General features: G+C 35.4%; 2 protein-coding genes across 2 annotated transcripts; both read left to right on the forward strand.

Annotated features, from left to right (window-relative positions):
- Positions 1-42,423: 42,423 nt before the first annotated feature.
- On the forward strand, positions 42,424-44,210 carry LOC149227884 (uncharacterized). The gene is made up of 3 exons (XM_089375593.1): positions 42,424-42,646; positions 42,744-42,873; positions 43,073-44,210. Exons 1-3 carry the CDS (start codon positions 42,514-42,516, stop codon positions 43,968-43,970), a joined length of 1,161 nt encoding a protein of 386 aa, XP_089231719.1. The 5' UTR covers positions 42,424-42,513; the 3' UTR covers positions 43,971-44,210.
- Positions 44,211-50,835: 6,625 nt separating this feature from the next.
- Positions 50,836-52,636, forward strand: LOC149227885 (uncharacterized). Its single transcript, XM_089375594.1, has 3 exons — positions 50,836-51,040; positions 51,141-51,270; positions 51,470-52,636. Exons 1-3 carry the CDS (start codon positions 50,908-50,910, stop codon positions 52,365-52,367), a joined length of 1,161 nt encoding a protein of 386 aa, XP_089231720.1. The 5' UTR covers positions 50,836-50,907; the 3' UTR covers positions 52,368-52,636.
- Positions 52,637-72,089: the final 19,453 nt, after the last annotated feature.

A 72,089-nucleotide genomic window follows, 5' to 3' on the forward strand; every position in this document is an offset into this window, starting at 1 on the left:
AGACATTTTCCTATCAAGTTAAAGTGCTATTATATCAAGATTGGATTGGCTTGCTGGATGAAGGAATAAAGTAAAGACATTTCACAGGATTCTTGTGTAAAGTGGAAATCAAATAAGTATTTTCTCTCATGTGTATTATTGTTTTTCTTTATGTTTATTAATAATCATATTTGTTTCTATGAAATCTGAATGGTAAACTAGGAATGATATTTCAGAACTTGCTTTAATGCACTATGTCTTGACTGTTTACATTCTTAATGTTTTCTGCTAAACTATCTTAGTTAGGGAATTCTTAAATGCTCCCTTACTTCTGTAGTTTCCCCCTCGATCTATAGTAAAGGATTCTTAGTTTCCCTTTTCTCATGATCACTTCCTGCTCTTCATCTTGATCCTGGTCTAAGGATTCTTCATTGCCCTTTCACCCTGGTTAGGACTATCTCATCCATTGAACATGAAGATTTGCCTTTTTCTTTGCTAGCCTGCCCTGTGAATACTTCCTTTAGTGATCTGGTCTAGTTAAGGTATCCTTTTCATGACTCCATAGCCCAGTGGATTGAAGAAGCTAGCTCTATCCATCTGTTCCTCGAATTCCACCACCCAACCAAATTCAAAACCTTATGAACACTTAGAACTAGCCTAAAATACCACCCAAAATAAAGTTAAATTATAAAGAGCCCTCTCTGGACTTAGGTTGGCTGGAACCCGAGTCTAAAAGATTAGGTTTGCGGTTACCTCAAATTATTCCTTCATTTGATAACTTCTAGGGAAGACTTCTGAGTGATAACATAGTGGCGACCATACTGGGGATTCAAACCCTCAGTCTTCATAAACCTTTCAGAAATTTCAAATTTTTATTTCAAGCCTCTTGAAGGGTTTATTAGAAGTTATTTATAATATTTCACAAAAAAATACTTAGACAAAGCTTGAAATCTGGCTTCAAGGAGAACTCACTATACTAGGGACAACCCTAATCAAACCCTACCTAAGTATTTGACAATCCTAATCTAATTTCAAGAATATCTAGAAGACAATAAAGTTCAGTCAGTCCTACACCTTCAATTAAAGCATATTCCTACCCTGATGAGTGGTTGTTTTTAGAAGACCTCCCCTTTGATGAGTATTTCGACCTTTCCCTATTTAGAACCAAGTCTGAAAGTGTAATTATGACATAGTTCTAGATCTAGAATTTACAGCTGAACTTGATGTTCAAAGGGAAAACTTGTCAATTGATTAGTATATTCTAAATTCCCCTCAGTCATCCCGCACTACTGCTAAGATCTCTAAACTTTCTGAAATAGATTCAGCTCCCTTTAGCACACCATTATTTCCTTCCATCTCTGAAGTTCATTCCTCACCTCCATTTATACCTTCACTTCCCCACCAACCTACCATTACACATCAGTCACCCATTACTCCTAGTTCCTCATTACCCCTTGTATCATCCTCGGGACCCCAAACTTCCCTTCTTAGTCTTACCTAACTTAGAGCCATGTCAAATAGATATGCTCCTCTTGTGTTTCCTGCTCCACTAGGTGCCATGCCACAAGACTACTAGAACAAAATCATCCAATTTGATGGCATAGGACCCTATACAGCACAGTAGCACACAAAAAAGATGACAGATCATTTTGAATTACATGAAATTGATATTGAAGATGTCCAAATGAGACTGTTTGCTCATACTTTAGCTGGTGATGTAAGAACGTGGTTTACATCTTTACCTGCTAGCAACATAACACTTGAGAAGTATTTTACCAGCAATTTTTACATAGATGGGAAAAGAAAAAGAACCCTCTGTAAATCCTTTTAGAATATGAAAAAATCAAGGGATGGCCAAATGAAACAGTCCAGGATTATTGTACTAGATTCAACAATATATACAATGCAATACCAGTCAATCTCAAACCCCCTCCTGGCTTAGCTCTGATAAAGTTTCCTAATGGGTTTGATAATGATATGGCATTCCAACTTAGAGAGAGAAATCCTCCAACTCTAGAAGACATGTAGAGTGTAGCAGTTAGTGTAGAAGCTAATTTTCTAGCAAAAAGAGCTAGGGTTAGGAATGAAAGGAGAGCACCCTTGAAAGATGAAGCCTCACCCTTTGACCTTAAAATGGATGCCCTAGCCAAAGGAATGGAAAAACTGATGGATAGGATGGAGAACATTGAAAGAAAGCCTCACTGGGATAATCAACAGGCACCTCCAGTGAGAAATCCAAACTTTAGAAAGAATCAAAATCAGAACACTGGAAAAAATGGACCTGATTAGAATATTAGGCCTCCTTTTCAAGAAAAATATGTTGAAACTTCCCATTCAGAAGACCCTGAAAAAGACACACAAATTAACTTAATGGGATTAGATGAGGAGGAAATTGTTTTATTGACTCAAGATGATCAAGAATTACATATGCTTCAGCAATTACAGACCCAATCTAGAGAATCATTCAATTACAAGCAAGGGTATGATTCTGCTATCTTTGAAGTGCACAAACAATACAAATTGAGGTGTAAAATGAACTCTAACACTCCTGACCAAAACAAGAAAGCAGTATCAAATCAACCTAAGAAAATTAAAGCAATTCCAGTTACAAAAACTCTCAATGTTAGGCAGGCAACTTTCATAGTGGCAGATATTTTGACTTCCAGAAAACGCAAAGATTAATGCACAAATTGACCAATCTGAGTCATTTCCCCCGACGCATAGCTAGGCATCCTCTTAATGATTCAGACAAGTTTTGGCAACTAAGGCACTGTAGAACCTTTAGATTCTGAGATGATCTGGCTAATATCAAATTATATAACAATAAAGCTTCCTCTTAAAACATAGGACGTATAAAGATCAATTTGAAAACCATGCAATCAGCTTCGAACCTTGGTAAACTGCGAAATATAACGGTTTTTCCAGCCTCTGCCATCGATTTGTCACATTTCACCTCAAATTATATAATTTTTTGCACATCGATGGAAAGTCTTGGAATGCGCAATCCACCACAACAAAACCAGCTGAAATTCATTCCATCGGAACACGAGTAAACATATCCAGCTTTGGAATTCTACCAACTATAGTTCTCGCAATCTGAATTGTCCTTAATGGAAACTATGTCATCCCTAGATCAAGGATACCCAGTTCATTAGCAGAAGCGTTTTAGCTGTAGCCCTACATGAACGCGACTGCTAATATTTTTCCTATCTACAATTATGTGGCAGGATTGAATTTCGGGCAGCAATAGGTCCTAAATGGTACAGTTTTTAGCGACCCAGAAATCAAACTTACCTGCAATATCTCTAGTTCCTGAAAGAGGACAAGGGAAGATGAAATCTTATTAACACAACAACAGAGGCAGCAGATTTCACAACATCTCACGTTAATGAATATGAACAACATGAACATGAATACGAATATGGGCATGGGCATGAACATGCTAGAGTTTCAGCAGAAGAATAACAATATAAATATAACAACAACAACAACTCCTCTTCCTGTGTCTCTGCCTCCCTAGTCTATGGGTTTTGTTTCTGCAGGTCTGCAACTATCATATGATGATAGTAGCAGATTGAATCAAACTTCCACTTACACAAGTTCCTGGAATGAAAATGCAAATGCCTCTGTCTCTTCTTCTTTGACTCTATTATCTCTATTAGGGATGATTTTACAGGCTAGATGCAACAACAACTCGAGGAGATTGATCAACTCATCAACATGCATAATGAAAAGGTTGGAATAGTCTCTTGGTCTCATGCATAAATGATAACAACTCGTCTATAGTGGTGTTGGGTCTCTCAGTTGGACATATTACAGAATTCGGTGCTCTTTGTTGACAGCTCTTTCGATACATGGAGAAGAGATAATGTTATTAAACACATAGGAAATAAACCACAGAGCTCTAGAAAAACATAACCTTCAATTATTCGCTGGAGATGCCTTATGCAATCCGCAACATTCATGGGCTTCAAAAATAAAGCCGGGGTTTCATAACAATGTTCATATCAAGAACATGAAAATGAAGGTCAACATTGCTTGAACGTCCCATTCTGCACTCACCTCAGTTGATGTCCACCTTTAAGAACACCAGCGTTCCTACCACAGCGTTGAGCATTTACTTAAAAATTCGTATGACAGAGGGCACAGTCTAGATAGAAGGCACAGTCTTGACAGAAAAAACACATAGATGACACTTCCATGAAAAATCAAGGCAGGACCAAATGAAACAGTCCAGGATTACTGTACTAGATTCAACAATATATACAATGCAATACCAGTCAATCTCAAACCCCCTCCTGGCTTAGCTCTGATAAAGTTTCCTAATGGGTTTGATAATGATATGGCATTCCAACTTAGAGAGAGAAATCCTCCAACTCTAGAAGACATGCAGAGTGTAGCAGTTAGTGTAGAAGCTAATTTTCTAGCAAAAAGAGCTAGGGTTAGGAATGAAAGGAGAGCACCCTTGAAAGATGAAGCCTCACCCTTTGACCTTAAAATGGATGCCCTAGCCAAAGGAATGGAAAAACTGATGGATAGGATGGAGAACATTGAAAGAAAGCCTCACTGGGATAATCAACAGGCACCTCCAGTGAGAAATCCAAACTTTAGAAAGAATCAAAATCAGAACACTGGAAAAATTGGACCTGATTAGAATATTAGGCCTCCTTTTCATGAAAAATATGTTGAAACTTACCATTCAGAAGACCCTAAAAAAGACACACAAATTAACTTAATGGGATTAGATGAGGAGGAAATTGTTTTTTTGACTCAAGATGATCAGGAATTACATATGCTTCAGCAATTACAGACCCAATCTAGAGAATCATTCAATTACAAGCAAGGGTATGATTCTGCTATCTTCGAAGTGCACAAACAGTACAAATTGAGGGGTAAAATGAACTCTAACACTCCTGACCAAAACAAGAAAGCAGTATCAAATCAACCTAAGAAAATTAAAGCAATTCCAGTTACAAAAACTCTCCAAATCCTCTCTAGACCAAATCAGAACCCTCCTAGTCCCACCATTGTAGATGTAACCAATGACCAACCCCCTGATAATCAACCATCCACCTCAATCCCCTCCAAGGAGACAATGGAAGAAACTCCAAACATCACCTTAGAAAATTCACTAAAAAAGACTTCAAATATAGAAAAAGAAGAGCAATCTGCTCCAAACCCTACTGTTAAAATTCCAAACACTCAAACAGAGAAATCCCCTTTGCCTTTCAATTTGGGGGCAGAGGTAGCCAAATTGAAAATCTTGGTTCCCTTAACAAAGTTGATTAAACATGAAACTTACAAATCTCAAATAAGCAAATCCTTAAACTTCATTGAGAATGAAGACTCTATTAACGTATTTGATGATCACCCTGAGCTGATTTTCGGTTCTGATGTTAATGGAAAACCAGTGGAAGGAGGGATACCATACTTTTACCTTAGCCTTAACATACACAATAAAATCCTACACAATTCTATGCTAGAATCTAGGGCTTCACACAATCTAATGCCTAAATCTGTTATGGAGAAATTGAACTTGGATATCACTAGGCCTTACAAGGGCCTATTTTCATTTGATTCAAGTCAGGTTAAGTTCCTATGACTAATAAAAGACCTATGTGTTTCCCTAGTACAATACCCTTCTAAGACCATTCTTATGGACATAGTTGTTGCTGATATACCACCTAAATATGGCATGCTACTGTCTAGATCATGGGGGGCCAAAATCTAAGGATCCTTACAACTTGACATGTCATATGCCACAATTTTAGTATTTGGACATCCTAAAGAACTGTACAAAGAGACCCTAATGAAGTATGTAGTGAGTAGTCAGGCTAGGCCTCAAAGTTTTCCTATATATTCCATGCATTCTAACATTGATTCTTTTATTCTGTACAATGCTAAACAAACACAAGAAAACACTTCTAACAACATTATTTCAGAACCAAAAGAAATTGCAGTTGCAACAAAAAATCAAATTGTCCAAATTCAAGAGCTCTCAGATAAAAAAGATGATCAAGATACCTTAATCAAAAAAGATTTTGTTCCCCCAGACAATAAGAATTATGAACATGAAACACTATGGCATCTTGAATTTGATGGGTCAGTGAACAAACTAGGTGTAGGGGCATGAGTGTGGATTTACAATTTAGAGAATGATCACTCAGAGGGCCATGCCTACAGACTGAATTTCAAATGCACTAACAACATGGTTGAGTATGAAGCACTTATTTTGGGTCTCAAATCGGTTAAAAGGTCAGGAGCCATAAGAGTTTCTATTATGGGAGATTCTGAGTTGGTTATAAAACAAATCAACGCTGTATATAGGACTAGAGATCCTAGCTTAGGTTTTTATAGAGAAAGAGTTGTATAAATATTGAATAATTTTTTAGAAACCAAGCTTGCAGTCATCCCAAGAAAACACAATATGCAGGCTCATAGTTTAGCAATGTTTTCCAACACTTGTAAGTTACCATTTCAACCTAACCATTAGTACACTGCTGAGGTTAGGCACAGACCTGCTATCCCTGACAACTTGAAAAACTGGAAAGTATTCACTAATTACCAACAAATAAAAAATTTTATAAATTTAGAGGAAGTATTTGTAAATAGCAACATAGATACTGACATAACATTAGATCTTGATTTTACAGATAAAATAGAAATTAAAAAGTTAGAAGATGAAGAGATAGATAGATTCCATCCCACAAAGTTTACTAAATCAGATATTCAAAACCTAAAGCAAGTTGAAATTGATGAGATAATTGACAAAGACTCTGAAATAATCAATCTCAAAGAAAAAATTTTGCCCAAAGGATTAACTCTTTTGGAAGACTTGTTTGATTCAAATGATGTCCCTAGAAAACCGAAAATGGATCCCTTAAAATCTGACATAGAGGAGCGTAACATAGGCTCTAAGGAAGATCCTAAATTGATAATACTTTCAAAATCCTTAGCTCCTACTAAAAAGGAAAAATACATGGAACTGCTAAAGGTATTCCAAGATGTCTTTGCTTGGAGTTAAGAGGACCTCAAGTCCTATGACACCAGCATAATACAGCACACTACCCCCCTAAAACAAAACTAGAAACATTTTAGATAAAAGCTTAGAAGGATTAATCCCATTCTATTGCCTTCTATTGAAAATGAAATCAAAAGAATGTACAAAGCCAAGATCATAACACCCATTAGATTCTCTGATTGGGTTTCAAATTTGGTGCCCACAAGAAAGAAAACTGGTGAGATTAGATTGTGTGTTGACCTTAGGAATCTCAATAAAGTTTCACTCAAGGAAAAATATCCTCTCCCCGAAATGGATCACATATTATAGAGGGTAGTAGGTTCAACATGATCTCATTACTAGATGGGTTTTTGGTTACAACTAGATTTTAGTTCACCCAGATGACCAGGCAAAAACTGCATTCACTACTCCTTGGGGCACATTCATGTATGTGAAGATGCCTTTTGGGTTAAAGAATGCAGGGGCCACTTTTCAAAGAGCTATGGATATAGCTTTTGCTAAGGAAATCCATGACTTCCTAGTAATATACTTAGATGATATCACTGTATTCTCAAAATCTGATAAACAACACCTAGATCATCTAAGGCAGGTCTTCATCAAGTGTAGAAAGTATGGAATTTCTTTGAATCCTAAAAAATCTTTATTTGGGTTGGAAGAGGGAAAATTGTTAGGCCACATAATCTCTAAAGATGGTATCCAAATAGATCCTACAAGAATTGAAGCCATCTTACAGATACAACATCCTAGGAGCATCAGAGAACTACAAGCCTTTTTAGGTAAAATAAACTTTCTTAGAAGATTTATTTCTAACTTAGCAAAACTAATTAGATAGGAGCATCAGAGAACTACAATCCTTTTTAGGTAAAATAAAATTTCTTATAAGATTTATTTCTAACTTAGCAGAACTAATTAGATTATTAAATAACATGTTGAAAAAAGATTCGACTATTAAATGGACAATTGAGGCTAAAAGGTCTTTTGAAGATATTAAGCTAGCCTTAACACAAACACCAGTTTTGATCAGTCCAAAGTTTTATAGGGATTTCATTATATTCTCTTTTGCTTTAGAACACACAATTGCTGTAGTCCTACTGCAGAAGAATGATCAGGGTTTTGAACAACCTATTGCCTTCTTTAGCAAAGCCCTAAGGGATGCCCCTTTAAAGTATAATATAGTGGAAAATAAAGCTTTTGCTTTAGTCAAAGATATCAAATATTTTAGAGTTTACAATCCATATTCAATGTAATAGCTTATGTTCCCAATGCTATGGTCAAAGACATCCTAACTCAGGATGGTCCAGATGGAAAGAGAGGGAAGTGGATAGCTACTATATTAGAATATGACCTAGAAATCAAACCTACCAAGTTGATCAAAGGCCAAGGTTTAGCCAAACTCATGGCTGAATCGAACTGTCAGGACTTAGATATAAATTTTATTGCGGAAATGGATAATGAAGAAGAGATGGCGACTCCACCAATCAACCAGGCCTTTATTGAATCACCATGGTATGCTGACATTATATATGTTTTACAAAATCTACAAGCTCCTCCTGAATTATCCAGGACTAAAAGTAGGTTCTTAAAAATGAAATCTTTAAAATTCTGCATAATTGACAATGCTCTGTTTTGGAGGAATCATGAAGGTATCCTTCTTAACTATTTATTAAAAGAAGAATCTGACAAGGTATTATAGGAGTTTCATGTAGGTGACTGTGGGGGACATCTTTACTAGAAAACCACAACTGACAAGATTCTAAGAGCCAGTTTTTATTGGCCCACTCTGTTTTCTGATGTAAAGAAATTTGTAACCTCATGTCATAAATGTCAGATTTTTGAAGGAAAGAAAAAAAATTTACCCTTACCTTTGAAGCCAATATCTGCTGAAGCACCATTTCAACAGTGGGGTCTTGACTTCATTGGTGAAATCCACCCACCTTCCTCTGCCCAACACAAATGGATTCTCACTGCTACAAATTACTTTACCAAATGGATAGAAGCCATACCATCAAGGCAAGCCACTGATACTATTATAATAACCTTCCTTGAATCCAACATCCTATCTAGATTTGGGTGCCCAACCAAGATCATCATTGATAATGCAGCAGCCTTCAAATCTAAGAGAATGATTGATTTCTGTAATAAGTATCATATAACCCTAGGTCACTCTATAGCTTATTACCCTCAAGGGAATGGACTAGCAGAGTCCTCCAACAAGAGTTTAGTGAATATCATCAAAAAATTGTTGGAGGATAATAAGAAAACATGGAACAAGAAGCTAGTAAATGCCTTGTGGGCAGATAGGCTAACCACAAAGAAATCCATTGGTACCAGTCCTTATCAATTAGTTTATGGAATGGAGGTTGTTTTCCCATCTTCCTTGGGAACACCAGTGATGAAATTACTCCAAGAAGTGCAGGTTGAGCCAAATGATATTCAAAGGAGAATCAACCAGACAATTCACTTACAGCAGACTAGGGAGGAAGTGTACATCAGATCCCAGGTTGTACAAGATAGGATTAGGAAATCTTTTGAAAAAAGGACTAAGGCAGAAGATTTTTACCAGGAGACAATGTTTTGAAATGGGATTCAGGAAGGAGGATAAAGGTAAACATGGGAAGTTTGACTTCCTATGGAAAGGCCCATATATCATTTATGCTTTTAGGGGTATTAATGCTTTCTTCCTTAGAGAATTGGATGGCACGGAAGCAGAAGGAGGACCAATTAATAGTTAAATGTTTAAACACTACATAGAACCTAGTTACTGATTTCACTAATCACTTGTACATATTCTATTTTTACAAAAGTTTAGAGTTGATTTGATAGTGAATTTTTGGAGTTGAAGCTCGAAGAGAAGGCCCTAAGCTTCAAAGGTTTTACTGTCATAAATAGAAATAAGGCAGAAAAGTGAAAGGGAAAAAGTTGCAGAAGAACATCACAACAATTCAAAAGGCCATTGATCTACAAGTTCTTGACATTTCACTAGTAAATACCATCCCCAAGTGGAGTCACTATTAGGTTCCTATACCAATAAGAGTCATAATTTTTTAATGGCTAAGATTAAACCTGTAATACGTACATGCCTTTGCTTTTTGCATATGTTTTCCATATTCAAAAAATTAAAACATGTAAAGAGGGCATGTCCTAAAAGAAAAATCAAAGGACTAAAAGAATAAAAAAGGTCAAGAAAGATGAAAAATATGAACCCCAAAAAAAGAAAAGACCATGAAAGTGTGCAAGTCAAAATGCCACTACTATTTACTTTTTGTACAAAATAAATGATTGTGTTCAGTTTGTAACCTATGCCACAATCCATGAGAGTCAAAATGTGTAAACTTGGCTATTTCATGCTTATAGATAGAGAATAAAATCTGACCAAACAGTGTAATCTTAGCAAATAAGTAGATAGGTATAGTGAATAAAAGGAGCTCAACTATATAATCCAAGCCTTTGGATGTAATAAGGTTAGACTTAGTTAGATTACTACTCTAAAAGAAAAGAAAAATGTTTTGATAAGGGTTTGCCAGCATAAGTGCACCCTAATAAAGAGAAGTAAAAATGGTAGGATGAGTAGGTGGGTAAGTAAAAGAAAGGTTGTATAATTGTGATGATTGTTAAACAAAATCATATTTATCACCCTCATCATGAAAGTTCTAATAATGAATAAGCAATTGGACATGCATCAAGTCTACAAAGGCAATTAATTAACTTCCCTCATTCACTTCACTTTCACTTAACTAATTTCCAATGAAAAGTCTTAAGTATCCAAAATCTTAAGTCAAAGGGGCTCAGAGCATTTCTCTGAATTCTGGAGGGACTGGACCCTGAGCCTAGTGACTTACAGGTCCTAAGTACTAAAATTCTCCTCACAAACATTACCCCCCTTCACTCTCCCTCATTTTCCCAAACAAATCCCTCTTCCTAAGGAAAAGCGATTGCCCCCAAGTAAACCCCTTTTCCTAAGAAACCCATAAAAATAACACTTAAGCATAAGTTATAATTTATTTATAAAAAGAAAATGAATTATAACTATACATTAAACTTAGTGCAAATCCATTTTTCGCGATATTCATATTAACTCCTAACTTTACTTTATTATATTAAATCCTGAAAATAACCCTTTCCCTTACGTATTTATGAAATCCCTTTAATAATAATATCCCGTCCCTAAAGTTTGTAATATAAAATTTATAAACCCAAGCCCCAACAAATCAAATTAATTAATCGATCAGCGATTAATTAAATTTTATCCACAAATCATATCACTTCTGATGCATTTAAACTCACCTTAACTCTGAATTAAACCAAAACCACCGTGTTTAATTACCCGTCGGGCCCCCCCACTACCATCCATGAAACTCCACAACACGATCACCATCCAATCTGAAGGCCCACATCCAACGTTCATAATCCATTTCGCACGGGCCCGAAATCCTAACTTTACCTGCCCAAAATGGGTTGTTTTCCCTTGGGCCCCCGCAGCTACGTGTCGCCCGCTGAATGGAATCGGGCGGCCTCCCCCCAAAACCACCCAACGCTCATAAGCGGTGCGAAAAAACCTGCTTACTGCCTCCTGCTACATGCCAAAACTATTACGTCACCCCGAATAAATGCTAAAAGTACCACTATTCCCGAAATACCCGCCAATTGTTGACTTTGCTAATAAATCCAAAACACCTCATAATCCTTTGTTTTATCGAGAAACTAAAGTTTATATACCTTCATGCATGCAACTGCACGACGTCCAGCTGCCAACCTACGTCCAGTTTGCCAACCTGCAGAAGCCACTAAACTTATAGTCTACCTTCCAGCTCATGCAGACCTTCTGCAACTATGCACAGTCGCCCGTCAACCTGTTCAAAGACAATATTCCTAGGATTCCAGGTATTTTATCCAAATCCACTGAAAACCTCGTCTAAATTTGAACCAGTTACTTGCATTACTTGGAATTAATAAGAAATTAAGTGAAAGAACTGCATAGCAACCCAAGACTACTCTGTACTGGAACCCAGTTGCCCTAATTGACTGGAAAACTCCATTACCCTCAAGAAACTATAATTTATGTCCTCCATTCTTAAATCCACAAGAACTAAGAATGTCTTCCCCTATTGCCATGGATGTCAGGGCAATTACTACTCCTCACCTAGACTTGGATCACTGTCCCCTTGTTGATAAAGACTTCCAAATCAACGACACCTCTATCCTTAAATCCCCTATCAAACTATATTGTTGATACAGGGACCAATATCTAAAGCAAGCTGATAAAATAGGTCTTTGGGAGTCTAATTTGGCCAAGTATCAATTCCCTGAGGTGCACATCTTTCCAGAGATTGCCCATTATTGCTATACAAACTACATTCCCAGTCAAAGAGAAGTGATGTCCCCTAACCACACCATACTTTTCACCATCACTGCCGAGTCCATCAATGAACTGCTACAACTACTACCAGGGCAGAACTTAACCTCTATTTCCATTAGAGACCTGCTAGACCAATTTCCCAAGCTTACCACTGCCAAGATTGCTGAAATGCTTCAGACCTTCATCAGGGAGGGAAAGCATGTCCCAACAGAACCTCCTCCATATGTGGCTACCATATTTTCCCCATTTGGCCAGGATATAGTAGCAATGATCTCTTGTGTTTTAGGCTATACTACTAGTGAGTATATAGATGAAATCATTTTAGCCTTCATGTCCATTTTTACTCTAGGACAGCCCCCTATTATCATGTATGATTATGCCAAGTACATAGCTGATAGGATGCATGAACAATTTTTGAGAATGAGTAATGAAAGAGTGTTTAAATATTCTTCAGTTTTGGACCACCTTTTCTTATACTACCAAGCTAACAAGTTCCCATTCACTCTCCAAAAGATTGACACTAAAGGTCATCCTGGGTCAGTAATTTTTTGGACTCCTTTGATACATAAGCATGATTCCCCATATCCATATACAGACTTCATAGATCTTTTTGTATATCCAGTAGTGACCATGCTGCTAGGAAGTCCTCCAAGAATCAGTTCAAACATCAGAAGGATCCTGCAGCTGTCAAAACAACGCAAAGTGGGAGATTGGTACTTGTACCAAAATCACACATAAATCAGGATCTATGGCTGTGATTTGGCCCCATATAAACTGCCCAGATACCTCCCAATGAGGTTATTTGCTCTCGAGTACTACAGGCAGATAATCAACTCAGATGACGTACATTTTGTTAAAGCCAAAAAGGTAGCCCAGGTCAGAATCAAAGATCAACTAGGCCCCTTTGTATGCAATAGCAGAGAAGCTGGAAGAGAAGCAAAAGAAATCCTTCAGAAACTCAAATTAAAAAAAAGGTTTCATGTGGAAATATGATCCTTGTGATCTAGCCAAGCCAATCCTTGTGAGAAGAGTTGATTTGACTGTTTACATTCTTAATGTTTTCTGCTAAAGTATCTTAGTTAGGGAATTCTTAAATGCTACCTTACTTCTGTAGTTTCCCCCTCGATCTATAGTAAAGAATTCTTAGTTTCCTTTTACTCATGATCACTTCCTGCTCTTCATCTTGATCCTAGTCTAAGGATTCTTCATTGCCCTTTCACCCTGGTTAGGACTAACTCACCCATTGAACCTGATGATTTGCCTTTTGCTTTGCTAGCCTACCCTGTGAACACTCCCTTTAGTGATCTGGTCCAATTAAGTTATCATTTTCGTGACTCAATAGCCCAATGGCTTGAAGAAGCTCGCTCTATCCATCTGTTCCTAGAATTTGACCACCCAACCAAATTCAAAACCTTATGAACACTAAGAACTAGCTTAAAATCCCACCCATAACAAAGTTAAATTATAAAGAGAGAGCCCTCTCTGGACTTAGGTTGGCTAGAACTTGAGTCTAAAATATTAGGTTTGTGGTTACCTCAGATTATTCCTTATTTTGATAACTTTTAGGGAAGACTTATGAGTGATAACAAAACCCACACTGGAGCGGCAAGTAGTTTTTCCTGATTTGGGTTGTAACATTCCTCCCAGTGTCTTATGAAAAGCCCTGCATTTTTGAAAAAGTATGGCCCGTCCTAAAAAACTCTCTCCTTATCCTCCACATTGGAAAATATCACTATAAAGAAGCCTTTTGCTCTCAGTTTGAGATCGATGTGGCCCTTCGGCTGCCATCTGAGTTGGATCCATTTGGTCAAGTCCTCCTTAGTTGGCTAGGATCTGAAAAACTTATAGATGGGGGCATGATCCTTCATATGCTTCCTTTATTACTCCAGCTTGTTTGTGGGGATGATGAATCTCATTTTCTTGGCAGCCCGTGATATGCATTGTCCTCCCAATGTCTTATGAAAAGCCCTGCGTTTTTGAAAAAGTATGGCCCGTCCTAAAAAACTCTCTCCTTATCCTCCATATTGGAAAAAATCACTATAAAGCCTTTTTCTCTCAGTTTGAGATCGATGTGGCCCTTCGTCCGCCATCTGAGTTGGATCCATTTGGTCAGGTCCTCCTTAGTTGGCTAAGATCTAATAAACTTACAGATGAGGGCATGATCCTTCATATGCTTCCTTTATTACTCTAGCTTGTTTGTGGGGATGATGAATCTCATTTTCTTGGCAGCCCGTGATATGCATTGTCTTCCCAAACCCACCTGCCATTGAGATCCAAGGACCGAGGGTCCTTTTCCACAACTGTTGTGGTGACTTGTCGTTGCTGCCTTCAAACTTGATTCACATGCCAGTACATTTCGATAGGAGGGGATCCCCACCCCTCCCCATCAGATGGTTCATGACCCCGTTCAGTAGGTGGCCTTAGAATGATGCAATTGCGGAGTTTTTCTCCGCCAAGGATTTCTGCATATTTGTCAGGTTTGACTGGTTGAAACCTTGGTCATGTTTCATCCTCTCCTTTGTAGAGCAGAGATAAGGTATATTCACAATAAGAATCATTTCTATATTATTATTATTATTATTATTATTATTATTAATTAATTAATTAATTAACTAATGATTGACCATGATTGACCATGGTTGATTTTCATATTATGACAATCTTTGTCACAATGTGACGTTGGAACATGGTTGTCACAATGTGACATTGGACCAAGAGACAACCTCTGTCACAATATGACCATGGTTATTGGTCATGGTTGACCAAGCTTGACCATGGTTGATTTTCATCCCTTGGGCTTTTAGTTTTAATCGCTTGGGTTTATTGTTCACTTGGGTTTATAATATTAATCCCTTGGGTTTAATATTTTTCGCTTGGTTTTATAATACGTTGTGGTTTTATAACTAATCACTTTGGTTTATAATATCAATCCCTTGGGTTTATAATCATAGTCAACCATGTGCAAGCATTGTCCAATGTCACATTGTGAAAAAGATTATCTCAATATGAAAATCAACCATGGTCAAATTGATGAGCCTCATCATTGGGTAACTATATGGACCTTAATTCACCTCCTCGCTTAGTCAAATCAACTCTTCTCACAATTTTTTACATATTTTAATTATATTTTCTTTAATGAGATGATTCAAAGTAAGATATTATGCTTAGTGGACTAATGTGCATTGAATGCAGGTTTGGGAGAGAAAATATGGGGATTTTGGCTAGATTAAGGGCTGAAATTCGAATGAGATAAGGAAGAGAGATTATAGGAGGTAAATCATTCTAATTTAGTCCTCCCTCATTCGAATATTCCTCCATCTATCCCACTAGCTCGAAGTACAAGCAGCCAAGTCATGGCAATCAAAAGGTAGTTGAGCAAGTGACAGTGAAAGAGTTAGTTTATCTTGAATTTGGAAGCCGAGCCTCCCTAGATTTAAGGAAGTCATTGGAGACTTTAGTTGTATAAATAAAGAGGCATAGAGCCTCTTTAAGATTCTAATTTTTGCTGTAAAAACACTAGTCATTTTCGAGATCAAGACTTGTGGAAGACATTGCTATGTAATTTCTTGTTTTGATAATGAGAATGAGCATTTTCTTAATCCAGTATTGAGTTAACTTAGAGGACTGAAGCTCTTGGGTTAGGGCCCAACCCTAGAAGAAAATGCTCCTCTTCTTATATTTGCATGCTTAGATTGATTTCATAGCTCAATGGTTGAATTGTCTTTAAATTATCTACTACCTATTGTCTACAATATACCATTCAACTTCCCCATTAGTAAACTACATGAAAAATAAATAATTATATCAACCCTCGAAACACGCGAATGTAGTTTAATTAAAAAAATTATGAACAGCAGCCAAGAGGTCACCAGTGACGTTATAAGGCTTTTTAAAGTTTCATTTTATCCCTCATGTGAACATCTCATGCATATTGTCATACAATGAATGTTTTCCCTATTTTCCACCAAACAAATGAACGCTGGCTTCCTTGCAGAAGAATCCAAGGTGGTCATTCGGTCCAGGGAACGTGATCAACAAAGTGTTTCCTTTTTCATAAAAAATAAATTCAGCCTTGTACTTTTTGTCTTTGGTCTCTCCAAGAAAATTCATAAAAGAACCTGGTCTCCATCCTCTGCATGTTTATTGTTGTCATTTTATTAAATATTGTCATTTGATATGGTATGTCACAATTTTGATAAGTCAAACATAAGCAAAATGATTCTGTAATGCAAATCATATCAACTCAGGAAATATTGACAAAGGGACAAAGACGGTGAGAAATAAGTGTTGATCAGTGAAATGCAGACTGTGACAAATAAGAGTGTAATGGTTGAGACTGAGAAATGCAGACTGTTAAACAGTAGTAAAATGAAGTAAGACGACGGAAAATGAGAATGTTAAACAGTAGACAAATGGAGTAAGAGGCTGAAAAATGAGAATGTAGACTGTAATTGATTGAGTGGGTGTGAAATGAGAATGTTAAACGGTAGGAAAATGGAATAGGACGTCGAGAAATGAGAATGCCGGACAACAATGGGCTAAGACCGGTGATGAGAATGATAGAGATTGATGGTGATACATGAGATTTTTAAGAAAATGGAGATGAGAAATGAGATTGCTAAAAGGTAATGGATTATGATGGTCAGAAATGACAATGCTAAACAGCAGTAGAAAATGGAGACTCTTTCACGGGAGAGAAACTGAAAAACTGAAACTGATTGCAATTTTTATCTTTTTCTTAATTGCAGATTCCAAAATATTTCAAAATTTTCATATAATAATATGAGAAATAAGAAGCCCTCACGGTAATTACTTGAGACTTTGAAAACTGAGAATGTTAAAGAATAGTTACTCAAATTCAGCCTAACTGACCCAAAAAAAAATCAATGCATTTTCGGCATTTTCATAGTTTTTTTTGGGAAGATAATTATTATTAAATAAAATGATAGCTATTACTAGAATTGCGTTGAGGTTTATTATAAACTTAGCATTATTAATGTGGAATTCAATGAGAGAGATTTAACTTACATTAGCCATTATCAAAAGATTAATCTATTAACACCAGTTTTTGTTATTGTGGAATAAATTTAATGGTAGAAATTTTAATCCTATTCAAAAATCTGCTGACTTTAATATCAAACCTTCATACAAATATTTAATTTATAAATTTAGTAATTTGATATTTAAGTAGACTCAAATATGGATACTTTAATAAAAGATTCAACCTTTACCTATTAAAACCAAAGCTACTTGAAATATTTGGCTAATACATGCATGCCTTCCATTTTCTTTAGCCAAATTAAATTTGGTTTATCAATATTTGTAGTTGTAATTGTGACTTCAAATGGAATCCCAAATAGATTACTAACCTCAAGTAAATGAATTGTTATTTGCACAAATATATTTTGTATTATTTGTTCATGTACAACTACATAGTAACTTGTTTATATATACCCAACTACCACTGTGTTAATAGTTTTGAAACTCTGTGTTACAGTGGAATCGACAATTTTATGAGATTCCTATGGAATGCTTTGTTTTAACTATACAAAAATGGCCATGAATTTAGTCTAACTATAGATAACAGTATAATTAGGCTGCTATGCGTGGTATATTTCTTTTAAATTTGATAGAAAATAATAATAATTTAAGTATCTATAAATATAATTTATCTATTTTGAATTTATTTTACATTTTAAAATTAAAAATAAATTAATATCATATTTTAAAATTAAAAAAAAAAATAATATCATATTTTAAATTTAAAAAAAATTGATAAATTTGAGTGTTTGTAACGTTACAAATGAGAGTGTTAAGCGGTTGAAAATGGACCGGACGATGAGATATGAGAATAATAAAATGTAGAAAAATGGACCAACCAGTAGAAATGAGAATTTAAACAGCAGAAAATGGACAAGAAGGTGAGAAATAAGAATGATAAACGGTAATGGAGTGAGACAGCTAGAAATGAAAATTGTGGAAAAGAGGAAATACAACTAAGATGTTGAAAATGTGATGAAGTTTGGTTGGTTGATAGTAAGAAAAGAGAATGTGATGAAATTTGGTTATTGGGTGTATAAATAGCAAGCTCATGTAAGTTACTCCTGGTTGCTTATGGAAGTATTGTATTGCTGTTGAGGTTAGGAGCAAGTTTGGACTTGAGTAAACAGTGTATGAGATCATATATGGATCATTGTAATATATAAATTAATATGTGAGATCATATATGGATGATGGACCATTGTAATATAGAAATATAGTAATATGTGAGATCATTTATGGATTATTGCAATACATAATTGACCTTAATAATAATAAATTTATTTTAAATATTAAAGTTTAATTTGATTAAAAAATTAATCTTTTTAATTTGAATTTTGTTATAGCATCAAAAAAAAGTTTTCCACAGATATATATGTTATAAAATACATCACTTTTAAGTTCATAATTTAGTCATTTGTTGATAATGAATTATTTATAATATAATATTTGTAATTAAATTACTTATTAAAAGATTAACATTATTAATTTTAATAATAATAAATTATTATCAACATTAATATAAGGTGAGCCCCGAGGGATAGCTCAAATGGTCGAGTTCCCGTTGATAGTACTCTCCCGGTTTGGGAGGTCACGGGGTCAAATCTCCTCGACGCCCTCGGGGTTAGGCCCGATCTGGCCGAACGGTAGTTCCCTTCGGGTGGAGCTGCCCCGATTATTTACGTGGACGTAGCGGCCCACCTCTGGTGCCCCGTGAACCACACAGAGAAAAAAAAAAAAAAAAAAAAAACATTAATATAAAGTGTATATCAATAACTATTATTATTAATTTTATTAATTATAATTATTATTAATCTATAAATTTAATAATAATTATTATTATTTCTATTATTATTATTATTTAAATTTTATTGACATTATTATTGGTACTAAATAATAATAATAATTAATTCTAATAATAATGATAATAATAATAATAATTAATAATATTTATCTTTAATAATAACATTAATGATATTTATCCTTAATAACTACCATAATAATAATTACTAATCATTATTAATAATAATATCAATTATTAATATTGTTTATAGCTTTTCATCCCTCTATGTAATTAATTTAGGATTAACTCATTGATTTTTTCACTTCTCTTATTATTGCATTCCATATTTATGAAACAATTCAAAAATGACTATTTGTTCACCGCAAAAGTCTTCAAACACTCCTATAAAAAGTTATTGTATAAAAAATTAATATATATAAAGAAAAATGCTTTTATTAACTCAAATTATGTTATGGGTATTTAGGAAGAGGTTTTAAAATTATGAGTTTAAAATTAATATATTATAAGTATTAGTAGGGATGTAAAGACATGGTTTATATGTAGTGTGGAGTAAGGTGTATCATAACTCCAAGTTAATAAGTATTGAGAGATTTGTATCTCAAAATGAATGTTAGAGTAAGAAATCAGAAGAAAAGAATGAAGGACATTTTGAATGCATGTGTAAACTAGCACAACCACATTAGTAAATGTGGTTGATACAGGCACAATGTGTATATCAATCACATTATTATTATGATTATTAATACTACTATTAATTATTATGATGATTATTATTGCTTTAAGAAAAATATTTTGGTAGAAATCACATAAGAGAAATTTCTCTTATGTGATATGTGATTTCTACCAAAAGACTTTTCATAATTCATTATCAATCACACAAGCTTGAATTTAGAAATTATATTATTATTATTATTATTATTATTATTATTATTATTATTAGGCTTGGTAGATTCTCCTTTCTCATTAATTATAAAGAAAATTTACACCACATAGAATTGGCTAGGTGGTCTCAACTTGCCCAGTGGGAAACCAAGTCTGTTGGCCACCTATCCACATTATATGCCATCCAGTAACAAAAGAATTTAAGTCTCTCTATCCAAGCAATATAAGTTTCAAATTCTTTCCCACTTCCATACTCTAGAGTTCTACATACATATATAATTGCATAGGCAAATTTAAAAGCTATTCGCATATATAAAAAAAACTATCAAAAAGTAGGCATGGTAGTCAAGTTGTTCAGCTGATGCTGATTCCACTAGTGTTGGGTCTTTGGCATTCATACCAGGCAACTCTTTCTGGACCAAGATACATGGCAAGTGCTGCTCAATTTGGCCAAGGTGGATGTCATGTTTGTGCAGTTGAAATTGCACCTTCTGAAACTCCTGCTTGTAATTCGACATTCCTTGAACTGTGACAGCCATACCTACTAAGATTTACTCCATCACATTTCCCAGAAAGATTTTCATCAGCCATTATAAGTAGAAGTTCTACTTGAATTGGGTGATTCTACCTCTTGTATTTCCAGGGTATGGGACGAGGAATATCCAGTCCTCCAATTCTGAATTCGTCTCACTTTCCTGCTTCACTTATGCTTCCCATTCTTCTAACAAATTTCGAATTTCTTCATTGGTTCCCTCCGGTTAAGCGATTATCGCTTCACTAATTAACCTTTTGACAGACTTTCGACCCGATTGACCACCCAAAGGTCCCAGTTTTGTGTCTTTCCTTTTCGCGCGAGGTTTCTTACTGCCGCCTCGGGTTTTTGCAGGTCGTGTCATGGTCTCTCTGGCTTAGTCTTATACAATGAGGCAAACTATAACCTAATTAAACTTCAAATTATTACAACAAGGTGAATGTACACAGGTGGTAGGGTTATGTCGCTCCATCTCACCATCTTCCGACCCCTCTCTGTCAATTGCAATACCATGCCCCTCATGGTTGTAGGTTGGTTCCACATAAGGGATTGACCCATGACCTACACTAGAGGTTGTAATTCTTAAAATACGCCCCCCCTTGGTAGTGGTCCAGCATGAAGTGTCTCCCCCATCCCAAGTAAAGAGGTGCAACTACCTATATGTTGTCGACCTAACAAGGAAAGCATGCCCACTTTTATCTGCCTAGTTAGCAAAAAGAGGACCCAACACAAGGTATGCACCCAACCTTGAGCCCCATAATGCTACCATCACCATCCCTTCTTCCATAGTCAATCTCAATTCCCTACCAGGTTTCCCTCCCGCAGTAATTCTCCTCCTTCTCCCCCAATCCCGAGATTTTTCCAACCCCCCCCCCCAGCTCCACATGGTTATGTTACAATGGTTTCATATCACAATGCGGGTGAACTTGTGGATATCCCCATAGCCCAAACTCTCATCTTCTCCAACAATACACCTACTTGTTTCAACACTATGCCCCCTGCCTAGAGGCATACAAACTCCCATACGGGAAAGGAGAATCTCGAAGCAGAGCAAGATGGAGACGGTGCCTATTGGGTGCCAAAGAGAAAAGTAGAAGCAAGCACATGCCACCAACCTACACCCCTAGCCCCCCACAACCATATGATTCGCCCCCATGATTTTTCCCCTCTCCCTCAAACGAAACCTGAAATACGGAAGCATAATGAGAAAAGATAGACGGTTGATAATATACCCGTAATCCTTCGCATGTATTCGATGGAGCTTTTGTTGCTCATGGTGCCACAAAAATAGCCCCCCTGCTTCAGTCTCCTTACGCATAATCGCTCTGATACTCACCAGACTTCTCTCCGTAACAATTACAAACTCCAACATTCCCCTTCGTCCCATTTCCACCTTTCCTATATGCAATGATTGACATCATGCAAAGGGCCACTGCACCCATCACCTCGAGCGTGTGGGAGGCGGTGGCTCTGTACCTTGCATTATTGACCATTAATCCCAACTTAATGTGGTAATCTGCCAGCTTGCACCCCGATCAGGGGTTTGGCCTACTGATTGGCCATACTGAAAACTTTGTCTTTGATCCTGCACCAAGATTTCTTCCAGGATCCGGTACCGTTGGTCCCAGGGTTGAATTAGCCATATTTTTTCCACAGGGCCATTTTGGTGACTGCATCCCCAATTGGATAGGAATTCTGCCACTTTATTTCCCCCTCATCTAACATGGTTGACCATTATGTAATCAAACTTATGAATCATCTCTCCCATTTCCTGGATTAGTCTCGCAGTTCACCAGCTGTGGCTGAGCTTGTCTCATTTGGTTCCATGGTTCAATTTTGTCATCATGGTAATGACCAAGATGTAATCCCCCTCAACCACTAGATTTCTATATCCTATTCGAATAGCCATTTGCAGGCCTTGCTTGACCGCAATAAATTCATCTTCATTATTGCTAGGGAGCCCATAGGAGCTGACATAAATTAACTAGGTATTGGTCTGAGAATCCCTGAATGGACTATCGAGTCCAACCAATCTTGGGTTTCCCTTTGAGGCACCATCGAAACTCATCTTTATAAATCCCTCCACCGAGGTTTTGAAGTGGTCCAGAGATGTCATTCCCATCGTGTTTTTTTTTTTCCAAGATGAGAGAGCTATCATCTCCGGTGATAGATTAAAATTCTACAAGATTTGAGCTTCCTGGGAGGGTACCTTCCAGTCCTCCTGATGTCATTGCTCCACTAGGATCATTTCCTAGATGTTCTGGATGACTCCTTCCCAGAATTTCTCTTGGGGTAGGGATTGATTCTTAAAAATTCGGTAATTCTGCTCCTTCCATGTGGCCAATAGGGTTAATCCCAAAGCCAACCCCTAAGCTCTATTTACCACAAGGTTGGAGAATATATGGATTATCCATAGGGGTATTGTTTTATGGATGATGTGGTTATCCTAGTCTATTCTTCCAAATACTCCTTGTAACTGTCTCCATTTTTGTTTTGCAAACTTGCAGGTGTTGAGCATATGTTCAAGTGTTCATTGTGTTGTCTGCACAACCAACAAAATGAAGGCCCATGGAACACCTTTATTTGGAGATGGTCCTGTGTTAAAATGTGCCCTCTACTTACTAGCCATAAGAAGTGTGACACCTTCGGCCACCATCCTCCCTTCCATATCTTTTTCCATATCAGGCTTTTCCATTCTAGATCATGCCCCATTTCTAAATCGTATGCCTCTTTTATGGTCAAAGTGCCTTTAGTGGTGTGCCCCCATCTTAATATATTAGGGTCATTGAGGACGATTAACTTTTTGGATCCCAGTTCTTTGTCTAGCTAATTCCACTGTTATGTCGTGTGTGCCAATGGCTAGTCTTCTTGCTTCTTTCATCTCCTCCATCCTTCCTCCCCATATCCTTCTTTCCAGAATTAATCGACTGAGTGTATGTTCCTATCTCTGGTGTATATAAGTATGTCCCTTAGGTCCCTCCTTCCAAGCCATTGCTCCCTTTGTTGCCAGGATTCTTGCCAGAATAGTGTTGTTTTTACATTACGGATTTCCCAGAAAGCATGTTGTTGGATGAGGCTCCTATTTTGGGTTTCCAAGTTCCATATCAACGATCCTTTGGGAGGGTCCCTATATTGAAGAATAACCTTTGTTCTCTCTGGAATGTTGTATTTTCACGTCCATATTTGTTTCCAGAGGTCCAACCTCCTCCTTTAAAATCTCCACCATAATTTTGCTTCCATTACTTGGTTCAGAATGTATGGGTCTCTAAGGCCTAGACCCCCTTCCATATATTTTTTCACAAGAACTGGCCATGACACCAAAGACAACTTCCTGACTTGTTGTGCACCTCCCCATAGAAATTTTTTAAAGATGTGGACCATTTTGGGGCAAGTCGTTTTTAGGGCTCCCATTCTTAAAAGTTGATAAATCGGTATGGATTGAAGTACAACCTTGAGGACGACTGTCCTGCTCGCTATGTTGAGGGATCCAAAGGACAAACTACAAATTTTTCCACTAAGTTTTTGAATCATAACTTTCCAGCAAGAAGCCTTCAATGAATTCACATATAAGGGCATTCCCAAATATTTAGAAGGAAGGGACCTGATGTCGAACCCCAGAACCCGGGCAAGGTAGCCCAGCAAATTCCCTTGGGTATTAAAGAAGAAAATACATGATTTTTCATTATTGATCATTGTCCCAAAATCCTCCATGAGAGTGTACAAAACTTCCTTTATTGGACGGACTTCTCTCAATGAGACCTAACAAAATAACATGATGTCATCCATGAATTGTTGGTGGGTGATGTCCAGGTCATTGCCCCATATCCTTAGTCCTTTGGTCCTTGATTCTCATATTTCATTCTTAATAAGGCAACCCAACCCTTTCACCGTGAGAATAAAAAGCAAAGGAGATATCGGGTCCCCCTGTCTAAGGAAATAGGAGGGGTTGAAGGTGGGGGTTGGAGAGCCATTGAGAAAAATGGAGATAGACAAAGAGGATACCATAACATATATCCATTTTATCCAGCGTTGGTAAAACCCAAAGGCTTTGAGGATGCTATTAATGTAAGCCCATATTAAACGGTCATAGGCCTTGGAGAGGTCCATATTGATCATCATCCCCAGGAGCTTCCTTATCTTTAGCGAGTGCACTATTTCTTGAGAGGCTACAAAACCATTAAGGATATGTTTACCTTCCACTAATCCTGTTTTCTTAGGTGATATGAGGTTGGGGAGAAGGAGTTTGAGATGCTTTACAATCACCGTAACAATGATTTTGTATATTACATTACATAACACAATGGGTCAGAACCCTTATGGATCTTCAGATTTATAAGTTTTTGGAATAAGAGCAATGAAAGTGGCATTGATGTTAGGGAATACCTTCTAATTGCAACGTGATTCTTCCACCACCTCTAGGATGTCATGTCCAATGAAGTTCCAAGCTTCCTGGAAGAATTCCGCTGTGAAACTATCTGGGCCAAGGGTGTTCTTATTTTTCATTCCTTTTACAACCTCTTTGACCTTCTCCAATGTGACTGCGCACATCAGAGCTAAATTTTGTTCTCTAGATAAAAGTTGAGGGATGTTGCTCATGGTCCTTTGTATAGCCTCAGAGCGGTCCTCTGGTAGTTCTATGAGGAGGTCTTTGAAATTGTCCACTAGCAGTTCCTCCATCTCCTCTTTAGCAAGTGCACTATTTCTTAAGAGCCTACAAAACCATCAAGGATATGTATACCTTCCACGAATCATGTTTCCTCAGGCGATATGAGGTTGGGGAGAAGGGGTTTGGGACGCTTTACAAACACTGTAACAATGATTTTGTATATTACATTACATAACGCAATGGGTCGAAACCCTTGCAGATCTTCAGATCTCGAATTTTTTGGAATAAGAGCAATGAAAGTCGCATTGAGGCTAGGGCATACCTTCTGATTGCAACGTAATTCTTCCACCACCTATAGGATGTCTTCTCCCATGAAGTTCCAAGCTTCCTGGAAGAATTCCATTGTGAAACTGTCTTGGCCAGGGGCCTTATTTTTTTACATTCCTTTTGCAACCTCTTTGACCTCCTCCAGCGTGACTGCGTGCATCAAAGCTAAATTTTGTTCTCTAGATGCAAGTTGAGGGATGTTGCTCGTGATCCTTTGTATAGCTTCAGAGCGGTCCTCCAGTGGTTTTATGAGGAGGTCTTTGAAATGTTCCACTAGCGGTTCCTCCGTCTCCTCATGTTGAACCCTATGATTCCCCTTAGCATATTTTAAGGAATATAATTGATTGTGTTGCGTATATTGAACCATGGCTTTGTGAAAGAAGTGTGTGTTTTGTTCGCCTTCCCATAGCCAATTAACCCTTGATTTTTGTTTCCAAGGTATTTCCTCTTGATTTCTTTTCTCCTCCAACTGATTGATTAACTAACCTTCTTCCCTCACAAGGTTATCAGATCTTCCTTCTTGAATGATCTGTTGTTGCAACTCCTTAATCATCTTATTCAGCTAGTTTTGTTCCTTCATAATGTGCCCAAAATTTGTCCTTGTTCCATTTCCTTATCTTATGTTTGGGTTCCTTTAGCTTTAGTTGGAAGGTGTGCATACAATTCCTCCCTTAGTCTTCATTGTTCCTCCACCATTCTTCAATTGTTTCTAGCAAACCTGGGTCCCTCAACCAGAATGCCTCAAAGTAGAATGGACAGTTCTTCGGTCTTCACTTCAAGTCAATCTCTAGTCTTATCGGCTAGTGGTCTAAGCCCATGTAAGGGAGGATCGAGGCTTCCATGAATATATCCCTGCTTATGGTTTGGTCTGAGATCAAATATCTAAGTGTGAGGTGATCTGGTGGCTTCCTCCCATCCTATTGTTCCAGGTATAAACTCCATTAATCGTTGGTAGGTCTACTAGGTGAAGCTCCGCTATAAGGTACCCAAAGGCTTCCATATCGGATTCTGTTTGTCGCAGCCCCCCCTTGTTTTACGCTAGAGAGCTTATCAAGTTAAAATCTCCTCCTACTACCCACAGATCATCTAGGTAAAAATTCTTCATCTTTGCCAAATTCTGGAGGAATGCCCCTTTTTCCCCTCGGATGTGGGGCCTGTAGACCCGTGCGAGCAGAACCCATTCCCCGGATCTGATATGCCAAAATTTTCCAGAAAGTATTTTTGGTAGGTTGACCCATTCCCAAAAAATTACCTCCCCGGAATTCTAAAGGACAAAAAGACCTCCCGCACTACCACTCGCATTCTGGGCAACTTCATAGTGGGGTTTGAAATTTTTTAGGATTTACTTCAATTTTCTTTCATTGATCTTTCTCTCTTGTATTATCATAATATTAGGCTTATCTCTTTTTAGTCTATCCTTAAGATACCTTTGTTTTCCTTGCCTGTTGAGGCCATGTATATTCCAAGATATAATGATCATTTCAATGATTTGATGGGTTTATGAAATACTTCTGACAATGACACTACCCTTCTAGAGTTTACCAGTAGCTCCCCAACCATCTAGATGGACTCATTCATAGTTTTCACACTTCTTTCTGACTTTTCCTTGGGGTCCAGGACCTTGGGCTTGGATATCTTGGGAGTCTAAATGCTCCAGTTGAACTATAATGGTTGTACCCTTCTTGGCTTTGTATAGCTGAAAATTTTCTTTATATAATACCTTTTGATCCTCTGGGATGAATCATTTATCCAAAGGCCTCCATTCGCGCTGTAGATCTTTCATCACTTGTTCTTCCACACTGGGATCTTCCTTCTGATTATCAATTTCCATATGGACTTGCTCCACCACTTGCATGGGGTTATCTTTCCCCTAGGGTTCCACTTCTGCCTTTGACTTGGGCTTGTTCCCCTTTGAGGGAGATTTTTGGGCATTTTCTGATTCCATTGGATTGTCAGGGATTGCCTCTCCTTCCTCCTCCTCCTATATGATTTCATACTGCTTCTGGTTGCATTGCTCTTTTTCATTCTGTGCATATCTGTGGTTCCCCAAGTTCCTTTGATTTCTTTTCCATCAATGGACCTCTTGGAACCCTTCGAATTCTTCTTTTGCCTTCGGTTCCCCATTTGTTTTCGTTGTTGCATGGCCTTCATTCTAGTTTAGCGAGCATGCTCAGAGAAAGTGCCAATATTCATGGCATCACTGACATCTGAAAGGTATGTTCTCATAGTCTATGGGTTGCTTCCATTCTTTGTCATGATATTCCAGCTATATGAAATTAGGCAATGGCTCTGTGATGTTCATGTAAATGCAGATTCTAGCATAAGAAGTATACCTTCCTTGTCTCGTGGAGTTTGCAACCTTGACAAAGGTTCCAATAGAATTACTAATCCCCTCTAGGAATTTTGGGTCCCAGAAATCCATTAGTAAGGTGAATAGCCAAACCCACACTAGAGAGGCAAGTACTTTTTCCTGATCTAGGTTGTAACATTCCTCGCAGTGTCTTATGAAAAGCCCTGCATTATTGAAAAATTATGGTCCGTTCTCAAAAAATCTCTCCTTATCCTCCAGATTGGAAAATATCACTGTAAAGAAGCCTTTTTCTCTTAGTTTAAGATCGATGTGGCTCTTACGCTGCCATATGAGTTGGATCCATTTGGTTAGGTCCTCCTTAGTTGGCTAGGCTCTTATAAACTTACAGATGAGGGCATGATCCTTCATATATTTCTTTTATTACTCCAGCTTATTGGTGGGGATGACGAATCTCATTTTCTTGGCAGCCCATGATATGCATTGTCTTCCGAAACCCGCCTACCACTGAGATCCCAGGACCGGGGATCCTTTTCCACGGCTGTTATGGTGACCTGTTGCCGCTCCCTTCAAACTTGACTCACATGCCACTACATTTCGATAAGATGGGATCTCCCCTCCCCCCCCTTGTCAGATGGTTCATGACCCCGTTCAGTAGGTGGCCTCCGAATGATGTAATTGCAGAGTTTTTCTCCGCTAAGGGTTTCTGCAGATTAGTTAGGTTTGGATGGTTGAAACCCCAGCTATGTTTCATCTTCTCCTTCACAGAGTAGAGATAAGGTATATTCACAATAACCATCATTTATATATTATTATTATTATTATTAATTAATTAATTAATTAACTAATGATTGACCGTGATTGACGATGTTTGATTTTCATATTGCGACAATCTTTGTCACAATGTGATGTTGGAACGTGGTTGACCATGGATGACCATGGTTGTCACAATGTGACATTGGACCAAGAGACAACCTTTGTCACAATATGACCATGGTTATTGGCCATGGTTGACCATGATTGAGCAAGCAAGACCACGGTTGATTTTCATCCCTTTATATGGGAGTATACACAATGGAATAAAAGAAGAAAAATGAAAATATAATAAATAGAGGGAATGTGTTGAATGTTGGAAAATATCACCAGTAAGTATGTCCACTAAGAAGCATTACTAATCCAAATTCACACCTTGTTACATAATAAAAGTAAGGGTTAAGAATATTCATCATGGCTACTTGTAAAGGAAAAGAATTAAATCAGTGGGTATAATTTTGGACCATTGACTAGTCCTAGCTTCATTCTCTTAGGGCCTTCCCCAAGATATCTAGGAAGCAACCAACTGCTCCTATAAGTTATAGCATTGATCCATATATATCTATAATCATTAATTCCCTTCAAATTGTTGGAAGTGTTATATTATTTGTATTGGTAGCCTCTTTCATAGGTCATATATGTTAGGGGCAAAGAGATCATACACAATTGAGATGTAACAAAAAGGATTATCTATCAAGATGCTAAAAAATCAGTTGGAAATGGTAAAATCTGATGGTAAGTATAAGTCATCACTCTCAAAAAAGTTAATAGACCTTTCCACACAAAAAGAGAAATGTATCCACAGAAAGGAACAAGTCCATGTAGAAGAACCTCAAATGTCCATCAGGTTGGTTTTGGATAACTTTAATGATGTCAGTTGAGCGGAGTTGACTAGTTTTCTTCCAAAAATAAAGAAATAAGGGATGGAACCATATAACTAGGCATTCTTTTGCATGATGAATGTTTTCTTTTTAGACCTATTGTTACATAGTGTTTTGTCACATCTCTCACACTTCCCTGTGTCATACACCGAAGTGCCCAAACATTGACAACTATGCAGTGTACTTATCTTGATATGCTGAACAAATCCTCCTGAAGAACTATTGAAAAGTTTCCTTAAGCCTTTCCTGAGAAAGATAAGCTCAAAACCCTAATTTCTAGGTCAACATCACTGTGACACTGCCCTCTCATGCTGATGGCAGGTTGCATTATAGGAGCGTCGCGCTACCAACGCAGTTTTTTCTTGGATACTTGCATTGAACCCTTTAAGGCAAGTTTTCCCAAAGTGGAGGAGAAGCTTTGTGATCTAGAGCCTTCCAGAACTATGAGTTGGATGTTGTTCATGTGGACGTGATCGAATTCTCCAAATATTTCCCTTTTATCTTATCCCTATGAGCTTTCTCCTTGAGATGTGGACCTTCCTCTATATTTGGTGAGATCCTAACTCCCTCTACCTACCTATAAATTCAGCCCCCTCCATTCCCAAATGGTTGGTCTCTGATTATTTGCACCCCTATGCTGGGATAGTGCTTACATGCTATTCATTTCGGCTTGCAGAAGGAGTGATTGGAGAGCTTGAGCTTGGACTTGGACATTCACTCAAGGAGGGATACCAACATCAAGGCCTGGGTTGTATGATTACTCTTTTGTTTATTAATATATAAAACTGTTGGTTCACTTTCCATAAATGTTTGTGTTCATGCTTCATTTAACTTAATTCTCCTTGATTTGTTAAGTAGATTATTTTTGAATTATGTTGGTTGCACTTTTATGCTTTGTTGTGTTTTTGGTATCTTTTGCAGGTATTCAAATGCCATGAGCAATGAGGGTTCAGCTTGGGGGAGCAAGTGATCAAGATCTTCAACAAAGGAATGCATCATAGCATCAGAACAAGGTAGGTCTCCTTCCTATTCTTTAATTTTGATTGTAGTCTAGGAATGTGTCTTGCAGATTGTCTCATTTGTTGGTAGACCCACTCATTGGGCTAGAGGGATAATCTCTATCCACAGAGAGGATTTACCTACTCAACAAAATGTTGACTCCACTGGGGAAGCTATAACCTTTCCATCCATTTATTTAATCCAATCCTTTGATGAGTTTGACCAGCTGTCGATTTCTTGACTTGTGTGCATTAGTCTGGGTATATACAGTTATTAGTTTCTGCTTCAAAGTGTTGAGTCTAGCCTGATTTTTTAAACCTTTTTTGTTTTTTCCTTCTTTTCCTCACCCATCGTGGTTTTTGGTTTTAAAAAAGTGCTACTAGCACTGATTTAGGTTTAACAGACATGTTGATCTGCCTTTCAGCTCTACTTTTACTTTCACAGGTGCGTTGATCCCAAAGACTAGGAAAAATTAGGGTTTCCTCCCATTTTCCAATGTGTCTCAACCTCTGGGGGTGTTTTCCAGTCTAATCTCATTGTGTTTGGCTTTGTTTCTTTCGTTTAATGGTTGAAATTTTCTCTTTTGCTTTGTTGATGTGTGGATGAAGCTAGATGCTCTTCTAGGGTTTCTAGGTATATGTTACCCTTCACTCGTCACTTGGCTTGGCATTGAGAGATTGATTTTCTCCATTTTAGGAGTTTTGTTGCGAAGAGGACACCACTTTCAAGTCACTTTTGGTTTACATTTGCAAAGTTGTTTTCATTAATATGGGGTCATAGTTGTACTTTGAAAATCACCTTTTCTTCGTTTTCGAACATGGATTACAATTGTTTGATTTAGTGAAAATGAAAGTATGTTCTTGTGTTGATTTCATTTTTTTCGAAAAGAAAAGTGAAAGAATATGTTCATTGAAGTATTTTTGAAATGATGTTTGTTTTATTCGAAACCAGAAATTGAATGAAACCTTCATTTTATTTGTTTTGAATCCATCTTTTCCTTTGCTTATGCATCAGTTTGCAATTTGAAGAAAGGAACAAAATATTAGTGCATCTTAGTGAAAGAAAGGCATGCCATGTCATAGACTTTCAACACTTTAACTTTTAATGTTCTATGAATTTCATTTTTCACAGTGGTCCAAAACATCCAAACTTCATAATGGTGCAATATGTCATGATTTTGTGAAATTTGAGTCGGTGAAATAATTTATTTCACCAAAATCAAGGTTTTATCGAATGTTTTGGCACTTATAACACATCACAACTCTATTAAAATGCGAAATTTGTGATCCATGCATTGTGTCACAGCCATAAAAAATTTACAACATTGTGATGGGTGCGATGTGTCATGCCTTTAAAAAAGATGTAGCTTCATGATGAGTGCAATGTGTCACAACAAATAATGAAGTTAAAAATTAATGAGGTTGTGACATGTTGCAAGGGTAAAACTTTTCATTGTTGACTTCTTCCAAAAGCAAGGAATTTGATCGTTGAGACATTTAGACAGAGCCGGCAAAAACCACGATGTTGCAACTCATTATCCCTTCGAAAACTATCATTCCAAAGGAGCCCACTACAATCAAAGGTTTGGCTCCCGTCAAGGGAGAAAATCAAGGCAAATTTGTGCCCCCCGTTGGAAATATTACTATTATTTCCGTCGAACTTGGGATGAAAACCATAGCGCGAGGAGGTAGTGAAGCCAACGGCAATTGTTTACTCATGAATGGGAGCATTCTTTTATGATGGAGAAGTCACGGTTGTTGAGAAAGAGCATTGTAATGGTGAATTTGCGGCTCTTGAACATGAACCCTATCACGGAGAAGTTGCAGTTGTTGAGTAAGAGTGCTTGCCTAAAACCCTATAAGATGCAGTGCCTTTTCCTGAAGGTTTATTGGGGTATTTGAAGCATATCAATGTTGGGGAAGCCACTGGTGAGAGGGCTAAGCAGTGACTGCTATGGTGCCTTCTCAAATCTGGGTCAAATACATTTATGGGCATTCAATGTTTTTCTTGGTCATATTTATTGATTTAGTAAAATACCTCAAGCTATGGTAGGAAGTCAAAACAGGGCTAGCCTCTGGATTGCAACGTCTTTTTTTCAGAGGTAAGCAAATTGAAGATCTATTTCCTCTCTCTGTTTATAATATATCCAAGGATGTCACATTTTTCTTGGCTCTTTGACTATGTGGGGGATCTTTGGGAAAGCCTTCTGGCCTTGTGAGGGATATGTGACTAGAAAATGACTTAAGGTGTTTCCAATACCAAGAAATACTGAAGAATGCCATAGATGGGCTGACAAATTTGGGAGGCTAACCCAAACCAGGTTCCCCAAAGTGTAGAGCTACCTCAAGAACATCCCATTCCCTTGGGCAAGGCGACTCAGACCCAGGTTGGTTTGGGTCCATTTATAGTAGACAAAGCCGAGGATGTTCCTTCAGTGGAAATCACTCATCCAAATCTGGATGGAATATACAATTTGATGGCCAGTAATGGTTTTGTCTTACATTTCAATGGGCTATGGCCATGTGCAAAAAACATTTACCAATGGATCCATTCAACTTGGGGTAATGCATGCAAGGTTATTTTCTTTTTCAAGGGTTTCTTCATCATCATTTTTGACAATGAAGCGGATTATTAGAATGCTCTTTCCAAGGGGCCCCCTAGTTTTGGGGAAAATATGGGCTCTTCCTGACCCCTTGGTTCCCATATTTTGAGCCCTCCAAAATTGTGATCACAAAGCTACCCATCTGGGTTAGCCTCCCAAATTTGTTGGCCCATCTATGACATTCTTCAGTATTTCTAGGTATTAGAAACACCTTGGGTGATTTTTTGGTCACATATCCCTCACAAGGTCAGTATGGAGTCTTCAATTATGACAAAATTTATGTATAACTTGACATAAATAAAGGCTAGCTTGATAAAATTAATTTAAAAATAGGTGATTTTCACTAGACCCAATAACTAGACTACAAGAACACTTCATTAGAGGAAATCTTAGCCTAAAAGTGCCCATGGAATTTTCATGTAATTTCCATGTCATAATATGTAAACCAATCAAAATCTTTTAAATTCAAAGAGAGATGCATGTAAATATTTTGGAGGGAAAAAAAGAAAAACTACTTTTTTTAATTGTATTGTTGGCTTATCTCCTTATATGTTTACTCAAATTTCAAGTGTAGACATTCAATGGATGTGGAATTAAATTTCACATCCAACAAGTATCCATTATGAAGGCTTTTCAGATGACCCACATTGATAAAATTGAAGATACATTAAAAATATGTCTTCTCAAAAGTAAACATATTAAATATGGATCATAAATAGAATATTTCATTATACAATATTACTTACTAGTACAACCACATTAAAAATATTAATGTGCTTGATATAGCCAAAGGCTTCATTTGTATTTACCATTGACAAATATATAACAAAAAAAAATATTGCAACAAAAATATGATTATTAACTTTGATTTTACTTTACCCTTCTAAATCTCAGGTCTTGATAAAAAATAGAAGTGTTGAATAGTTTCTATCATTTACAACCAAGATATAAGACATTCTTTTCTAAAATTAAGTATGTTTTCAAAATACATAAGGGTGTTCGGACATCAATTTTTTTAAATTTATTAAAAGTCAATGCAACATAACAAACTCTCTAACACACTACAACCATTGATAAGCATTCAGAGGAAGCATATGTTGAGCATCTTCCCTTGATAATCAATCTAAACCATCAATTACAAAAATAAAATAAAAGTCAACAAAACCTCATCCACCTTAAATTGAAATAAGAAGCCTTCCCGTAAATATTTATGTGTACTTAAAAACATATTAATAATTTAAATAAAATATAACATTTTAATATAAACAATGTGGTCAATTATTAAAATATTTCCATGCTTATATTAAGTAATATATTTCAATATCAATTATACATAAGTATATATTATATAAAGTAATTAAAAATATATATTTATTTATTGTTAAACTATTTTTAAACATTTCAAGTAGTTTTATTCACTATATTTTTCAATCAATTTTATTAAAACTTTATTGAAATTACAAATTTAAATGGTGTGAATAAAATAAATTAATATAAATTTAATTTAATAAAATTAAAAAAAAAAAAACAATAAATTTGATTTTAAAAAATGATATTAAACTCTTAAATGACAGATTAAAATATATTTTACCTAACACCTTTTTAATTTTAATAATCCAAATTAAATCCAATCAACCAACCATACTTTACAAATATCTAATATATCAAATTTATAAATATATTAGAATAACCTCGAAAAAATTAAAGAAAGCGGACTTACATTATGAATTTGGATTTCAAAGATAATATTAAAATTCTGCCTGACCAGTTAAAGGATAATTTAGATTTTAGAATTTTTTTCAGTAAGGTAGATAACAACAACATGTTAATGGTCAAAATTAAACACGAGTAACCAATAATACTTTACAGATATCTCACCTGTGAAATTTATAAATATATCTTATGAATTTGAGTTTTAAAGATAAGATTAAAATTCTGTTCAACAAGTTCAAAATAAGTTATATTTTATGTTTTTCCCACTGTACTGGATAACAACTTTACATATATTTTATATGTCGAAGGACAATGAACTTTACATATATTTTATATGTCGAAGGACTATGAACTTAATGGGATTCCACTTGTAATGGGAAAATCAATTAGTGAACAGACAATGGTTTTAATTTTATTTGGAAAACCAATAACAAAAAAAAATTCACATTTAACATTTTTTTTATTTGTGTGCTAATAACGCCATTGTGTGAACGTGAATGTGAAGAAATGCTATTGGAATAATATCTTTTCCTTGTCCAATCTGAAGCGACATTGATCCGGAGGTCAAGTGGAAAAATGCCATCAGAGGATGTTGAAAAATGAAACCCCAGAAAATGGACTAAAGGTGTGACTGGTGCTTTTCTAATTATTAGATTTTATATATTTTTTTTTTAATTTGGTGAAACGTGAAATTTTGATGTTTTTTGGTTTAAAACTTATTTTTTATATATATAAATTCTAATACTCAAAAATCTATATCACACTTACACTGTGAAAATTTAAAATTAAATTTAATAACTTAATTTTAGGATTCCAACACATCACTATCACATTGTCAACAAAATTCAACCAAAACAATATACTTAAAAAGCCTCCCAATCCCAAACATAAAATGTTAACCAGTCAAAAAAAAAATAGAGGGTTAAGAATGTTAACCAGTAAAAAAAATAGACCGACACTATAAGAAATGAGCCGGTTAAGAATGTTAACCAGTAAAGAAAATAGACCGACACTATAAGAAATGAGCCGGTTAAACTGCCTCCCAATCCCAAACATAAAATGTTAACCAGTCAAAAAAAAATAGAGGGTTAAGAATGTTAACCAGTAAAAAAAATAGACCGACACTATAAGAAATGAGCCGGTTAAGAATGTTAACCAGTAAAGAAAATAGACCGACACTATAAGAAATGAGCCGGTTAAACTGTAGATGGTTGACTCACACAGTGAGAAATGAGACTGTTAAATTGTTGAAAATTGGCTAAGGCAGTAAGAAATGAGAGCGTTAAACTGTTGAAAATGGATAGTCCAGTGAAAATGAGACATTTTAACTGTACGAAAATGGACTAAGGCGGTGAGAAATGAGACTGCTACACGTAGAAAATGGCTAAGGCGGTGAGAAATGAAACTGCTACACAGTAAAAAAAAACGGATTACGACTGTCAGAGAAGAGACTCGTTAACTGTAGAGAGTGGACTGAGACGGTAAGACACAAAAATGTCAAACCCAAAGATGGTGAAAAAGAGAATGATCAATATAGTAATGGATTGATAGAGAGTAAGCATGGAGGGTTAGTTTAATTGGTTAAGTTTTCAAAGTATCGTGTGAAGCATGTTTGCTATTTAGAGAGGGCAAGGTTTCAATTCACTTTCGCTATTTTGAATTCACTTTTACTACGGTTTTTACTACGGAGAGATCACGTGATTCTCTAGACAATCTCGAGCTCAAACTTAGTAGCTGATTGTGCAGGAAGAGTTTTAGGAAGACTTAATTAAAACACATCTAAGTTGCTATTATCTTTTAAATGAAAATGGATGGTTTTTTTTTGAAATGTAAAGTGTGTGTGAGAGAAAAATCATAGTAAGGTGGTATTTATTTTGACAGGCTTTGATAATTATTTGTTTATAATTAATGTATCGCATAGTGGTATTTATTTTGACATGTTTTGATAATTATTTGCTTATAATTAATGTTCTTGTTATAAGAAACATGTTGTGATATTATATTTACATTGCAATAATAACTATTAAAGATTGAATATTAGTTAATTAATACTTTAAGTAATCATAAAAATGATGCAAAGTTACATTATACCATTTATGTTACATGCATTTTCATCGGAGTAGTTACAAATGACATTTAATTGTGCAAAATGTAATTCCTTTGAGTGGATCTGCTTAATACAAATATTCTCATTTATTTAAATATTGAGTAGTTAGATCTGACTCGTACAACTATTTGCTTTAAATATCCTCCATATAAATTTACCCTTTGCAAATATTCCTTGATTAAGTCTGACTAGTACAAAAATATTCTTGCCTGATACAAATATTCCTTACATTTAACATGAACCACACAAAAAAATCATAGAAAACAAAACAAAGTGAAAGAGGGAAAGAACTAAGAATTGAACATTGCGACCCTGTTTTCCTTACATTTAACATGAACCACACAAAAAAAATCAGAACATTGCGACCCTGTTTTCGATCCCCAGTGTGTACGCAGATTGTGGATATTTCAATTTTGTAGACATTGAGTAATATTGTATCACGCCAAACATTCTTTTCATGAAGGCTGGATCCACTGCACGTCTGGATTTGAGAGCATGAATATATTGAAAATTATTTATTCTCACACGTGGTATCGCACAGCGTGAAGCTGCTTGTCCATTCTGTTATCCAGGTCAAAATAAAACGACATCAACTGCGACTTTCGTAGAGCCACACTTCTTTTTTCTCCGATCTATCGCTTTCTGTCGCTGTCAGAACACAAAATTTGACCGGTCAGAGATTTGGATGACGGCCTTTTTCACTGCTTCTTCGTGACATAATTCACACATACGTTACAATATTTTAAATCTTGGAGCTGTCAATTCTTTGGGAGTTGTTCAAATCCTGCACTTCTGTATCGCAATAATTTTAATGGTTGGGTTTCTGTATTTAAGTCTTATAAAACAACAAGTTGGAGTTGTGATTGATTCCCAATTTGATTTCAACAACGTGATGCTTAATTTCTTCATAAAAAAGAATATCAGAGCATTTATAATAATAAAAGAGTCAATTGAAATCATATAATATTATTTATAATAATGAACAGTCAAAAGATATCATAGGACTCCAAATGAAACTCGTTTCCCTACCCTCTACTCAAAAGATTACAATACTCATTACAAATAATTTACATTGACAAGTATTGAAAAAGGTGCCATGGACACCAAAAACAAAACACAGTTTACAAAAATGGCAATGACTGATGCACAATATACACTCCAGTTTTGATTTCATGTGGATTCCTGCTTTTGAATCAGATATGTTAAAAATTTATAATTTTTATAAAGTAGATGTTCGGAAAAAATACAAGTTATATAGTTATATAATTTAATAAGGAATTTTTTAATGCAATATAAATCTAATGTGTATGGTGATGGTATAAAAGTTTCAAAATTAAAATTTTATAATTATTATAAAATATATATTTGGAAAAAAATATAAGTTACATAATTTTTATTGTAAATATTTTTGATGTAATATATTTAATATTTTTGATGTAATATATTTACTTTGTATTGGGTAATGTTTATAGTATTAATATTTGCAAATTAAGAATTTATGGTTTTTATGAAAATATATGTTTGGAAAAATATAAGTTATATAAAAAAAATTTGGAATTATTTTTGATGTAATATTCATAATATTAAAGTTTGAAAAAATAAAAGTTATAATTATTATAAAAATGTATGTTTCCAAAAAAAATTAAGTTATATAATATTTATTGGAAATATTTTTGATCTAATAGATCTCCTTTATATTTTGTTAATATTTGCAATATTGAAATTTGAAAATTTAATTGATTTGCATTTGATATAAGTAAGAATATGTTTTGAATAAATTTCACTTATTTTCAAGATTGATTTTCAAGTTTAACTGAGTTCAATATTTATAGATGCTATTACTAAATTAATTCATTTGAAATGATTAAATTTTGAGAATAAGTGTTTATCCCAAGTCAAGTTTAAAGGAAGAATTTTAGTTTTGCCTTAATTTGGTGATAGAGCCTATAGATGAATTCATTAGCAATGGTTTGAGGTTTATAGATCCATGATATTTTCCCATAGTATATAATATGATGAAATAAAAAATATATATAATACATATTATTGAATAATATATAGTTCCACCATCTAAAATATCTAAAGTCAACGGTTAACTAGTTGATGGTTAAAGATTGATATAATTTTATTTGTCATCTACAACATTAAATATAGTGGAGAAATATTTGACACCTTCAAAATAAAAGTTTGAACTTCTCTTTTTAATGTTTAGAAGAATCTACAAAAAGTTGGTGTCTGTGACAAAGGTCAATTTTGAACTAGGGATTTAACATAAATCCTTATACTCACATTTACTTTACATTTTTAATAAAATTGTCTAGTAATCTATACAACATAACTAAAACTTCAAACATTTTTTTTTTTTCTTTGTAAGGACTAAATCTATTAAAATAAAATGAAAATAAAATTACAAGGAGGTCGAAACTTCAAAAGAGAAGACCTGCATGCTTTCAGCCTAACAAAATTGTCCCATGATTGGGAGGACCAGTTACAGTGTATAGAGAACCAAACATAGGAACCTAAAAACAGTGATAAACCCAAAAAGAGATTCAACCCCTATGAAGTTGTCACAATCAGCAACAAAAGACAAAGATTCTATCCAAATTAGTAGTAGAGCCCCAAACTTCCAAACAGAGAACCAGACAACCAGGCCGCATAGACAAAACCAGATCCACAAAACCCGAATCATTTGAACTTGACAGAGTGAACCAAAAAGAAATCAATGAGGACACGCAAGGGAGCCAGGTGGTGTCACATGACCACATCTTGGTCTAGCAGCTCCTCAACAACAGGACACTCATTGCCATACCAGATATCATCGCCCTTCGCCTCGTCACCAACCCCGCTGCCACCTGGAGGATCCAATGTCAGAAGAGTGCCACAAGAACCACCAGGAGCCAAACTCTAATGGCTAAGATAGTTCTTCCACCAAGAAACTCCAAATGGAACCGGCAAAGGTAGGAGGCCAAAGAGCAAGCAGTGGAGAGAAAGGTCGAATGCGCCATGAATAAAACCGCAAGGGCCTCGTGTCGTTTGAGGTGAGCCATTAATTCAACATGCAGGAAGACTTGCATTTGCATTATGTGAACCAGCTTGAGCCTAACACAAGCTTGGAGAAGAGCGCTAAGCATCAACTCGCAGGACCACGCGTCAGCTTCATTAAATGAATCCATTACTTGAAACTTGATTCACCCGCATTTGCGTAAACTTCAAACTTATTAACTAATAACCTTTTATAAAATTATTTTAAATATTATCAAAAATAAATTATTTTATTTTATCAATAAATAATATTGCATAATAAAAAAATTAGAAAAAACAATAACTTAAATGATATAAAAAACTGTGAATTATAATAATAAATTATATATACTCAATAATTATAATTATATATATATATATATATATAATAAATATAATTCTTCAAAAAAAATCAAAACCAGTTAATTAAATTAACTAAATTAAGAAATAGTAAAAAAAATCTAGATGGAATACCATAAATCTCATATCTAAAATCCACTATTCAAATCATTCACCTATTTCCACACACAAAAAAAAGAAACATTAAGAGAATTTAAAAGTTCAAATTCTCTTGGAAATTAGTTAACATTAAAGATAATGTATAGCATATTTAAATTATTTTTTAATTATAGTTAAATAATTATAAATTAAAACAAAAAAAATAAAAAATATTTTAAATTTATTTATCAAGGGTTAAATATTTTAAAATAAATAAAATTTAGTTTAGTAAAAATGATTATTTATTAATTTTTAAAGGCATAGTTTAACTTATAAATTAAATAATTTTTTTTATCAAAATTTAGTAAAATAATTTCAAGAAAGAATGTGATTTTTTATTATTTAAAATGCATTTTTAAATGTATAAATAGATTTAATATTTGAAATATTTCATGGGGCACTTGAATTCTACATGTTAAACAACTTAAATAGAAGTTTTTAAAAAATTCTGTTGGATTTTGGTTAAAATTAACCAAAAATAATGTCGTCAAAAAAGTCATTTCATGTATATGTTAGACTACACCATTTTAAAATATTTATATCATTAGATTTCAAAAAATATACTTTGAATAAAATAATTAACCCTAGAGTCATATGAGAGAAAGATAACTCTCAATAAATAGTAAAAATAATTAATGACAACTAATTAACAGTAACAAATAGAAAATGTTCTAAATATCACTATCATAAAATTATTAATGAATGTTGAAACAATAAAGCTCCACCCCAAATTCATTTGACATGGTAAAATACAATTATAACAAATGTGAGTGGAGTATGTTAAATATTTGTGGCTAAATGAAATGGTTAAGGGATGAGAATAAAACATCCCTTCCATATACCACATCAATTTAATTAGGATTGTAGTGATAAGGTGGTAGACTTTAGAGCGAGTAAAGGTGGTTATTTTAGAGTTCATGTCTTAGGGTTAGATTAATTAGGATGGTTGTGATAAGGTGGTAGACTTTGGAGAAAGTAAAGGTGGTTATTTTAGAGTTCATGTCTTAGGGTTAGATTGTAGTAAGGTGTTATAGGGAGAACTAGATATTAATGGTAATGACTCGAGTTATTACTAGAGAGTGGAGAGGCTATCAAAATTGCATAGTACAGCCATGCTTATTTTCTAAGTGGAGAGGCTATCAAAATTGCATAGTACAACCATGCTTATTTTCTAAGCGTAGTTGGCAATAAGGTAAGGGGTTTGAACCTTGTGTTTGGTATCCCATAATTAACCCCCAATAAGCATAGTTGGCAATGGGGTAGGGCGTTTGAACCATGTGTTTGGTATCAAATTAAATCGACACAAACAAATAATGGTAGAACAGGTGGTAGATTAGGCAGATCGATGGGTGAGTGACCTAAGGAACTTGAGGACCTATGAGATGAAATTTTCTTGGCCAGCGAAAATGTACTAGGTGATGAAGGCCTTGGTAGACCAAATTGCCACAAAAGGTTAAAATATGGTGTACTTGAAGCCTATTTGAAGGTAAGTTTGAAGCCGTTGTGAAGGGGGTCTTTCGTGTTGGATTATTATTGCATCATGTTATTTACGATATATAGACCTCCCTCACATCTCCCAATTCGTTAAAAGGAAAACACCTCAAATTACATTATTGTAACTTCATCCGTGGGTCTGTGTCTATTTTTACAGCCGCCCTAGCTATTATATTACAGCCGCCCTTCGACCAATTGCAAATGTGACCGAGTCGTTGTAAGATTATTCTGTCATCGTCACCGTCACCGTCTGTCGTGCCGCTGTAGTCCTGGATTGACTAAGCTCGAAAACGACAAAATAGTTTGCAAGCTGTCATATCAGAAGGACGAGCGGTCCAGATGGGCCCCCCGGCACTTTCCTCTCGTTGAACATTTCCATTTCCTGAACAATACCACCGTTGCGGTTTCTTTCCATCGCCTATATAAGAGGAGAGGGAAATGCTAAGCAAGCAAGGATAACTCAAACCGCCGAGTGAGCTTCATATCTAACCAATAATAACACCTGTATAGCTTCACAGCAGCAGGGCACCATGGGCCGAGCTCCTTGCTGTGATAAAATGGGAGTAAAGAAAGGCCCCTGGACTCTAGACGAAGATAAAATACTGGTCGATTACATTACCAAACATGGCCATGGCAACTGGCGTGCACTGCCCAAGCAAGCAGGTCAGTATCATGGATTTATTCGCTTTCAATATGATCAGGATTTTGTGAATGAATAAAAATGGCATGTAAATCTAACTATGGTGGTTTCATGTTTCAGGGCTCCTGCGATGTGGAAAGAGTTGTCGCCTGCGGTGGACGAACTACCTGAGACCCGACATCAAAAGAGGGAATTTTAGTCCAGAAGAGGAAGATCAAGTTATTAAATTGCATGAGCGCATAGGGAATAGGTGAGTTTAGAAATTTATAAATTTCAATATTTGATTAATAGGATTGATGGAACAACTCTTCATAAAAAAATATATAGTTAGAATTCTACTATGATCCAAATTTTCTGTATGATAGTAGATTCCCAATTCTAATTTGAGTGGAATAATGTTTCAGAACTTTACCTGAATCTGAATTAATCCCAATTTTGTTATAACGCAGATGGTCCACTATTGCTTCGTACTTGCCAGGAAGAACCGACAATGAGATCAAGAACGTGTGGAACACCCATTTAAAGAAACGTCTAGCGCGTATGAAAGCCGAGTCGGTTGCAGTCGACGCACAGCCAACGCCTGCGTCTTCCCTGGATCCATCCACTACAGAAATGACGTGCCACGGTTCGAGTCCTGTAAGGTCACAAATACTCTGTAATTCGGTCCCAAGCGCACCATCAGAATGGCAGATCTGTGATCCGATTTATGTTTTGCCAGACCTCTCAGAAGACATAACCTCATCTTCCTACAACATTTGCACTAGTACTATAGATTATCAGAGTACCAGCACTGATTCAACTTTAGATGTGTTTCAGTCTGACAGTATTGATTCTTTAGAACCGGAAATTGATCAGAGTCATCTATCCATTAATACCCTGGATGAGCTTGAATGCCAGCAGCCTTTATCAAAAGATCCCCAAATTTTCATCGGCTATTATCAAAATAATTTCGAAGACTCGGCAGGAGGGTCTGCAATTAGCCATGATGATAAAGAAGAAATGGGCTCCAGTTGGTCTCAGGGCATGAGCTCTGATTGCAACGGAGAAATGATAATAAGCGACGAGAGCTTAAACAGCCGATTGAACCTGCGAGTTGATTCTCCCATGCAGCAATTTTATGGTGCAGAAGTTGATTGGTTTCTTGACCAATCTGAAAACATGAGTGCTGCCATGGATTCGAATCATTTACCTACAAATACCAATCAGCTCTGGGGTACTGATCTCCAGGTTAATGAGGGCATGGATTTCTGGCTAAACATACTAAGACAAGTGGAGCCGTTGCCCTTATTCCAGTTTTCTTCACCTGCTCAGGTTTCATCTCCGATTAATTCTAGTCATCACTGCTGATTCTTTGTCAGCTTCACTGTTCAGACCGATGAGAGTTTACCATAAGTAACCCAGGTTGGATTACCAGTGTACTTTTTTATGGGCTCCATCCGAAATATTATCCGAAAATCGTGATAAGAGTTTAGATTCCTTTGTAAAAAAGGGTTGGTGGGAAAAGGCAGTTTAAGATTCCTATGGAAAAACGCATTGTTGGGAAAAGGCGGTTTATGTATATAGGAAAAATCGAGAAACTTGTTTTGAGTTTGGATTCAATACGTAAAGATTCAGAATTTTATAGCACTGTGTCATGTGCGTGTGAAATGTCCAATTATTTTTTTAGTGAATTAACCTTAAATATAATTTAAATATTTTTTTGTGATGTAATATATTTATTTTATATTGGGTAATGTTTATAGTATTAATATTTGGAAATTAAAAATTTATGGTTTTTATGAAAACATATGTTTGGAAAAATATAAGTTATATAATTTTTATTGGAAATATTTTTTATGTAATACTTGCAATATTAAAGTTCGAAATTTTAAAATTTATAATTATTATAAAAATGTATGTTTGGAAAAAAATATAAGTTATATAATATTTATTGGAAATATTTTTGATGTAATAGATCTAGTTTATATTGTGTTAATATTTGCAATATTGAAATTTGAAAATTTAATTGATTTGCATTTGATATAAGTAAGAGTATGTTTTAAATAAATTTCACTTATTTTTAATATTGATTACAAGTTTAATTGAGTTCAATATTTATAAATGCTATTACTAAATTAATTCATTTGAAATTATTAAATTTTGAGAATCGGTGTTTATCCCAAGTCAAGTTTAAAGGAAGAATGTTAGTTTCCCCTTAATTTGGTGATAGAGCTATAGATGAATTCATTAGCAATGGTTTGAGGTTTATAGATCCATTATATTTTCCCATAGTATATAATATGATGAAATGAAAAATATATATAATACATATTATTGAGTAATATATAGTTCCACCATCTAAAATATCTAAAGTCAATGGTTAACTAGTTGATGGTTAATGATTGATGTAATTTTATTTGTCATCTACAATATTAAATATAGTGGAGAGATATTTGACACCTTCAAAATAAAAGTCTAAACTTCTCTTTTTAATGTCTAGAAGAATGGACAACAAGTTGGTTTTGTGATAAAGGTTAATTTTGAACCGGGATTTAATATAAATCCTTATACTTACATTTACTTTACATTTTTAATCAAATTGTCAAATAATCTATATAACAGAACTAAAACTTCAAACTTATTAACTAATAAATTTTTATAAAATTATTTTAAGTATATCAAAAATAAATTATTTTATTTCATCAATAAATAATATTGCATAGTAAAAAAATTGAAAAAAAACAATAAATTAAATGATATAAAAAACAAAAAATTATAATAATAAAATATTTATATTCAAAATATAAATATATAATTCTTCAAACAAAAATCAAAACCTGTTAGATAAATTAACTAAATTGAAAAATAATAAAAAAATAAAAATCCAGATAGAATACCATAAAACTCATATCTAAAATCCACTATTCAAATCATTTACCTATTTCCACAAACAAAAATAGGAAACATTATGAGAATTTAAAAGTTTTAATTCTCTTAGAAATTAGTTAACATTAAAAATAGTGTATATCATATTTAAATTTTTTTAATTATATTTAAATAATTATAAATTAAAATAAAAAATAAAAAATATTTTAAATTTATTTATCAAGCAATCTATACCAATCTACTTTCTATCGGTCATGGCTGCGCCCAAAGGAGCCTGTATAAAAATGAAGGAAATTTTTGGAAAATTCCTATGGGGAGGGCCCAAAGAGCAAAAGAAATGGGCACTTGTATCGTGGAAAAGCTTGACAAAAAAGAAAAGAAGAAGGAGGTCTAGGACTCCGAGACCTAGGCATCCTAAACCAAGTCCTAGGAGCAAAACTGTGGTGGAGGTGGATGAGGGAGGAAATGATTTATGGAAAAAAATATGGACACAGAAATATAATATACCTTTAACAACAGAAGATATCCTCATATTAGAAGAAACTCCAAAAGGGTCTACTATATGGGAATTGGCAAGTCAGAACAGAAACATCATAAACAATTATGCCTTCTAGGAAATAAGGGGAGGAGGTATAACTAAATTCTGGGAGGAGGAATGGCAACAGAGAGAGAGAATGGACAGCATTCAAGCCTTGCAAAGTACACATCAGAAGGCGGTAAGGGAGGGGCTTGAATATGTAAGAGATTATTGGGGGGAAGGGGAGACAGAAGAGACATGGAGAATATGGAGAAAGCTAGAGGATTGGAATGAAAATATAGATCAAGAGCAGAAAGGGATATTTATAAAAGAATTGGAGTCAAGGAAAATGAAAAATAGGCCAGGGTCGAATATCCTCAGATGGGGAAAGTCCACAAGAGGGACCTTCACAGTCAAAGAAGCCTATTACTTATCCACTCGACAAGAGAGGGAAAGAGAAAATATAGAATGGAAAATAATATGGAGAAATAAGTGGTGGCCGAAGATAACTATATTTGCATGGCTAGTTGGAAAAGAAAGAATCCTGACATGGGACAAGCTACAAAAACGAGTTTTCCAGGGGCCTCCGAGATGCAGCCTGTGTAAACAAGAAAATGAATCTCGGGAACACATCCTGAACTCTTGCCCATTCGCTCAGCACCAGTGGAATGAGGTCAGGAAACTCTTTGGAGATTCTAACAAGGACCCCAGGGATATTAAGAAGACCATCTTCCAATGGGGAGAGGGTAATTTTTCGTGTAAGGTAGTAAGGAGAACTTGGAATCTTGCCCTAGGCTTTATCATATGGCTTCTATGGAAGGAAAGAAATCAAAAGATTTTCCTAGATAAAGCTAACCCACCAGAAAAGATTTGGGGAGGTATACAAAAATCGATCAGGGAGACGGTTCTGGCTGAGACCTGGGAGGAGGAAGATTGGAGAGCGAACCCCGAGGAAGGTAGAATCCTAGCAAAACTGAACATGGAATATGGCATGGTGTACCCTTTGAAGGAAAGACAACAGAGACCTCAGGCTCAGAGTCCAGAGCAGTTCAGTTATCTGGCGAGAAACTTCATTAAACTGAACTTTGATGGGGCTTCCAAAGGAAACCCAGGGTCGGCAGGCCTTGGAGGTATTTTTAGAGACAGTGAGAAACATACTAGATGGGTGTATGCGGAATGGGGAGGAATAATGACCAACAATGAAGTAGAATTAATGGCTGTATATCAGGGTCTCAGAATAGCAGTAAGGAATGGCCACACAAACCTGGAAATCGAAGGAGACTCTCAGATCGTAGTGGAAATTCTTCGAAATCTCAATAACGGGAAGGATTGGGATCAAGTTGCAAGGAGGTGGAGAACGGTAGGGATTATTCAAGATCTGGAAAATATTTTAAAGCGCTTTCAATATAAAATCTTCAACCACATCAGGAGAAAAGTAAATAAAGCGACAGACTTTCTTGCAAATTGGGGATGCAAAGAACGGGGAGAAAAGATAGACATCAATTGGTCAACAATGATGAATAAGCTAGGTTTGGAAAACCTTACTACAATAATCACTCAGGATCATAATGAATCCACAGCTCAATAACAAGAACCCACAGAGACCCCAAATCGGGGTGAAAATGGCGGCGAGGAGATCAATTAATATGGTGAGAGCGAAAAATAATGACAGGTCAGATGGGATATGGATAATCATGACGGCAAGCAGGAAGATCTGCAGAGAGGATATAATTCCAAGGCAAGGCAGAGATGAAGTAAAGAAAGGCAGAAGAGGTGGTAGAAATGCTGCAGTGATGGGACATGGGCAAGATGGTACAGAAGACAGACGTGGAGAAGTGGGAGATGATGGAAATAACAGGCGGCAGCGGGAGGTGGTGAAGAGGAATGAGGAGGAGTGGCAAAGGAAAAATCATAAAGGAGAGAAGAGGTGCGAAGGAGAGAATGGGATCACAGCAATTACAGTGAGAGCGCAAGGAGGCAGGGTGGCGAAGACCATAACAGAGCTTAAGATAAAACAGGGAAGGCAGAAAGGTCGACTGCATACCACGAAGAGGAAGAGACGAATGGCAATGGTGAGAAGAACGAGAAAGGAAGTAGCTGAGGAGAGCAGAGATGAAAAGGGACTGGGGAAGAAAGGGAAAAAGATGGAGTCGTGGGAAGCCATGGAGCAATACCAGATAGGCATGGAAGATACAGAAGACGAAGAGGAAATGTATAACTCTGAATAGGACGAGTGGGAGCAGCCAGGGAAGAGCGTATTGGAGACAGAGGGGCCCCTTAAGGTTGAAATTTAGGAAGAAAGAAAGTATGGAGTAATGAGGGACAGAGGGCGAAGAGCGGGAGGTGACCAGGGTGGCACCTCTGGAATGAAGGATCAGGGTGACAGAATAAAGGAGGATAACAGAGGAAGAACGGGAAGAGGAAGGACTCGTGGCGGTAGAGGGAGAGGAAGACCGGCCAGACAACGGGAGAGCAGTGAGCAAGCTACGGTGGGGAAAAGGAGGTATAGGAAAAATCTAAAGAAAAGGGTATAGTATGCAGAATGAGCCTACAACGAAAACACAGATGAAGATATCCGGAGAATAATTCAGAGAATGGAGGAGGAAGCCACGCAGGGTCAGTCTGGTTCAGAAATGGAGGACTGGGAATACTTGTTGCCGGATCCAGGAAACACCAGAGGGCGCATGACACTGTACAAATAGGCATTACGTGTTTACTGGGTTATGAAGAGACTATTGGCAAAAGCAATGGAGTAGGTGGCCATGGAGATGGCAAAACTGGCTCAGGGAATTCCTAACATGAAAAAAGAGATACAAAACATGCAGGTAACCGTCATAATGCAGGACAACAAACTGCAAGAGATCAAGCAGCTGATAAGGGAGACCAACTCTGGAATAAAGAAAGAAGGAGACCAGCAGGAGGCAATGGCAGCCTGATACATGGAGATAAGTAGAAAATCCTCTAGTTTTTGGTTGTAGAATGTTAGCTCCTAGATTTTGGACACTGTTCATAATGCATATAAGAACTAGTAGTAATTTGTTTAAATGTCTAATATACATAGCTTGGACAAGGAGGCTCAGCATTTTTTGTTTCTGGATGGCTGTTAAAAACTTTAGATGGCCAACAGACCCGGTTTCCCCATTTGGGCGGGTTGAGCCCACCATGTGAATGTAGAGGTTTCAACTCGTTTTAATGAATATGAATGGTCACTCCTTAGCTTACAAAAAAAAAAATTTATCAAGGGTTAAATATTTTAAAATAAATAAAATTTAGTTTAATAAAAAAAGATTATTTATTAATTTTTAAATGCATAGTTTAATTTATAAACTAAATAAATTTTTCCATCAAAATTTAATAAAATAATTTCAAAAAAGAATGTGCTTTTTTGTTATTTAAAATGCATATTTGAATATATAAATAGATTTAATATTTCAAATCTTTCATGGGGCACTTGAATTCTACATATTAAACCACTTAAACTTAAATAAAAGTTTTTAAAAAACTTTGTTGGATTTTGGTTAAAATTAACAAAAAATAATGTCGTCCAAAAAGTCATTTCATATATAAGTTAGACTATACTACTTTAAAAAATTTATATGATTATATTTCAAAAAATATACTATTAATAAAATGATTAACCCAGAATCATATGAGAGAGATAACTCTCAATAGATAGTAAAGATGATTGATGACAACTAATTAGTAATAACAAATAGAAAAAATTTTAAATATTACTATAATAAAATTATTAATGAATGTTGAAACAATAAAGCTCCACCCCAAATTCATTTGACATGGTACACTACAATTATAACAAATGTGAGTGGAGGATGTTAAATATTTGTGGCTAAAGGAAATGGTCAAGGGATTAGAATAAAACATCCCTTCCATATACCACATCATTTAATTAAGATTGTAGTGATAAGGTGGTAGACATTGGGGAAGGTAAAGGTGGTTGTTTTAGGGTTAGATTGTACTAAGGTGTTATAAGGAAAACTAGATGTTAATGGTAATGACTGGAGTTATTATTAGAGTGGAGAAGCTAAGAAAATTGTATAGTTGGCAGTAAGGTAAGGGGTTTGAACCTTGTGTTTGGTATCCCATAATTAACCCCCAATAAGCATAGTTGGCAATGGGGTAGGGCGTTTGAACCATGTGTTTGGTATCAAATTAAATCGACACAAACAAATAATGGTAGAACAGGTGGTAGATTAGGCAGATCGATGGGTGAGTGACCTAATGAACTTGAGGACCTATGAGATGAAATTTTCTTGGCCAGCGAAAATGTACTAGGTGATGAAGGCCTTGTAGACCAAATTGCCACAAAATGTTAAAATATGGTGTATTTGAAGCCTATTTGAAGGGAAGTTTGAAGCCGTTGTGAAGGGGGTCTTTCGTATTGGATTATTATTGCATCATGTTATTTACAATATGTCGACCTCCCTCACATCTCCCAATTCGTTAAAAGGAAAACACCTCAAATTACATTATTGTAACTTCATCCGTGGGTCTGTGTCAATTTTTACAGCCGCCTGGGATATTATATTACAGCCGCCCTTCGAGCAATTGCAAATGTGACCGAGTCGTTGTAAGATTATTCTGTCATTGTCACCGTCTGTCGCGCGGCTGTAGTCCTGGATTGACTAAGCTCGAAAATGACAAAATAGTTTGCAAGCTGTCATGTCGGAGGGAGGAGCACCCGATATGGGCCCCTGGGACTTTTCTCTCGTTGAACATTTCCATTTCCTTAACGATACCGCCGCTGCGGTTTCTTTCCATCGTCTATATAAGAGGAGCGCGGAAGTGCTAAGCAAGCAAGGATCACTCAAACCGCCGAGTGAGCTTCATATCTAGCCAATAATAACACCTGTATAGCTTCACATCAACAGGGCAGTGGGCACCATGGGCCGAGCTCCTTGCTGTGATAAAATGGGAGTAAAGAAAGGCCCCTGGGCTCTAGACGAAGATAAAATACTGGTCGATTACATTACCAAACATGGCCATGGCAACTGGCGTGCACTGCCCAAGCAAGCAGGTCAGTATCATGGATTTATTCGCTTTCAATATGATCAGTAGGATTTTGTGAATGAATAAAAATGGCATGTAAATCTAACTATGGTGGTTTCATGTTTCAGGGCTCCTGCGATGTGGAAAGAGTTGTCGCCTGCGGTGGACGAACTACCTGAGACCCGACATCAAAAGAGGGAATTTTAGTCCAGAAGAGGAAGATCAAATTATTAAATTGCATGAGCTCATAGGGAATAGGTGAGTTTAGAAATTTATAAATTTCAATATTTGATTAATAGGATTGATGGAACATATTTGCATAAAAAATTATATAGTTAGAATTCCACTATGATCCAAATTTTCTGTATAATAGTAGATTCCCAATTCTAATTTGAGTGGAATAATGTTTCAGAATTTTACCTGAATCTGAATTAATCCCAATTTTGTTATAATGCAGATGGTCCACTATTGCTTCGTACTTGCCAGGAAGAACCGACAATGAGATCAAGAACGTGTGGAACACCCATTTAAAGAAACGTCTCGCGCGTATGAAAGCCGAGTCGGTTGCAGTCGACGCACAGCCAACGCCTGCGTCTTCCCTGGATTCATCCACTACAGAAATAACGTGCCACGGTTCGAGTCCTGCAAGGTCACAAATACTCTGTAATTCGGTCCCAACCGCACCATCAGAATGGCAGATCTGTGATCCGGTTTATGTTTTGCCAGACCTCTCAGAAGACATAACCTCATCTTCCTACAACATTTGCACTAGTACTATAGATTATCAGAGTACCAGCACTGATTCAACTTTAGATGTGTTTCAGTCTGACAGTATTGATTCTTTAGAACCCGAAATTGATCAGAGTCATATATCCATTAATACCCTGGATGAGCTTGAATGCCAGCAGCCTTTATCAAAAGATCCCCAACTTTTCATCGGCTATTATCAAAATAATTTCGAAGACTCGGCAGGAGGGTGTGCAATTAGCCATGATGATAAAGCAGAAATGGGATCCAGTTCGTCTCAGGGCATGAGCTCCGATTGCGACGGAGAAATGATAATAAGGGACGAGAGCTTAAACAGCTCATTGAACCTGCGAGTTGATTCTCCCATGCAGCAATTTTATGGTGCAGAAGTTGATTGGTTTCTTGATCAATCTGAAAACATGAGTGCTGCCATGGATTCGAATCATTTACCCACAAATACCAATCAGCTCTGGGGTACTGATCTCCAGGTTAATGAGGGCATGGATTTCTGGCTAAACATACTTAAACAAGTGGAGCCGTTGCCCTTATTCCAGTTTGCTTCACCTGCTCAGGTTTCATCTCCGATTAATTCTAGTCATCACTGCTGATTGTTTGTCAGCTTCACTGTTCAGACCGATTAGAGTTTACCATAAGTAGCCCAGGTTGGATTACCAGTGTTCTTTTTTATGGGCTCCATCCGAAATATTATCCAAAAATCGTGATAAGAGATCAGATTCCTTTGTGAAAAAGAGTGGTTGGGAAAAGGCAGTTTAAGATTCCTATGGAAAAACGCATTGTTGGGAAAAGGCGGTTTATGTATATAGGAAAAATCGAGAAACTTGTTTTTAGAGTGTGGATTCAATACGTAAAGATTCAGAATTTTATAGCACTGTGTCATGTGCGTGTGAAATGTCCAATTATTTTTTTAGTGAATTAACCTTAAATATAATTTAAAAAAAATTGAAGTTAAATTTATTTGGAAATAAATTGATTTTTATTTTAATAATAATAATTATAAAATTTAAATTTTAAATTAAAAATTATTGTTTACTAATTTAATATTAAATATCTTCCGTATAAAAATTCAAAAAATTTACTAAATTTAAAAAATATAATTAATCTCCAAAATATTTATATATTATAAATCACAAAAATCTCAAATTTAATAATTTATTTATCCATTCAAAAATATTTACTTCACTTTTAACCTCCAATTATTCCCAGTCCTCTTAACCTCCAATTATTTCTAGTCCTCACTCTTGATTGTTCGTCAGTTTGACAAAAGTTTCAGACTGATGGCAGTTTACCATAAGGAGTTGGATTAGCACTGTACATTTTAATGGGCCCCATCTGAGATATTTTTAATGGGCTCCATCCGAGATATCCAAAACTCGTGGTAAGAGTCTAGATTCCTTTTAAAAAATGAGTCGTTGGGAAAATGCAGTTTAATATTCCATGGGAAAAAAAGTGCTGTTGGGAAAAGGCAGTTTATGTTTATAGGAAAAATCGAGAAACTTGTTTTACAAGTTTGGATTCGCTAGCTAAATTTTGAGAATTTTGCAGCACTTCGTTGAGAAATGTTTAATTTATTTATTTTTATATATAGCGTTTTTATTTGTCAAAGACGATTTATATTTTTAAAAAATAAATTTTATGGAGTTAAATTTATATATAAAAATTTGATTTTTATTTTAAAAAAATAAATAAGGTTAAAAAAAATTGTATTATATATGTTTTTGGATAGTTTAAAAATGATTTTTAAAATATTTTTGATTAATTTTAATCAAAATTTGCACATCTCTAAATAATTTTTAAAAATTTGAATTTAAATTATTTAATTTATAGAATTCTAATATTTTTAATGTTTTTCTGAATACTAAATCATTTATAAATTCAAAAAATATATATTAAACAATTTATTTATAAATTAAAAAATATATATTAAATAACAAAAATCATAATCTTACTTTAAATTGTGTCACCCAAATCCGGTAAGGAAAATCATTCCATCCATAAACTGTACCTACTTTTTTTTTTTCCGAAGGTGGCAAAACCTATCAAACTCAGGTGTCAAACCAACAGTGAGGACAGCCATCTCTGGCTGCTATCCGCGAATGTCGGTTTGACTCATCACCGTTATCAAGGAAAACCACGCCACCTGTAATAACCCGCTGGTGGTCCGTAAGGGAGCAGGCTTTCACTCCTGCCAGATGCCTCTGGGTCTTGGGCCGTTAACCTGTTTCCTTACGTCCGAGGAAGACGAGCTCTTACCCAAGCAGAAGCAGTTTTACGGCATACTTATTTCTACTACTCAAAATTAATTACTTTAAAAATATTGAAATATCGTTTAATTAAAATATTTTTAATAAAACTCAAAATTAAATATTATCATTTCAATTTTTATTACTTTTGTAATTTAAGTACAAATTACAGTAAAATGTTCTAAATACCGCTTTAGTCTTTCATTGCCTTGCTTTAGCAAGGGGAGCAGGCTGAAATGCTCTAAATACCGCTTTAGTCTTTCATTGCCTTGCTTTAGCAAGGGGAGCAGGCTGCTGATTTGGTTAGCAGTTAGGTGCGGATTCGGTGTTGACTTTAAATGTTTTTTTGTCGGTACGTTAATATTATTTTCTATTTTTTTAAGGGCTAATTTAACATTATGTATATCTTTTATGGTTTAGTGAGATGTGTTTGGAGTATGTTTTAATAGTTAATAATTTAAGAGCTAGAAGTATTTGGTAGGAGTGAAATTTTTTGGTTTTTAGAAATTATCCATTTGTAATTTAAGATGGTGTAGTTTTCTTTGAATAACTGTGATGTGTAAGCCTGCATTCATGGATTGCAGCATGTGATGGTTGTGCCCACTGCTAGTTTGACAATTGAGTTATGATAGGTTTTCTCACTGCTTACAAATTATATATGTTGTACTATATGGTCTTAGAGTATGTCTTAGAATTGAGTCTGCTTGAGTTATGATAGGTTTTCATCTTAGAATTGTGTCTTGAGTTATGATAGGCTTTCCCACTCGTAAAAATTATATATGTTGTAATCTATGGGCCTAGAGTATGCCTTAGAAGTCTTTTTGTTTGAAGAGCTTGTCTTTGGCCCAAGATCCAGGGACATCTCTAAAAAAAAACCTACTCAGTTACATACCATTGAGGGGGTCATTTAAAGTGGGGTAGTTTTCCTTGAATAACAATGATGAGTTATTTGCAAGTAGCCGCTAGTGATAATTTTCCCATTACTAATTTGACAACTAGATTATAACAAAATTTTCCACTATATTATATCAATATAACTTTAGTTTGATTAAAAATCATTTTTTTTAATAAATTCAATATATTAATCACTTAAAAATTAACCACCAACCAATCATACAATGAGCAGCTAGCTTACACTGGCCGATATTAACCAATAATACACTCGCCTATAATAGCCAATAATAATTTCGGTGACTGATTTTATTTTTTCAGTCTGTAAAACAATATCATTCTGTAATATTATGCATTACAAAAAGCCAACAATTATAATGAATTGATAAACCATATACACATTGTATATATAGTTTGTATATTACATAGAATCAAGCTGAATAATTATATTATTAGATATGAAAAATGAAGTAAAAAGCCAGGAATAATATGGAAATAACGTGCCCACATTCTGCCCTTAAAAAATGTGTAAAGCGTGGTTGACTGAGTGCTATTCTGCATACGTTAAAGGTGGGTTTTGTATCAACGATCTGAAGTCTCTTTTGACAAAAATGGTCAGTGTCCAAGAAGCGGAGGCTCCAAGGCTGCGTCATAAGTCCACCGTCGCCTTAATCTGCCCCACGCCTTTCCCCACTCAGATGGAAGATATCTCTGGACTGGTTATTCAATAGCCGTTTTAATTGAATGTGGCCCTATTAGGTATCTGTTACAATATTTAATATCAAAATAATAATAATGATGATAGAGACACATCCTATTTTTGTGTATAGGGTGCATTCTATTTTCCTAAAAGATAATATATATATATGTGTGGTCGTATGATACACTCATCCAACTTTGATTTGTCTCTACTAAAATCTTGTGATTACTTAATGAATAGGGTTGGCCAATGGATAAGTACATGAACCTACTTCCATTTATATATCTTTACAGAGGAAGGTTGATGCTATTGAGTTGAGAAGTTACTTTTATATTAAAAAAAATTGTAATTTTTTTCCTTCGTAAATGATTATAGAATTTCTGTATGATATTTAAGAAAAATAATAATAATAAAAAATATTTTAAAGATAATAGTAAGTAAAATATTTTTATATTTATATAAAATATAAAAGTTTGGAAGCAATTTTTTATTTATTTTATTTAGAAGTGTTTTATATAATTTTATTTCAAAGAAATGTAATTTTTTGTATTATTTTATATATATGATGTTGCTGTTTAATTTCCAATAATATAATTTGGTTTATTGGACTTTAAGAAAGTTAAGGAAGTCATTAAAGTTTTTTTAGAATTCTATTTTTGTGTTCCAAAAGCTTTTGGAGAGGCATACCTAAATCATCATAGTTTTGATGAGAGAAATTGTAAGATATATTTTGAAAGTGAGAGGACAAGAGAAAATATTTTTCATCAACAATCATCTTAATGTCACAAGAATGATAAGTTCTTTCAACCCATGATACTTTATAAATTGTTCAACACCACCATGGGACTTGTGAGAGTTTCTCCTTATTTTGGAATGGTGATTTTCTTCTTTACATTATCAATAGATATATATATATATATATATATATTTGCTCTTCTAGATTAGGGTTGATAACCTCTTTATGAGGTCATCCTTATGCCAATTCCAAATTCCAGAATATTTTAGAAAGTTAATTTTTTGATATCAGTCATGTTTGTCTTATTTATGGAATATTCCATATTTTACAATCAAGTTATGGTGAGGCTCCTTACAGTGCAGTAATTCTCTCTTAACCTCTAATTATTTTTGGCACCACAATTTTTTGTTTAATTTAGATATAATAATATGCTTAATGTTCTCATTGCTCTATACAGTAGTATCTTCATTTAGACCCCAATGATTTAACCAAGACTTGGCATCCTTGTTCGAACTTCGCTTAAGCCACATATGGTTTTATCTATAGTTTGAAGCAATGTTAGGGAGTCATTTTCATCTCTTTTGTTAATCTTGGTCATGTATATTAGATGCCTATTCTTAGTTGTTCTCTTGATGGGGGAGAGGCTAACTTTTATGAGGAGAGAATATGTTGTATTTCTTTTGATTATGAGATTAAAAGTTATAAAATACTTATGGAGTTGTTCTATCACTCTCCTTGGTTTTTTAAATATGTTGCAACTACAAACTTTAGAACCAAATAAGATAACATGAGTAACAAGAATTTAAAAGAGGGGTTTAATCTTATCCCATAAACAAAGGTCTCTTGATTATGATTAATTGTTTTCAGGCCCATAATAAGCTTTGCACCCTTCATTTTTCCTTTTCTCAATGTTAGATCTAGTTGAGCTTTTGATGGAGATAGAATTCATTTATCTTAACTCTAAATCTATTAGCTAGGATCAAATCCTTTGAGGTGAAAATATTTTTAAATTAAAAAATGAGGAAAAGTTTATGCCTCGAGAGATTTGATCCCTTTCGATGCATATTAGATCTGAATTTAAGATGGATCTATATTAGTTTAATTGTTTCCCTCAACAAAAACTGTGTTTATAAGTTTCTCAGGTTTGATGATATATATATTTATGAATTCCACAAAGAAAATTATGCATAACATAGTAATAAAAGAAAGAGTACACTAATTACATAAGAAAGTGAATTATTTGTGCATTTTCTTAGACTGAAAGTAAAAAAATGGATATATTAGGTAGTGGGAGATAATATGGAGGTGAAATTGTTCCATGGTAATTTTTCTTGTGTGGTAGATAAAGGGTTTCTTATTGTTAGTGCAATGTTTATTAGAAAAATATCTAAAATAGTTATCTCATTTTTATTTATGAGAGAGAAAAGAGTTAATTCAAGTTGAAGCATTCTTTTACTCCCAATTTTTAGGAATTGAGGTTTATATGAAACATTTCTCCTTTTTATCTTTCTTGTAAATCAAGCTTCGATTTGGGGTTCAAAATGTTTTTTTACTCAAAAGTCACCTAAAGTTCATAGGATCATGGATGATGGGGAACGACCATATATAATCCCTACCCCTACCTTACTAAAATAACCCACCTAAAATAGAACCACTTTAAATGACTTTTGTTCGTGCACACATAAGTTGTATTTAAATTAAATAGTGTAGGGAATTTAGATCTAAGATTTATTAATATCCTCCTCTTTGTCCGTTATTTGTATTTGTTGCACTAGGAGGTACCACAAACTCCATCCCAACTTACTCATGACTTCTAGTGCTCCTTTGTTGTTCTCATATCCATCAACTATTCCCCAAGGCCTAAGTCAATTAGATCATATTGATTTTTTTCTTTATATGATTTGTGAATATATTTTTAATTTTAATTAGCACAATGTTGAACACTTTATGCTATAATTTTCCTTTGGCTTGTAAATATTAATCAATGCCTACATGCCACCCTATTAATTTGATAAAGTGTTTTGTTGCTCTTGTTAAGTAGACCATTTCCTTACACTACATTATATAAAATAATAGGAGAAAAAACCAAGAGTAATTAGGAACCCTCTAGCAAAGGATGCCAACCATTCTTTCCTATAACTAATCCATGTTTTACTAAAATATCCGACTAAACTTTAGATTCGTAGTCTCAATTGATTGGTTAATCTTAGATGCATTTGAGTTTTATTGAACTCTCCACATCAATAGAGAATTTGCATTATTGATTGAATGATTATTTTTTTTTGCTTAATTGATTTATTAAATTTAGACACATTTCATGTTTTGTTGAGCTACGTCAACACATAACCATTGTTAGGTAACTAGTATGAATCAAATCCACTTCTGTCCTATCTCCACATTTTTACAGTCATAGCCCATTTTCTTCAAAGATAACCAACATCCAATTGATGTTATATTTCTATTTTTTGGTCTATGTTATTTAGTTTACACCAAAAGCCATCACCATTGTTGTCTTCAACAATATGGGAGCCTAATTGTTTTCATGTGTTCAAAGATTTGTTTCCAATGTTATCATCAATTTTAATAGCTCATATCCACATCCCTTAATAATAGTAAGGACAAAAAGATTGTTTCCTTAATGTCTAAAACAAGGAAGGATACTTCAAGCTATAAGAATAACCATTGTAAAAGAAATAATTCATTAAAATTTCTATTCACATGATCATGTACAAAATCTTGATATATAATAACAAAATCTTCTTCACGCATGGATCCATTTATCCACCCAAGAGAATGTTATGTCTCAAAACATGTTTTAAAGATAAATATTAACATATCACTATTCTTAGAATTTCAACGTTTTGATCACCGATTACTCTTAATTTCCAAACCATGACCATAGTGTAAAATATTTAGAATGGGTATAATAAGATATATATGGATATATAAACAAAACAAAATGGTAGATTTACTGAATTCCCCTTCAAAGTGTTGCATATATTAGATAAGACATCCATTTAGACCAAAATTCAACTATTCATGACATCTTACAATGTTGCAATTGAATGGATAACTTTAGCAATAATACCTAGATAATTGATTTCTTCTAGTTTTCCAAGAAATATTAAAGCAAGAATATTTGAGTCCCTGACATGCTCCAAAATTGGCATCATTTTATACCATATTTTCCCTACTGCTAACCCTTATTTGTTTACCTATACATTGTATTAATCCATTATTGTGCTTGATTTAGACTTACTTTATTTTCACTACATTTCTTTAGTGTTTAGTGAATTTATGATTAAACATTAGAAAAATATCATACTTGCATTTTCCTTTAAGTTAATCTGCACAGACGATGTTCCGGAGAAGTTGTTGTGTAGCTTGTGATATTTCCACGGGGTGTATTTCAGTGGCAACTGCTACAACATTGATTTCTAGTTGTTGCAACACCATTGCTACAACATAATTGCTGCAATACAATCACATAGATACTACATCATAGTTTCTACAACACCATTCCTATAACATAGTTATTGTAAAGTAGTCACATAGTTGTTGCAACACCTTTGTACAATTATTTCAACACCCCTACACAATTGTTGCAATGCAATCACATAGTTTATATATCACAAAAGAAACAACACCCACATAGAAGTTGCAACATAAGCACTATCACCTAACATTAGAACCATGAACCAACACTAGAGCCATGACCCATTACAACTATAAGCCATGATGTTACATATTTTTCATTGCTCTATGTAAGAATCATGGATACATACAACACTAATGTTAATATAAGAAACAAAAAAAATATAGAAATAATTTTTCAAATGCAAGACAAAATATTAGTGTGAGTGGTCAACAAAAAATCTTGGAATTCTTGGGAAAAAGATCTTCGAGTTATTTATTAATAGCTAATTGCTAACAAAATATTTTGGACTTAATCATTAATTGTTTATTGTTAGCAAGGATTATGGAAACTATTCATTATAGGAATATGTTGTAACAAGTATGGATTTATTAAATCCATGGTGAGTTTATTTAGATATTTGTTATTTTTGTTTCCATTAAATTTATGTATAAAAGAGAGAACTCTCTTCATTATTTGGGTAGGACTTTTGGAGAAATATCCAAATGATAATGGAGTAATTTATAATTATTGAATTTTTTTTATATTTTAGATTATAATTTTCATAATGTGTGATTTAATTTCCTTTGCATATTTATAGAATAATGATTTTTTTTATAATTAGTTTAGTTAATTTATGTTGTTAATGTTTCAAGTGTTAATATAGAATAATATCAACACTTTATGCACTACAAATGTAGGGCCCACTCCAATAGAACAAAGAGCAATGTAATTAAATTAGTTCTCTTTTATTGTTGTATAATTTAATTGGGTAATTGTTTATTTATGTAGGTTTACTTTTATTTATTTTTGCAACTAGCTTCTTGTTATATGATTCAATTTGTTCATACAAATGAATGATCTAACCTCTGCAACATTTTGGGGAGTAGACCACTCCATTATGGCTTTGATTGTTTTGGGACCTACAACTACTCCTTTTGAGATGACATGTCCCATATCTTGAACTTGTTATATGAAGAAATCACGTTTATAGAGATTAACTTATAACTTGTGTTCCCTCAGCAACTGCAACACTGACTTCAAGCGATATTCATTTTCTGATTTGGGTTTTGAGTAAATTAAGATATCATCCACCAAAACTAGCATGAATTTCTCCAGATATTGGTTGACGAAATTTTTCTTCAAGCACATAAATGTGGTTAGGGTGTTTCTGAGCCCAAATGACACTACCATGAACTCATAGTTCTCATATCTCATCCTAAACATTGAACAATGAATATATTCATCTTTAATTCTAAATTGATGATAGCTAGATCTCATGTCTATCATGAAAAAAATTGTGTCTCCTCTCAACTAATCAAATGAATTGTCAAATCCATGAAGTGGTTGTTTATTTTTCACTATAGACTTGTTCGAATGTCAGTAATTAATGCACAACCATGTCATTATATCCTTCTTCTTTACAAACAACACTTGGGATCCCCAGGGAAATATCTGGATCTGATATATTTCTTATCCAACATCTCTTTTAGTTGTAATTTTAATTCTACTAGTTATTGTGTGCTCATCTAATATTGGGATTTAGAAATTAACACCAAAATAGCAATCAACTCATTGGAGAAGTCTATTTTCCTCCTGTGTTGAAATCACAACATTTCTTCTTGAAATACATCATTGTATTACTTCAAGATAGGGTGGTCTAGAATTCTCAGTTCATTTATTTCTTTTATACAGGTCACTTGGATCATGAATAAGGAACAACCCTTATGGATGCATTTATTCACTTCCAACAATGAAATTTTCTAGATAGAGATAGGTTTTCTCATCCCTCGCAACATATTTTCCTCACCGTTCATCATTGAGGGTCTCTGATGATTTTTTATAGTAGTCCACCTTAGTTCTATGGGCTACAATACACTCCATGTGAATTAAAACATCATATGATCCTAACATCAATATATTAATGAAATTTGTTGTGGGCATGTTTCCTAGCTCTAGGTTCCATGACTCCATCAAATCCATTACCCTGTACTTGGTTCCCATGGCTAGTTGGACCAACCATGATTTAGCATACACCTTCCTTTGAAAATCACATGTGTCTATGATTGTGGGGCTTACATAACTAAAATTTGAACCTGGATCAATTAGAATTGAAACAGGTTGGTTGGAAAGCATACCTTCCATTTCAATCACTGAGGACCTACTTTCCTGCTATCCAATGCCACATAAATATAAGGTATGATTTGAGCCACAGTATACAAAATCGTTTCCTTTTGGATGTTGTACAACTTCTTTATATTATGTTTGTAGTGAGGGTAATATTCAACATGTGGTTCTCTCCACATGCTCAACACTACAAAGGATTTCTCTTGGGCTCCTCTACCTCTTCTCTTGTTAATTTGATAGGTCAATCTCTATTAGTAGTAGTGAAATTATGTTGGAATTCACCTTTAGTAGTTGTGGTGAAGTTGACATTTTCCCCATTTTCTTGTGTCCTAAGTAATTTTGTCCTTTCCCTCTAAAATTAGTTATGTCCTTTTTCTTCTAATATGCTCATAATTTATCCTTATGCTTGGACTAATCATAGCAATATGTGGCCTTCGAGATGGTTTCCTCTAATGTCCTTGGTTCATCAAATTTAATCCTCTCTTGGTAAGACTTTGGTAAGCAACTAAGGTATCTTGAGCTATTTACCTTATCATCTTTAATATAGGCACATACCTTAGTAGCTCCAAAAACATATTGGTGTAGGAATTCAAGGTGAGTTGTCCTAACTTATGTTCATGGAACACTTTAATATTGATATCAAAGTACCTCTCACATAAGTACTTTTATAGGAAATATTTCTCAAACATTTTCCAAGTCAAATAATTTTCTCCAATTCCCTTTACATTTCCTAGATCACCCCTCCATATGTTAGATTTTCCCTTCAAGTTGGAAATATATATCCTAGCATTCATGTTTTTAGAGTAGTCATGGACTCTGAATTATTTCTTTAATCCAAATAGCTAGATTTCTACATCTTCACTCTTATTGATCCCTCCATCAAAGGTAGGGGGCTTTGCTTTGTTGAACTCTTCCAGCATTATGATTTTCTCATTCTTCTATGGTTGGTGGTGTCTTCTAGCTATAGCACTAGATCATTGGTCATGGTTATTTATCTCCCTTTCTGGAGTGTTGAATGAATTTCCTCCCATCACTATGTCCACTTATCTACCTATGTCTTTTCTTTGAATTTCTACATTTTTCCCTATTAGCTTCCAATCCATGCTTCTACATATCAAATGGAATTTTCTTTGATTTATGCCTATCCATATAACTAGCATTGGGCTCATGGTTATTTTGTATTTGTAGATTTGACAAGCTCTACAAAATCATTTCATTCACCTCTACTTACCTTTATTGCGCTCTCAAAATATTTTTAGTGTTTGTTATGCATCTTCTCAATTCATCTCTTAAACTCTTGAGTGTATCTATCCAATCAGGGGAATTTTCTTCTGACCTCCTTCCAACTAAATCTTTTTTTGATCAACATGGTTTCTATCCATGTTGTACTATGCATTTTGCTGTTGATTCCTCTATTTTTTAATGGAAATTGCATATTCTTATCTCTCTCTCTCTCTATGTGTGTTGGCACTATCATATAAAACACAATATTTTCATCTAATCAAGTATAAACATATTAATTCATCACCTTCACATGTTAGCACCAATAATACTTATTTGAAGTTGTTCACACAACCACAACACATGCTAGTTACATATTCTAGGAGACAAAAGACACTAAGAATTCCATCCAAGTTAGAAACTGTATCATTTAATGGTTCTAATTAACATCCATGCAATGATTAAATTCACTCACTCGTCTTAATTTAAATTCTATTAAATGTGAGCAAACGATTTTAGGTCTAGCGTTGAACCTTAGCTCCAATACCACTCTATAACCACCTCCTAACCCTTCCTATTGTATTGGTTGTGGAAGTGTTACCTGTTTGACCTCATATTCAATGTATATTATGAATATGAGGTTACACGACCTCATTTCTCAAATTCTTGAAATCATAGAACTAATATTTCCATTTCATTCATCTCATTGATAGCTTTCCAATGATATAAAGTTTATCGCAATATAAGTCTTTGATGAAATGTTATACTAGCTAAAACATTCACCCATTAAAAAGGCCAAGTTATCACTAGGGAATCATATGGCATCCATGTGGCCTCCACTTAGTCTAGGTGGCGTTGCCATGCCATCATTGTGGGGTCCATAAGGAGCCAAACTCTGGCAAGTTGGGTCATATGTGCTTTAAACATGGTATCGATCAAAATAAATGGTTGCATGCTAAAGGTTGTCAACCAAATGGAGTCCCTAGGTCCATGTCATTATGGATACATATCCATGTTAGCACAATGGCCTGAAGGTCATGAGCCTATTGGGCTCACTCTGACACACCTTCCACCAGACTTGTTCAACCAACCTACACTTTTCTCACATTGTTGAAATTATCCAGTGCTGAAATATAAGAGCCTCATTGGGTCCACCCCTGAGATCACACCAAATCAACTTGGCCACTTGATTTTTCTACCTAACTTCTTTTGTGGGCCTGATGGCCTGGTAATCCTGAGGTGAGGTTCCATTGGGCTGGTTTTGGTAGTGGATTGGCCATTCTTAAACGATTAATCCACAAGCATTTTTGGGGGCCCAATGGCCTAATTATCTAGTGGAAAAGTTCTAATAGGCAAGGTTCCACCATAGGCCCACTACTTCCTCTACTCAACTCATGTGTTCATTCATTCAATTTTTCCATAGGCCTAATGGTCTATTGAACTAGGTACGTGATGAATTGGGTCCTATCTATTGGCCTCCTACACATAATTTTGTAACATACCATCGCCCCAGTCTAGTTCGACTAGATCTCGAGTGGTGACTTGTTGGGATCGATCTCCACCTTTTGCAAGAATGTGTTAACCATACCTTCCCCCACTTCATCCCCCAATCCCCCCACCCTCAGACTAGTTTGGTGACTACTAATGAAATGCCAATTAAGATGGGTCAAAAGACAAAAGTGGGGAGACATCCCTATGTCCAAATTCTAGGTGATATGGTTAGAGGCTCAAGGTCCTAGACCTTGATTTTTAGTGAATGTACACAAAAAAGGGGCAGCTATAATCATAAGTTTATAGTGATTTATTGGCCAAGGGACTAAATCATGGGCATTACAATATGGTGCCATAACCGATAATGACTAGGCATTGAAATTAAACCAAGATCAGAGTTAAGAGAGGGGACATGGTCCCAAAATCCAATACTCTTGGTTGAACTATTGTATAAAGGAAATATGATAGTTAATCCAACTTTTCTAACCTCATTCAAGTTGTTTGAACATATTTAGAGGAATTTTATCAACCAATTAACTTAACATGAGAAAAATATGGTTGTATATCTATTCAAGGAGATTTACGGTCCATCAATTAAACAAAATAACATCTCTAAACAATCAAACTATTACATTTTTAAGCAATAGCAGTAAAATAGGTGTGCATAAACCTATAATTTAGCACAATACCTATGATCTAAGCTTTTATTAGCACTGTTGAGGTATTCCTTCAATTTATAACATACAAGGCAACTAAAAATCATAGTTGTTCGAATAATATTCACATTCCAAGCATTTATTACAACCACAGACATATAGTGAACCTCAAGTAATCGTTCATAAACATACAAGCCTTACATCACTAAAGGAATAGAACCTAGAATACCTCAATCCTCAAATCAAATGTGCATAGGAAATTATACTTATCTGTGTGTTTAAGGATGGTTGGAAACTGAAGAAGGGACTTCCACTCTCCACCCAACCATAAGCTAACTACACTACAACTCTCTTGTAGTTGAATACCCATGAGCTAGCTCCAGAGTCTAAGGGTTTGCTTTCTCAAGGAAAATTCACGCTAGTGGCTTGGTTATACATTTAGAAAATGGATTATTAAATACTCCCTAATAGTAAGCACCATAATGATCCACTCACTCCTTTAAACTCACTCGTATGGATTCACCCAATGTTTGGACATAGTGTTGTTGATTCAAGGAGTTTGAATCCACCATCCAAGTAGTTTATCAGTTTTCTTTTCATATCAAGTACCACATGGGTCTGTAGTCCACTATTCAGGTGATTTATAAACTATTTAGAGAGCACCATAGTGACTCAAATTAACCTTTCTAGGTGTTTTATCAACTATATAGCAAGCATCATAATGATTCAGTCATCCACTAAGCCACCCACTAACGACACAAGCTTATACTACTAGTCTAGTTTCCTCAAACAATTCACAAGAAATGTCACGCCATTTCACAATAGTTGATATCAAACACAAGGATTAGTAATCAACTCCCCAATCCATTAGCCTTCTATTTTCATCCTCCACAACTACACGCAGTCCATAAGAAACTTTGAGTGTTTGTATCTTCTAGTGAAAGGAAGATATCACACACAAGAACTAACAAGAGATACAATTTCCTCAGTTGGATGTTTCTCCTCTTTGTATGCATACTTTCTCCTGCTTCTATATATCATTATCTCTGAAGTCTCACTAGATCCCTCCTTCTAATGTTTCAATGCATTCTCTCTTTGGCTATCTCCTATGTTTTTCTGAAGTGTCATACTCTCTTCCCAGCCTCCTCTATAATTTTGATAGGCTTTTCTTTGGCCAACCTATCATGTGCATTCTAAGGGGATGGTTGGCCTATGTCATTGATTTGTGAGGGACAATGGGAGCTATCATCTATCCCCACCAATCGAATTATTTCTCTGTAGAAATTGGAAGAAATTTTCTACTGCTAAAGAAACTGAATGAAAATCAAGAGACATAAATTTCTTCTACTATTTTGCCGAAAGGAAAACACACAATAGAAACACATAAAATGACATGAAACCATCAAAACACAATGAAAACAATTATTTTATAGGGGAACCCAATTGGGAAAAACCCCTCCATTGCTTTACATTAATTCAGATGAGAAAGATAAACAATTACAATGCCTTGCTTCAACTCTGAAGCACACCTTGCACTGTAAAACTATTCTCCTCCTTCCTGACCTACTCTAGAAAACACTTAGCCAAATCAATCCTTAGCCAACCTCTTATTTCCTTACGCAATCCTGGAGGAATTAAGCTCCTAAATAATAAGGCAATTCCCTATTTCCTTGTGCAAATCCAAGGGGAATTTATCACACGCTCCATGCAAAAGCATTGTACACTCAACAATATACAATTATAAATACAAATGTTCCTTTTTCCATTGACTCAACTAGACAATTCGAATTCCATGTATGACTGGGTCTATGTTTAGTTGTTTAACTAGTTAACTAAGAGACGAGTAGTTAACAATAGTTATAACTACTCAAGCAACCTTCAACTGACTCAACTAATGACTAGAGCTCAGTTAACTAAGTTAAAATGAAAATAAATGAACTAGATTGCTAAATTTTAGGGATCACTACATACACAACTCTACTTCTAGCCTACACACCTGAATTTACTGACTTAACTAGTATAAAAGGCCATGTCACTCTAGCTAACTGCAATCCAAGTCATCCTGCTGATGTGGAAAATATAATTTCTCCCTTTGACTAAGGAAAAGTCAGATGAAGCCTTTTCTTTCTATAATTCCAACACTCCCTCTTAGCAGGAAAATGATTTTGCACAATCCCAATCATACTCTAGTAGGAATGTACTGTAACACAACTCCCTCTCACTGTTGTTGTTGCTACTGCAACAAATACAACTAAGAAGTATCTGAAAAACCAATTGTGTCTCTGAGCTATAAATCTCTCCTGAGCATCTATCTGCCACTAGTCTCTGCACTCTCTCTTGGGAAAACTGCATTGTTATTGATTTTTCACTTTTTCTCCTCCACTGCTATCAATACTGCTCTATGCTCCTTAGCATCTAATTACAACTAGTCTACAAATCTCACTCAAGATATGACTGCATCAACTGACATTGATCCTTTTTCTACTGAACACTGTGGGCCCCTATAGCAAGGGCAATGATCCACGGGAAGAGTATAATGTAACTGCTACTGCTCTCTTATGGACCCTACCCAAATGTTTTCAACATTGGGACTAAGGCTCTACATCACCCCACCTCACTCGTGGACGTATAGATGCATGCATGGCGAAATATATCTCTAAATGTAGATATTTTTTACTCTAACTCCAATCTGTTTAACTTGTCCAGTAAAGACATGCTTCAAAAAAACATTTCCCTTACTGAACACCACATCATAACCTTTGTCCTCCAATACAGCTATAAAAATCAAATTTTTGTTTGGACCAGGCACATACATTACATAATTTAGGTGAATATGGGATCTAGACTCCCTTTTAAGGTTGACAATACAAATTCCTTTGGTACTATACCTCTGATCCAAAAATGGGGCACTTAGGCTTCTTGTCTAACTTACAAGAACCTCTCCCACTTCCAAAGCTTAATTATTCCCAATTCTTTATGATTAACCAATGCAGAATTGAATATATGCTTGAAAATAAGGTGTATGTTGGTGCTTATTTTTGACTATTTATGTTCTTTAAAACTCTGTTGTTTATGCTGATATAACATGCATATAATAGTAAAACAATGCAGCAAATAACAAACACAGAAAACAACAATTTAATTAGGAGCTCACCCAAAACTCTTGGGTTACATCTTCGTGAGCTCTAGTCAACTCGACTAGGCTCTTTGGGATTATGGTCTAAGTTCTTTTCCAAGCTCCATGCTCAACTCCATTGGTTTACACAGAACACAATGGGTTCAGAACACCATCTTATCCCTTGGCTCTGAAGCTCTTAGCTTTCTAGCTCTGACTCTGGCTCTGGCTCTGGCTCTTGGCTCTAGCTCGTGGCTCTAGCTCTTGGCTTTGGCTCTGGCTCTCACTTTGGATCTTACTCCTTGGGTCTAGCTTCTTTGGCTCTAGCTTTGAATTTCTGCAACTTTCAGCTCTGTGGCTTTTCACTTGACCTCCAAGTGACTCCAAAGACTCCCTCAGCTACTCTGCGCATTCACTTTTCACTTTCTCACTTCTGCCTTTGCTGTCCCTTACTCTCAATTGAGCTCCCTACCTCCTTTGAGGTACTTTTCTGGCTTTTCGGCTTCCTCAGTCGTTTCTGTGCAATTCATTATCCCTCTGCGGCTTTGCGGCTTCTTTGCTCTCTGTCAGTTAGACTGGCCATCTGGATCTGCGGCTCCATGGCTTCAAAATGCATCATTGCCCATAAAAATGCCTGCTTGTTGCATGGCATGATGATCAGGAGTAGTTACAGAGGTTTCGTGGCCTTCTCATAGGAAAAAACCCAAACATTGAGAAAATCCCATTACACAGGTATTTTCCAAAAAATACGCTATCGGGCATGATTTTAGGACTTGAAATCCCATTCAATTGCCCCTAAAATCCCTATCGGGTCCGCCATTAGGTGTTATATCACATCACGTAGGCATATTGGGCAAAATCCCAAATACACGAGAAAACACTGAAAATCCCATTAAAATCCTTTTTATTGGACTTCAAATTATATCGCATCCACCCTATAATCATATCTGGTCTGCCTTTGGCCGCTTTCACAATCCCCACTATTGATTTGCGGGATCTTCAATCCAATGGTCAATATCCATTTTCGGGCGGCTTAGGAGTACAGAGGTTACCCGCTCGAAAAGGCAGTTTTCCTCTCTCCTCCCCCAGCCACATGTCAACTAGTGTGTGGGATCGGGTAGAGCCAGCCCAATACCGCTTTCTTCCTAAGGCCTGCCCAAAATCCCCCCTTTACAGAACTCAAATAACATAAATTGCACCTAAATTCCCCTTTGGGTTTAGCTTTATCTCTTTTGGACGTTTTCCTTTGTATTTTAGTTTTTCTATCGAAATCCGCTAATACACAGAAAATCAGAATTCCTAGATTTCAAATTTTATGAAATCGCCCTTTTAAATCCCATCGAGTCTCGCCTTTATTGCTTATCGCAATCACAATTCGTATAGGCCTACTATCGGGGATCGCTGAACGTCGATTGCCAATTTAATCCTGGCCGTCCATTCCTTTCCCGATCCGATAGCTGAGATTGCACTTCGCGATTGCTATCGCATATTGCATTGCATATGGCCCAGGGGTTCTATATATCGATGATGTCGATCCGCTGATCTGATCATTGGCAATAGGCATATCGCATAATCGCAATCACCAAGTCCGAGGTCCCGATGTCACATACATGCTTGCCTCCGATGCGATGAGTCGGAGATTGTCGATCTGCTGATATCGGTGATCACAGTATCACATTGGCCCAGGGTCCTTGCCTTAGGTTATATGCACAAGCCTGCCTCCGACCCGATATGTCAAGGATCGACAATCAGGGGTTTCTCCCCTTTCTGCTTAAGTCCACCTTTTGGTCCTCCTCTGATGCCATTTCCCTTTATAAGGGCTTTTTGCCCATTTTAGGGGATTTTTCCTCTTTCTCCAAAGAACAAAGGGAATCTTCTTTCTGTGATAACTTCTGCATCTTAAGTCCATTTTTTCCCATTCAAGTTGCAGTAGATTCAGAATGAAAAGATCTCTTCCATGGGGCTATTTCAAAGAACTTCCTTGGACTTTCATTTTCCTCTGTGAAGAATACTTAGACTTAGGAGTCTATCTAGAATCCATTTTGGATCACACCTTCCCACTAAAGAACTTTTAGTCTCCAAAAGACTGATATAATGATTTGAACAGTAAATGAGAGTAACAACACCCTCTTCTTTCAGCCTCCACACACTTGCCTTGCATAGTGCATCTGAACTAAAGTCTCTGACCACTTTCCTTCCTGGATGTGTTGGTCCTCCTGGGAAGAACTGCCTTCCTCCTTGCCTTTCTGCAGAACTCCTGCTTAGATGGTCATAGAAGGTAGTTTGAAGTTTTTTGCCTTGATCATTGATCCAAGGTGGCTCAAACAAATGTGAGGTACACTTACTCCACAAAACTTTCATTTGTACCTGTTTGACAAGCTACCAACAACAACTGTTAACAACAACAGAAATACAGACAACAACTGGATGGTCTAAATTCCCGCTTCAACAAAAGAAACGGATTTCACATTGTGTGAACACCTCCATGTCTTACATCTACATACAAATGATGGACTAGATAACAAGCCCACAAAGCATGCCTTTAAACAAATGACCCTTCAAGTTAAGCATGTAGAAAAAGACCATTAGGACTCTTTTTCCAAAAGATGAAACACTTCATCATCATCTCCATCTTGGAGACCATATCAACTTTTCCCAAGTCATTATTACATGCATGTTACAACAAATCAATCAACCCTTCAAGTTAATTACACACACATGTTCAAAAACAAGGAAATCATCAGCATCCCTGTGTTCATGCACATCAAGCTCATGCATGCATTTCATCTTCCAACTTTCACTTAAGCGCACTTTTTTTTTCAAAGATGAAATGAAATATAATGTTGCAGCAACAAAGTGAGTTTCCTACTGAACTTCTCCATTCACCTTCTTGGTAAAATCATGCAAGTTGCATTCCATTAACAAATAAATGCAAATAGATGCATCAATAGACATGCAATCTTAATCGGATAAGAACTCTAACTGTTTCTTACCAATCCCTTTCAAAGGTACTACCTTTGTCTGCACATCAACATCAACATGTGAATCATCCCGAGACACATCATCCATGGAATCTTCCTTTCCATTTCTACCATCTTCTCTTTCCACTTTCTTCAACTTTTGTGGAAGCATTGCTGGATTCAGAATCCAACACTTTTCAGCAAGATGCCCTTGCTTATGGCAGTAAGTGCACTGCATGTGCATCCTCTTGACAACATGATTTGCCTTGTCTAATGGACCTTTGGCTTCTTGCTTCCTTTCCTTCAAAAGTTTCCTATATGTGGCCATTCTCTTCCAACATCTAGAAACATTATGGTTATCCAAACCACAAAAGGAACATGCAATTCTTTTCCCATACCTATGTGGAAATTTATCATGTTTTTCATAGTCAAAAGGAAAATGTTTAGAACCAGATTTATACCTTTCTCTTTCACCTTTATTGCCTTCATGAGGAGGTGAAGCAAATGAAGAAGTGGCTCCCTTTGGAACACCATCAAT

The sequence above is a fragment of the Pinus tabuliformis genome, chromosome J (genome assembly GCF_031772625.1).
Source record: "Pinus tabuliformis cultivar Carrire ecotype Pingquan chromosome J, CPIR1, whole genome shotgun sequence".
In the NCBI taxonomy this organism is placed as follows: Eukaryota; Viridiplantae; Streptophyta; class Pinopsida; order Pinales; family Pinaceae; genus Pinus; species Pinus tabuliformis.

What these genes read in the sequence shown, in the direction of transcription:
- LOC149227885 (XM_089375594.1), top strand. Translation starts at nt 50,908, where the DNA reads ATGGGCCGAGCTCCTTGCTGTGATAAAATGGGAGTAAAGAAAGGCCCC. An exon ending in TGCACTGCCCAAGCAAGCAG is followed by an intron (nt 51,041 to 51,140) that starts GTCAGTATCATG and finishes TTCATGTTTCAG; the next exon opens with GGCTCCTGCGATGTGGAAAG. An exon ending in CATGAGCTCATAGGGAATAG is followed by an intron (nt 51,271 to 51,469) that starts GTGAGTTTAGAA and finishes GTTATAATGCAG; the next exon opens with ATGGTCCACTATTGCTTCGT.
- LOC149227884 (XM_089375593.1), top strand. Translation starts at nt 42,514, where the DNA reads ATGGGCCGAGCTCCTTGCTGTGATAAAATGGGAGTAAAGAAAGGCCCC. An exon ending in TGCACTGCCCAAGCAAGCAG is followed by an intron (nt 42,647 to 42,743) that starts GTCAGTATCATG and finishes TTCATGTTTCAG; the next exon opens with GGCTCCTGCGATGTGGAAAG. An exon ending in CATGAGCGCATAGGGAATAG is followed by an intron (nt 42,874 to 43,072) that starts GTGAGTTTAGAA and finishes GTTATAACGCAG; the next exon opens with ATGGTCCACTATTGCTTCGT.